Source organism: Alosa pseudoharengus, unplaced genomic scaffold (assembly GCF_046254945.1).
Source record: "Alosa pseudoharengus isolate Yale_2024_CS ecotype anadromous, Long Island Sound unplaced genomic scaffold, YU_APseudo_1.1 YU_APseudo_1.1_scf_11, whole genome shotgun sequence".
NCBI classification, from domain to species: Eukaryota; Metazoa; Chordata; class Actinopteri; order Clupeiformes; family Clupeidae; genus Alosa; species Alosa pseudoharengus.
This window is the reverse complement of record NW_027468576.1, coordinates 37531829-37603917: the sequence shown is the minus strand read 5'-3', so window position 1 is coordinate 37603917 and position 72089 is coordinate 37531829. Positions and strand designations below refer to the sequence as shown.

At 42.5% G+C, this 72089-nt stretch overlaps 3 protein-coding genes across 3 annotated transcripts in view; 1 reads left to right on the top strand and 2 right to left on the bottom strand.

Annotated features, from left to right (window-relative positions):
* Positions 1-28689: 28689 nt before the first annotated feature.
* LOC143116508 (G-protein coupled receptor 35-like) lies at positions 28690-47393 on the bottom strand. The gene is made up of 2 exons (XM_076277696.1): positions 47218-47393; positions 28690-30553 (listed from the first exon to the last, which is right to left on the bottom strand). Exon 2 carries the CDS (start codon positions 30544-30546, stop codon positions 29599-29601), a length of 948 nt encoding a protein of 315 aa, XP_076133811.1. The 5' UTR covers positions 30547-30553; positions 47218-47393; the 3' UTR covers positions 28690-29598.
* Positions 47394-60384: 12991 nt separating this feature from the next.
* Positions 60385-66073, top strand: LOC143116506 (G-protein coupled receptor 35-like). The gene is made up of 2 exons (XM_076277695.1): positions 60385-60426; positions 64744-66073. The coding sequence occupies exon 2, from the start codon at positions 64751-64753 to the stop codon at positions 65675-65677; it is 927 nt and encodes a 308-aa protein (XP_076133810.1). The 5' UTR covers positions 60385-60426; positions 64744-64750; the 3' UTR covers positions 65678-66073.
* A 3814-nt stretch (positions 66074-69887) lies between these two features.
* Positions 69888-72089, bottom strand: part of LOC143117402 (GRAM domain-containing protein 2A) — a gene marked incomplete in the record, with an annotated part of 16240 nt that continues 14038 nt past the window's right edge. Inside the window, 1 exon segment of the mRNA XM_076279104.1 lies at positions 69888-70664. Within this exon segment, the coding sequence (XP_076135219.1) occupies positions 70646-70664 (19 nt within the window).

Sequence of the window (72089 nt, the reverse complement as noted above, 5' to 3'; positions counted from 1 at the left end):
GGGGTGGTAACGCTAGGTGCTAGAGGGATGGGACCAAGGCGCAAGGCACCGCCTTGAGGCCCCTGACAACTCTCCCAAAGGTGGGATCTCTGAGACACTCACAAAAAAACTGTGAAGGAAAAACATAAAAAAAAGTTGACCACTTCCACTTCAGAGGTGGAGTTGTGGGTGGTAGCATGGAGCTACAAGGCTGAAATTCAAGTCAGACATTCTGCACATGACCCACATGGAGTGTGCACAGTTTCATCCCTCTAGCTGTAACGCAAAGCATTGTGTCTGCAAAAAAATATTTTTTGACTATTTAACATTTAGCCATTTTTCAATTTTTAGCCAAAAAACACACATATGTTGGTGAGGTCAGTAATAGCGTTGCTAGGGTACATATGGCGTTTACTATGCTAAATACCGTGGTTGCTATGGTGGTTACTATGTTCATATTGTGGTGGTTGCTAGGTTGTTGCTAGGGTAATTTGAATGGTTGCTATGGTGTTGCTAGGGTAGATATGGTGGTTGCTATTAAAATAACACGGTTGCTATGGTGGTTGTTAGGGTAAGCATGTTGGTTGCTATGGTGGTTGCTAGCTTGACATTATACAGGTGGTTGCTAGGGTAAATAAGATGGTTGCTATGGTAATTAAGATGGTTGCTAGGGTGTTGCTATCGTAATTAAGGTGGTTGCTTGGGTGTTGCTAGGGTACATATGGTGGTTGCTATGCAAAATAACAAAGCAGTGGAATTGCTAATGTTTAGCCATTTTTACATTTTTAGCCAAAAAAACTCACTTATGTTGGTCCGATCAGTATGAAATTAGAATATGTTGAACAACGGGACATCACAAACAAGCCAGGTTCAGTTTTGAGTCGGTGGATTATTCCCGGAAGGAGATAAATGGTTCAAAGCGTACAAGGTTTCCCATTTCTGGCGCGGTAACGCTAGGAGCTAGAGGGATGGGACCAAGACGCACGGCACCGGCTTGAGGCCCCTGACAACTGTTCCAAAGGTGGATCTCTGAGACACCCACACAAAAAACTGTGAAGGAAAAACTTTTAAAAAGTTGACCACTCCCACTTCAGAGGTGGAGTTTTGGGTGGTAGCATGGAGCTACGAGGCTGAAATTCAAGTCAGACCTTCTGCACATGACCCTCATGGAGCGTGCAAAGTTGCATCAACAAGCTAGCAACCACAACCCTATTCTCAACCAAAATGATTACCCTAGCAACCAGCATAGCAACCACTTTATTTAGCATAGCAACCACCATATCTACCCTAGCTAAGTAGCCTAAATCATATATTTTTGGAATGCACTCAGATATATTGTACATTCAAAGATCAACTGGACAGCTGTATCTTACCATGATATGCGCATCATTGACCACATGGGAGACGTTGCGATTTCTCCTAGTGGCCTCCGCCTAGGTCGAACTCCTCTCTCTAAATTTAGAGAGTCGTTTGCTCGTTCTTGCTTGCATCTTAAATGAATTCACATTAAGTATTAACACACCTAACACTCACTCTCATCTTTAATGTACTTATCATCATTTATTGGAGAGAATTGGGGGCGGGTCCCAACAGCTGCTATTAATTAAGTTGAATTGGGACATCAGGAAAACGTTATTACTGTATTCACAAAACATTATTAATTACATGTAGTTGTATTAACTCTGTCACAGATTGCATAAAGCTAGCTCAAATACAAAAGCACTTTTTGACTAAGGTTATTATATTATGCGCATTCATCTGCGGATTACATTCGATTGCACATGCCTGTTCTGGACAAGCATGCTATCTAATAGCCTTACCATGGCTATTGCTAACAAAGTTAAAATTTAAAAACACCTTAACCTACCACCTATAATGGCACTTTATTAGGATATGTATACAATCTATAGATTAGCCTATATAGATCATGCTATTCAACAACTTCAACATTACTAATTATGTGTGTTGTAGGGTAACGTTAGGTTATTTGCAAGCAAGCATAGGCTAACGGTTAACTTTAGCTGATACACCAAACAACGAATAGAGGCTAACAAACCTAACGATACTAATCTTACAATTTTGCAAAATTATGAGGGAGAGAAAATGGAAATATGATGTAATATAGGCTAGTAGGCTACAATGTAATTGTAATCATTACAACCGATTGACGTCTTACCTTGAAATGTCCCTCCAAGCTGGATGGAAGCTGGGTTGATATCTTTTTACTAGTTCGTCAAATGACATGCCGTAACAGGCTGTCATTGATCCACAATGGGCGTGAAAAGACACGCTAAAAGACTGAAAGGCGTTACATGACACGCTAAATTGCTTTAAAAGTGGCGTGCTATTTTACGCCATCTCGTGAGATCACGTTGGTAGTTCCGTCAAAATGTATCTTATTGTAGCGTCGGCGCAGAAAGACAGTGTTAGCGTTCTCCCGCGCAGGGCATCCTGGGATACGAGAGCGAACATTTGGGAGGTTAATGTCGTTATTCTCCTTAGTTTTGAGTGTAATGTTAGCGTCTTTATTGTGACATGTTTCCCTTTTAGTTCTCCCTCGTGTGTGATCCTTTTTGTGTGGGGGGCTGCGTCCTCCCCTGTATGTGTAGTGTGTGTGTCTGCTTGACCTGCCCCGTGTGTATTGTGTTCTGTGTCTGTGTCCCTGCTCTCGTTCTCAGCAAATAAACCTTTTGATTGGACAACTGTGTGTGTCGCTATCAAATCGTTACATTGGTGTCAGAAGCGACTTTCGGACATGGCCTCCACTCAGCGAGAGAAGCTGGGAGTGGGAGACCTCACCGCTGGGTGGAGGCCCACGCAAGAGGATCCAGAGAGAGCCCTTGTAAGGGTTGCTAAGGAGCTTGAGGCCTTCTGTCGTTACAGCCGCCGAAGGAGAGGACCTGTCGCCTGGACCTGCCTGCTGCCATAGGAGGAGATCGGGCCGGAAGAAGCGGTCGCGGAGAAGACGACGCTGGCCTGGGCGCTGACTCCACGGCGAGCCGCAACGCGTGAGCAGAGCCGAGGGAGTGCGGCGAGGAAGAGGTTCCTAGACGATGGACGGTTGGCGGAGCCGCTGAGGGCAGCGAACTCACGACGGTGGGGCAGCTTCGACGGAAAGGCCCTCTGAACTCTGAACTTTAAAACTTTTGGGTGCGTGTGAGAGGCACCGTGCTGTGTGGGCGCCCGTTCTAGTTGGCCTGTTGGCCGGCGCCTTTTGAAAAAAGTTTGTGTGTGGAGTTCGATAGCACGGCCATCTCGGGGGTCGTGCCTTCGCCGAGGCCGTGAAGGAGTGGAACGGGCCGGGAGCAGAGCAGGACGGCTCTGCGAGATGGCAACACGAGGAGGGACGCCGAAGACGGTAGCTGCAGCGGGAGAGCTCAGCGCGGTCCGGTTGCTGCGGAGTCGGTGCCTGTCTGTCCTGGTTGGTGAACGACGGAGCGGAGTGGCGTTGGTGCAGCTTCATCTGACCCCCCTCGAACCCCGGTGCTTGGTACAGTGTCGACGGTTGAAAAGGCCACCTAGAGCCCTGCCAGGAGAGGAGGAGTGCCGCGGTGACACGCCACGTAAAGTGCAGCCTTAGGGCGGCTGCTGAGAGGGAGCTGGTGACGAGCGGGGTCGGCCACGCGGCTGCTAGCACGCCCGTACTGGATTGCTAGCAGCGTGGCGCCCCGTTGAGTGTGCTCCTGCGGCGTGCACCCCACGTGAGTTGGCGGTACTGTCGCAATGAACTGAGTGGCGGGCGACGCGCGCCGACGTTAGCATGTGGCTACCTCGTGGTCATTGCCGAGGACGGCAATGGCTTGTTGGGGGAGCTATGTAGCGTCGGCGCAGAAAGACAGTGTTAGCGTTCTCCCGCGCAGGGCATCCTGGGATACGAGAGCGAACATTTGGGAGGTTAATGTCGTTATTCTCCTTAGTTTTGAGTGTAATGTTAGCATCTTTATTGTGACATGTTTCCCTTTTAGTTCTCCCTCGTGTGTGATCCTTTTTGTGTGGGGGGCTGCGTCCTCCCCTGTATGTGTAGTGTGTGTGTCTGCTTGACCTGCCCCGTGTGTATTGTGTTCTGTGTCTGTGTCCCTGCTCTCGTTCTCAGCAAATAAACCTTTTGATTGGACAACTGTGTGTGTCGCTATCAAATCGTTACATTATCTTTGAACAGACTACATGGTTATCTTCCTTAGACTTCGTAGATGTAGTTACTACAATTTGGAAGCGAAATTCGAAGTGCAAATATGGTTTAAATGTGTAAACAAGACGCCTGATGTTTAATATATGTTAATGAATGGGCACAGTATGATTGTGTACAGTAATGGGCTATCAGTAGTATGTAAACAGTTCATGTGTTATGCGATTTTCATAAACTAGTAAACAACAGAAATGTTAAAAGCTGGTATTGTGTTTCCTGAATTCTTACATTCAGGCTTTCAAATGAAATGTAATTAAGTAGCATATATATACTCTATCAGTGTATGATGCTTGCATGAGGGAAACATCCCAAAACAAAGGCACCCATATAATTGCTGTTGTTTTGAGAAGTATTTCTCATGCAAGCATCATGCAACAATGCAAAAACAAAGAAACTAGTGTAGGCCTAATTATATTTTACATTAGTAAAGCAGTACTCTGATGTGCATGCTTTCACAAACTTTTGTGAACAATCTTAGCACTTTAAACATTGACTGTTTTGAAGTGCATGTATAGCAATATAGTATAAAAATAATAATTGTGATATCATTACAATTTGATAGGGGTTGGGAGGAGGGGGTGGGTTCATGTAGGTGGGCCCTATGACCCCAAAGTATGCCTTGACTGGGCCTCAGGTCAAAGAAGTTTGAGAAATGCTGATGTAGACGACAAAGCAGCAAGGAGGCGTCGTGTGATCATTTAAACAAGTTTTATGACAAGGTCGATGAGAGTGGGAAAAATCGTACATTTCTGTGCAAACTTTGCCCGCACTTCAGTCACATTCAGTCACATTGTCTTTTAAGAAAATGCAGTCCATTTTTCGGTTCCAGCAGCCAACAACCTCAGAACTGACCCTTACTGACTGGCCTTTAACCGCAGCCAGAAGAGAGTCAGCAGAAATTTGATTGCCTTTAAAAAATCTGACTTCTTAAAAAATCTTAAACTGGCTGCATTACGTGATTATTTCTGAGATTCTGATACGTTTTTAACCATGACCTATAAACAGTTCTGGTTTGAAAATGTATCTCTTAAAATAATCACTTTATGCTGTCAGCTTAAGATGGTTTACTAGCAACTAACTAATTACCCTAGCAACAACCTAGAAACCACCCCTGTAATGTCAACCTAGCGACCACCATAGCAACCAGCATAGCAACCACGTTATTTATGCATTTTAGCTTATTGGATGTTGCGTTAATGCAGATAACTTTTGATCCGTGTGCCCGATTTTCATAAATGAGGTACCGTCGGAATCCTTGGATGAGGCCGAGTTCCATGCCACTGATCAAACCCACTCTTGCAGTTCCTCCGCAATTCTAGTTCATAAATACTATATAGTTTGAGGATTAGAGCCAGCGCACTATACTGTGTTAAATCCATGCTGCTGCCTTGCTACGGAATCCCTCAAGTGTTATCTCTCATGCCAGGTCAATAAATGACGAACTGGTTCCACGTATCCTTGCCATTTCTTGAGAAAACACAACGCAGACAAGTAGAAGGGGTTACAATGGCGCCGTGACCCGACGCTTCAATTCTTCAGCGTTTGCTGATGTTCGTGGGACAACGGAGCCATTTTCATCCGACAACGTGGGATTCCGAGGCGAGATAGTTGCATTCACACTGGTAGCACTGCTAACTTGAATGACACCATACAGTTTAGCTGCGCATTTTTATATGACGCATGTTCTATGACGAGTGTTGAGATAACTTTCATAAAGCGTTAATGTACATTGACCTTTGAATTGACTGTTAATATTTTCAGTGTATGATCTTTTTGCCACTGATTTAGTACTCTACTTTTTGTTTTGCATTTGCCACTGTATTAATAGGCTGTATATATCGTTTTTCTTTGTTTCCCTACTTTCATTCAGTGATGGATAATAGGGCTGATATTAGCAGGCTGGGTATTGGGAGGGCAAGTGATTTTGAGAGTTCAGGGAGGGCATATGCTACACCTGGGAGAGGTCGTGGGGGGGCTCAGCCATGTTTTCCTGGGTGGTTAGCTGCTACACCTGGCCCTGTAGATTTAGTGGATGCTGGTAATATGCATAATGAGGGCGCGTGTGGAGGTAGTGTATTGTTTCCTGGTAATGGTCCAGTGCCCCTCACATCCACCCCCGTCAGTTCATCTGAGACAGAGACCACAATGAGACATCTAGGTGTTTTGATTGCTGAAATAGGCAAACACATAGGTGACACGGTTACAGCTCATTTGATTTCTGACCGGAATCATGTAGGCCCACAGGCTCACAGCACTGATAATAGCCACCAGTGTTGCGCGGTCTGCCCGAAATTAAGCGGTTGCCCGCGGATGACCGCGGTCACCCGCGGTTATGAGTCATAAACAAAATATTTTAATGATTTTCGGGTCATTTGCGGACGGGTCAGTTAAATTTAATTAAATATATATTTTCTACAAATAGGCCTACTTAGAAAATCACGAGAAGGCTAGCATCAATACAGTAAAGCATCAATACAGTAAAGTCAACAGTAAAGAAGCAAAACGGGCAGCCTGCAGGAATAAATGTTATGGCACATATCGCGCATGCATAAAAGTTACCTTAGTTCGTTGTGTTTGTGACTTTAAACAGTGGATGTGCTTTAGTAAAGCTTTGTGCTTCATTCAGCATTATAAACCAGTTCTTACGCTAACGTTTTGACCAGCAATGTCTCTTGCCTACCTTGCCTCACCATTTCTGTTTTCGAAAGAAAGATGTATGTAAGATGTCCATGGCCTTCAAATCTTATCCTAGTGTTCTAATCCTTGGTGCTTGCGTGCGTGCTTGCGCTCTTATTCTCATTCTCTCTCCTGCGCAAATGTCCTGCATGCCTACTGCGTGTAGTTCTACTGCATAAAGTTTCGCAAATAAATTAGTTTGATTTACAGAAATGGCCTATACTGTCACACTGCATGCAGGCTATAACCAAAAGCACACCTTTTGTAAATAAGCGGGTCGGATCGCGGGTCGGGTATCATTTTGTCCTAATTAATATTCGCGGTCCGAGTTGCGGTCGGGTTGATTAAAATATCGGGCGACCGCGGGCCGCTTGTGACCAAACCCGCGCAACACTGATAGCCACCAGCCCCAGAGTACCATAGTGGATATGTCCCAACTTAATGTGGTGGTGAAGTCAGAGGTCAAAGACCCACCCAGGTTTCGTGGTGATGGGACAGATAAATGCACTGTGGGTGAGTGGGTGGATTTAATGGAGATATTTCTTAAGAAAAAAAAAGTTGTCCTCGCCGACAAAGCAGACGGGATACTAAGCAAACTAATGGGCAGGGCTAAGGACGTGGTCAAAATAGCACTTAGAAGTGACCCCTCTCGTGATGCAGCCCAGCATCCTGAAGTTATCAATATGATTCTTAAACATCACTTCAGTGCTAATTCATATTCATGTATGCCACTAGCAGACTTCTACAGCACGTTGCCTGCACAAAAGGAGGGCGTTCTTGATTATTGGGTCCGCCTGAACAAGGCTGCGGATGTAGCTGATGAGTGCCTTCAGCATCAGGGTAATGGAGGACATGAACAAGGAGGTGGCAATGATGTTTGTGCGCCACTGCCCTGATCAGTCTCTCGCCATGGTGTTCAAGAGTAAGCTTGTTGAACAGTGGACGGCTAAAGAGGTCCAGGAAAGAATTGATGAGCATCAGAGTGAGGTCAGGATTAGAGACCATAAGCGTGTAGATGCCAGCTGCTTGCCCAGGCAGAACACTGCGCTCATGCATGGCCATGAACGGGGCCACAGTGCGAATGTTTCAGATTGTGGATTGCAGTCCTGTAGGCAGAAAGTAGAGCAGCCTCGCAACTCTGAGTCTGGGCTCACTTCACAGCATGGTGTGGCCAACATGACTGACATGCTCAGTAAAGTCCTAGAAAGTCTCAATGCCCTCCATGCTGCTAACACTTTCAGTGCTCCACGGCGTGATAGGAAAGAACGTGACAGATGTCGAATATGTGGTGAGGGATCTCACTCAACACTTGAACACTGCAGAAACCACCGCCTGTGTTTTGGTTGTCATAAGCCTGGTCACCTGCGACAGTCCTGTCCTTCAGCTCCTCAGGCTTCTCCAGCAGATGTGCCATCGTCATCCCCTCAGTTAAACTAAATAGCCCGCATTCGGTGAGGGTCAATGTGGGCGTTTTTAGTTCATCCCTCGATCATTCTCTTGATTTAGAGACCATGTTTGAATCAGTTAAGCAGTCCTTGCCAAGCACTGCCACAGTCATCATGCAGAATACATCACGTTTACGCACAAGTGACAGTTTGTTTTATACTCACGTTGTTATAAATGGATCGACTACTGTGAGAGCCATGCTTGATACAGGATTGATGGCATGCACCATAAATGAAGATGTTGAGAAAAAAAAATTAACTGAGGACGGTTCTTTGGATTGTAATGTGAAGTACAACACTGTGGAGGAAAGCTTGTGTATCCTAAGACAGTCTGTGACCTCCAATTTGACCTTTATGGATGTACTGTTGTTGTGCCCACACTGGTAGTGCCCGGTCAGGTTGATGATTTGATCATTGGTACGAATGTAATTACGTTTTTGACCCATAAATTCAAGGACAATGACATGTATTGGAAAGTGGTCTCCACCCAGTGCAGTTCAGATGTTGGAGACGGCCAGGATGACTTTGTTGCCATGCTTGCTGGCGTGCGCCAATGGAAAGGTGATGATCTCCCAGATAAAGTGGGTACAGTGGAGCTCCGCCAAGCTGTTACTCTTCTCCCGGGCCATGAGCATCTGGTCTGGGGAAAACTCCCAGAAAACTTGCGTGGCCCTCCAGGTTCCACAGTTATGGTTGAGCCAACCTCGTCACGAGCAGTCCCTAGAAACATCCTAGTTGGTCGTGTGGTTACGCCATTATGGGGTGATGGGTGGGTTCCCATGAAAATAATGAACCCAACTGATAAGTCTGTTGTGCTTAGGAGAAATGCAAAAGTGGCCGATGTCCATCCCTGCTTGGCATTGGAGGACATGCAAGATGGTGCGCTGTCCCGCCTTGTATCCAATAGCCAACACATTAACAACACACAGGTGCCAGTCGCCAGCATTGCGGAAACATTAAAAGAGCATGGCCTCAATGATCTGGATATTGATTCTTGTGAAGTGTCCGAGAGCTGGAAAAATGACATGTGTAAACTTGCAGTGACTTATTCAGACATTTTTTCCAAGCATAGCTTAGACTGTGGTGAGGTGAAAGATTTTGTCCACCGTATCCACTTGGTGGATAGTAAGCCATTCAGGTTGCCATACAGGCGAGTGCCTCCCGCTGACTATCAGAAACTTCGAGTTGTACTGAATGAAATGGAGGAGAGAGAGATTATTAGAAAGTCCTCGAGTGAATTTGCATCCCCACTGGTTCTTGTGTGGAAAAAGAACGGAGATCTGAGGCTCTGTACAGACTTTCGGTGGCTGAATGCGCGTACAGTCAAGGATGCACACCCACTGCCCCACCAAGAAGACTGCCTTGCTGCATTAGGCGGGAATGTGTTTTTTAGCACAATGGACTTAACCTCAGGCTTCTATAATATTCCTCTCCATGAAGATGATAAAAAGTTGACTGCCTTTTCCTCTCCTGTTGGCCTACATGAATATAACAGACTCCCTCAAGGGCTCTGCAACAGCCCTGCAAGCTTTATGAGGATGATGATGTCCATTTTTGGTGACCAAAATTTCATGAGTTTGCTCTGTTATCTTGACGATCTCATGACATTTGCCCCGAATGAGGCAGAGGCTTTGAAGAGGCTTGAAATGATTTTTCAGAGGCTGCGTTTACACAATCTGAAGCTCGCGCCTAAAAATGCTTTCTGCTCCGACGTTCTGTGCGCTTTCTTGGTCATGTCATAGATAGTCAAGGTATCTCTACTGACCCAGCCAAAGTAGAGGCGATCACTGGTGTGACCAGGGTGGATCTTATGAAAGCTGATGGACTGACTCCTGATGCCAGGAAGATTCAGTCATTTTTAGGACTAGTCATGTGGTACCAGCGATTTATTGAAAACTGCTCCACCATAGCTAAGCCACTTTATAATCTTGTGTCTGGATGTAAGAGGGTCGGGATGAGAAAAGGGGTAAGGAGAAAACAGACTTTTGCATCCAGACAGTTGACTGCAGCTGATTGGACCCCTGTCTGTGAGCAAGCCTTGCATCAGCTGAAAGGGTTGTCTGCTCGCAAATGTTGTGTTGGCACACCCCGATTTCATCAAGCCTTTTATATTGTCTACGGATGCTTCTTCCGATGGCTTGGGTGCCGTCTTGTCTCAGGTTATGCCAGGGGAAGATCGAGCCCGCCCTATAGCCTTTGCTAGCAAAACTTTGAATAAGGCCCAGAGCAAGTATCCCGCCCACCGCCTTGAGTTTTTTGCTTTGAAATGGGCAGTTTAGTCATTGGCTGAAGGGCCACAAATTCACAGCATGGACAGACAACAATCCGCTCACCCATATTCTGACAAAGCCCAGGTTGGACGCATGTGAGCAACGCTGGGTGGCTAAGCTTGCAGCCTATGAATTTGATGTCAAATACGTCCCTGGAACTAAAAATGTAGTTGCTGATGCGCTGAGTCGGACCCCTTTTGCAGCAAAGACAGTGAGTCACCGTCTTATTCACGAACCTTACTCTGCACTTGTTTCAGCATCAGAACATCTGCCTGGCGCTGAATTACAGGACTTGTTCCATCAGTCTACAGTCTGTCAAGCAACTCAGCATATTTGTGAAGCCGGAGGGTCGAACGATCAACATTCTGCTGTTGCTTCATTGTCTGCTGTGGAAGTTGCTGCAGTTATGAGTGGCCACACTGATTGGGAGATGTCTACGAGAGTGAGAGCTATTCCCTTAGCCAGTCATCTTCAGGGATTGACTGACCTAGGTCAGAATACATTGCCATCCTTCTCAGCGTGTGAGTTGCAAGAGAGACAACGTGATGATGCTGACCTTGCTCGTGTCATTTTTTATGTTGGGCGAAAGCGGCGGCCTTCCAGACGTGAACGGGCACAGGAGAACTGGACTACACTTCTACACTTAGGCTTCTAAAGCAGTGGGAGAAATTGGCTTTATTAGATGAGATCTTATATAGAGTGTCAAAAGATCCAGCCATTGGTAAGAAAAAAGATTTCAGTACGTTGTGCCTCAATCCCTGAAGCCAGATGTTCTTCAAGGCTGCCATGAAGATGCTGGACACCAGGGTCAGCTTCGAACGTTACACCTGGTCAAACAGAGGTTTTATTGGGCCAGTATGGAAAGGGATGTTGGGCACCATGTGAAATGTTGCACCAGATGTGTGGTGAGCAAAACACCAGAGCCTGAAGGTCGCGCCCCTCTTGAATGTGTCAAAACAACTTCGCCCCTAGAGTTAGTCTGCATTGATTTTTGGACCGCAGAGGATGCGAAGAACAGAACCGTCGACGTCTTAGTGGTGACTGATCACTACACAAAGCTGTCCCACGCATTCTGCTGCCCAGACCAGACAGCAAAACAGGTCGCCCGGAAGCTGTGGGATAATTTTTTTTGCTTCTATGGCTTTCCTGAGCGCATACACTCAGATCAGGGTGCGAACTTCGAGAGTGATCTGATTGCTGCCCTTCTTCAGATCTCGGGCGTGAAAAAATCCCACACAACTGCCTATCGCCCTATGGGTAATGGTCTCGCTGAGCGGTTTAACCGTACGCTCGGTAACATGATCAGGACGCTTCCACCCAGAGAGAAAAGGTCTTGGCCTCAGATGCTACACACACTGGCGTTTATGTACAACTGTACTGTCCATGAGACAACCGGTTTTCCCCCATTCTATCTAATGTTTGGCCGCATCCCACGGCTTCCCGTGGATGTGTTGTTTAAGTCTGTACTGAGGGAAGATGGTGATGCTGCTTACCCTAAGTTTGTTGACTCCCTCCACAGAGATCTCAGGGAGGCAATGCTTCTTGTCGAAAAGAATACAGGCAGAGAGCAGAAACATCAAGCTCGAATCTACAACAGACGGGTGAAGGGTGGTCAGATTGTGTGTGGAGACAGAGTGTTGCTCGCTAACAAGGGTGAGAGAGGCCGAAAGAAATTGGCTGATAAATGGAAAAATTTTGTTTATACCGTGACTGACTGTGATCCTAAGACCCACATTTTCAAAATTCTCAATCCAGTCACTGGACAGACTAAAGTTGTTCATCGCAACATGCTCTTATGTGTCAATTTTCTTCCTGTCATGGCCGAAGCAGAGGAAGAGGGTGTCTCTTTGTATTCCTCCTGCAGTGTCGAAGGTGACTGTGACACCAATGTTACCTCTAACCAACACACAGAGTGCGTAGACAAAACCGTGTCTCAGGGGTGTCTCAGATCCCTGTTGAGGAGCCTGACAGATTGCATACAAGCCCTGATGGTGATACCTATTCACAGACTCAAGATATGGCTGTATTAACTGTGGAACATGACTCTGTGACCAATAGTGTTGAGGTTGATATTGCCATGCAGGATCAGGAGATCTGTGTTTCTGACACAAATACTGGACAGGCAGTTGGTGATATATGTTTGGGCCAGACTGCACCACACACACACACTGAGCTTCTACATTCCCCTGATTCCTCACAGGCCGAGGCCCACCTTTCTGACACTTTTACACATAGGTCCAGAGTAGGTCGTATTATTAGACCTGTAAATAGGCTTCTCTACAATATGTCAGCCCAGAAAATTTCACCAGCACATAGACTTAGGAAATGGGCCAGTTCAGTTCTCAGTGTAGGAACTATTGGTTAGGGTAAACTCTTACCTTCTTTCTTTCTTTTTTGTTTGTTTATTTTCTTTTGTTTGAATACAGTGGCTTGATGCTTTTGTGGCACTGATATGGCGCACTGGATGAGTTGCTTATGGATGAGTTGAATATGTGAAGTGTAAATGGCACTTTATGGGTCTTCATTGAAGGGTTTGTGAATAGCGCTGCACTAACCCTCGTGAGTTCTTTAGTGAACAGCTTTAGTGAATTCAGGAATGTACTGTGATAGTTGTTTGTGACGTGTATTGTGTATAATGATGTTCTGGTATGTGCTTAGAATGCTGTTGTCTTTGTACCTGGTCATTTTTCCATGTTATGAGCTGAGATTTCATGTAGAATTGTCATTAGGGGATGTCCTATGCAGGGGTATGGGTGATTTGTTTTCTTGGTTTTTTGTGCAAGTGGAATTAAGAGGGGGAGAATGTAACAGTGATGATTTGGTTTCTTCCACTTGCACTCATTTTTGAGTTGTTTTCTTACATACTGGTAACAGTTGGTTGAGTACTGGCCTCTAGTGGTCACAGGTGAAACTGTGTGGCTTTCCTCATAGTTTGAGGATTAGAGCCAGCGGTAAATTGTATGTAAACAGAACTCCAACATAATTAGATTAGAATTCATTACTAAACATTCCAAATCAACACCAATGGTCTCGAGGTTTTATGCACTTCCTTTGCCAATGTAACCTGTGTATTTTGTGTAGTGTTTTTGTACATTAGAAGACATTTTACGTCGAAGTTTCAAATCACACGTGTGGATAGCTAATATTTCTTCTCCCTCTCATATTAGCATACTGTGTTAAATCCATGCTGCTGCCTTGCTACGGAATCCCTCAAGTGTTATCTCTCATGCCAGGTACATGTTATACAATTTGTTAGTATATCTGTATTGCATTTTTACTTTATTCATAAATACTATATAGTTTGAGGATTAGAGACAGCGCATACTGTGTTAAATCCATGCTGCTGCCTTGCTACGGAATCCCTCAAGTGTTATCTCTCATGCCAGGTCAATAAATGACGAACTGGTTCCACGTCTCCTTGCCATTTCTTGAGAAAACACAACGCAGACAAGTAGAAGGGGTTACATGTGCACGTCCGCAATTGATTACGTTCCTCAAATGGAGAACACATCAATCTCATGGTATTTTTTGCCCTAAAATGCATGAAACATGCAAGTTCAAAATCCCGCCAGTAGCCAAGTTACATCTCCGTTTCATATTTGCCTAGGCTACTAACCTACAATAAATTGAACGAACTCAACTGACAACAGGTATATCTACTGATTCGGTCATTGAGACTACAGAATACAGACTACAGAATACAGTACAACAAACTTTCTGTCTTTCTGAAGTTTATTTTTGTATTCCTGGGTACAGTAGCCTAATTGCATAATGTCTTGACAATAGTTTTTCTTACCGGCTTGCTGTTTAAACTGACTGCCGCTCTGAACTTTCCTGCCAGGTTTATGACGTAAACCGCATCTCGTTTCTGGCATTGCCTAAACTCATCGTGTGGGAAATCAGATTATCTGTCAATATTGGGCTTTGAAAGTAAGGGATATTTGCTCAGTAATAGTAGGCTACATTCATAGAGAAACCGAGGGGAAGTTAAATTAGAAATTAGAATCGTTGGAAATTGAAAACACATAAAAAAAAGAAGAAAAGAGATTCGGGGCTTGAGCATCGTGGACGAGTTCGCGGAGCGCAAGGCTCGTCGTATGCCCTTCAAATAGTGCTGCGTATTATTGTTGTTTTATTATTAGGGGTCATGTAGCCTAATGTTTTTGTTGTTCTCTTGGTTACACTTCATGTATGTTCGATGGACTTCAAAATGACATAGTTGCTCTCCGTGGCGCTGACGCTTGTAAGACCCGCTTTTACAGGCATGTGTAGCCTATATGTTGTAAAATTATGTTATGATGAGTTTAATAAAGGGCCCGGTCATGTGCCCCGCCCCCGGCCCGGCTCTGACTTGTTCCGCCACTGGGTGTGAGCGTTGGTCTTGGGACGTCATCCCCTTCAATTAATGGGCTATGGGTGCCTTGAAAGCAATGCATTTGGGTTGTGTATCACAAACTTTTGCCCAAAGAAAAAGTTCCATTCTGTCAAAATCAAGCCCAACATGCATTGCTTGGAAGCCCCCTCAAACGAGGTCAGGTTTACCATATTTACTGTGCATGTGATTCAATAGTAAATCACGATATATTGAAACTGAGCTGATCGAAATGTCCTCCTGGGTTGCGGGAGATGATGACACACTGTGAGTTTCCACTTCTTGTCCCTGCTCTGCCTTTTTTTTTCTCTAAAGAAACTTCTAATATCCATTTGTCCTTCTGTACACTTATTTCGCTAAGGCTAGTTAGTAGAAGCACGAAACAGCAATGCGTAATAGGTAGAGAAGAATTGAAATTGCAACATTTTGCAACAAATGATTCTAAACCTGCCCAGATCACGTCAGATTTTCTTGCGCTGCTGTTAATGCACACAATGGACACAAAACACAAAAGTCTCTTCTACGGGGCTATTTATTTCATTCACGATTAGAGTTTTTGTTGTTGGCCCATAGATCCGGGGCTATCCCCAGAGGATCCGGGGCTATAGCCCCGAATGCCCAGGTCTAACGACGCCCCTGCCCCGCATCCTTCTTCTTTGTGCTTCCTCCCCAGCATACCACTGAATAGAAGAGGACGCTGGCAACAACAGACTGGTAGAACATCCTGAGGAGCTTGTCGCACACATTAAAGGACCGCAGCCTCCTAAGGAAGTACAGCCTGCTCTGCCCTTTCTTGTAGAGTGTGTCAGTGTTGGCTGACCAGTCCAGTTTATTGTCCAGGTGGAGACCCAAATACTTGTAGGTGCTTACCACCTCCCAATTGACCCCAATCAATGGAGACTGGTAGCACTAGTGGGCTTAGACCTGCGGAAATCCACCATCTCCAAACCACCATCTCCTTCGTCTTTGAAGTGTTGAGTTGAAGGTGATTGAGTTTGCATCATTGCACAAAGTCCTCCACCAGGCTCCTGTTTGTCTGTATGTGTACATGTGCGCATTGTGTGTTTGTTTTTATTTTGCGCGCGCGTGTGTGTGTGTGTGTGTGTGTGTCCATGCAGAACACATGGAGTCAAATTTGACACAGCACTCAAAGAATCTCCCATAGAAATGTATGGGGTTAGTTTGTAACGCAAACATGGCAGTCGTCTACACATATTCCGCCTCTTCCGCTGCCAAAAGTTGACATGTGAATACATTGTGCCAATCATGTGTTTTGATCTCGCAGCTGGAGTGAGGTTGGTGTGTTGTGACTTATGAAGCATTGCACACGTGCAATTCTACCCGACATAGATGCCTGATAACTGCCCAAACAACATTGCAATATGACCGCAGAGTGGAGGGACTTTCCTCAAAGGACTTTGGAGTTCAGAGGAATAAAACGTATATGAATAAATAGTCAGGACATTTGAATGCTATGAAAATAAAAACAACAAAAAACATGTGTGACAAATCATAATTTTCAGATCATAGTTGTTCCCCTTCTATTACTTTAGGGTTTTCCCATGCTGCCTTACGCGCGCGATTTTATTCACGCTGCTAGAAGCCAGAAGGATGTGAATTGGAACACAGCCATATAGAATTACATAAATTTAATTAAAATCAGTTCAGAAAAGTTCAGTCTTCTCCTGATAATGCATCATCCAGTTGAGGAGAGATGAAGCAGTGTGAAGCCATTGCTCCATGATTGACCACACAGACCCTACACACACACATGACTTCAATGTGGATACTCCTCATACCATTACTCAGCCAAGTCTTCCACCTACTGTCATACACTCACACAGCAGACATGATTGGCATTATTTGTCAGATTTAAAAAATGTAAAAACAAAACAAAACTATCCTTTCTTAATAAAGTGAGTTGATAACATAGCATTAACCTTTCTGCATCTATATGTACATTCTACATTCCATGTTCCTCTCTTATAAGTACAGTATATTATATATATATAATATACTGTATATAATATGTATATATATTCACAAGGATTACACACACTCCTTATATTTTGTTAGAATAAAACAAACAACAATAGTCTTACAAAAGTCGTAACTCAAAAACAACATTCAAATGTAATTGCCCAAATGCCCTAAATATATGCCCAATCTTTCTGTCAGTGCAGGTGATGTGGATCTTATTGACTGCTTTAAGTCTAACTTAAAGACTTTCATTTTCTCCCAAGCTTTTAATCTACCTTAATACCCCCCCTCCACACACACACACACACACACACTCTTTATTCTTTTTTTTATTATTTTTGACCAATTTGTTTATTATTTCAATTATTTCTTTATTTCCCCCCCATGTTATGATGTTATTATTGTTGTTGTACCATTGTCATTGTTTTATGTTTGTTTGTAAGCACTTTGGTTCAACTCAGTTGTTTTTAAATGTGCTATAGAAATAAGGTTGACTTGACTTGACTTGACTATTGAATATTGCATTCCTGATGTGATTCCACTCTGGACTGACTCCTCACATGGGGAAGAGCAGGTGGCCAGAGAAGGTGGTGTGATGGTTCTGATTATCATGCACCCAACAGTTGGCACACAACTTCACATAGACCACATCTTCCACCTCCAGCAGCAGAGAGACTCCATTAGAGACCTTTTCAGCGCCGCTTGTATGATGACCGTAGGCAAGGACAACATGCTCTCCATTTTTATGAAGAGAAACTGCTGTAGCTCTAGATGCATGACCAGCGCCATATACAAACAAAACAAAGTTGTAGACCCCTCTGACTGGAGCTGTGAAAACACCTGCAACAGAAAGAAGTTGCAATGAGAGAGGGTAAGAGAGGAAAGAGAAAATATTTTTGGGAACACTTTACATTACAGCCTGTGGATTACAGGGTAAGTACCTGGCAATATGGCATAAGAACAAATAAGTTAGGTGTATGAGTTAAATGTATGATAATACTGGTGGAGTTCCAGCTTAGTGTATTAGGCTACAGTGAGACATTTACTCTCAAACTATGATTTCTATCTACAGTATTTTTCTCTCTCTCTCTCTCTCTCTCTCTCTCTCTCTCTCTCTCTCTCTCTCTCTCAGCTCAATTTTGAAAAGCTTCATGACCATTCACAAAGACAGTGTTTCCAAAGCATTCAGTATATACAGTGCTTTGAAAAAGTATTCACCCCCATGCTAAAGTTGACTAAAAAAAGGAATAAAGAATCATCTTTTGGAAATGGATCTTAATGCCTTCATTAAAAAAATTAGAACAAATCCAACCTTAAGGACACCAATATTGTTTGTGAATGAATAACGTTCATCGTAAATAAATAAATGTTCTTCATTAAAATACAGGGTGCATAAGTATTCAGCCCCCTATAAAGTCCCTTGGCCTTTGGAATTAAAATAGCCCCACATCATCACATACCCTTCACCATACCTGATTGGCATGGTGTGTATTTCAGTTAGCCTTTTAGCTGGTTTGATGCTCTTTGAGCTCAATGCAAATCAAACCAGCTAGGCTTACTGAAACTAGATGTACCGCAGAGCGGAACACAATATGACCGCCGCCCAGTCCAGCACATTTTTTCCACAAAAATAAATCACCCTGAAAGGCATATATTCTAACTCTCTCACTGATTTAAATGCATTATGAGTTATTATGCACACTCAATTCTCATGGTATCTGCTAGACAACAAGTACCAAAACATGATTAGTTCATAGATTTCACATGTAAAATACATTTTATACAACCCCATCCCCATCTTGCTTGTTCATAATTCTGAGAAATTCTTGAATTGTGTGCATGTGTGCGTGTACATGTTTATGTTTATGTGTGTGCGTGTGTGTGCGTGCTTGTGCGTGTGCCTGTGTATGTGCCTGTGTGTGTGTGCATGTGCATGCATGCGTACATATGTCTACTGTGTGAGTATGTGTCATACGTATGATTACTGTGAATGTATGTGTGTGCGTGTGTATCTGTTTATGCACATGTGTGCATATGGAATGGGTTAACATGACCCCTGGAGGCAAACATACGCAAAGAATTGGTCATCCTAGGCCCTACGGTTCTCAAGATATTCACAGAAAACTCTGTTGGTGTACGGTCACTAAATGTACACATAAATTAATTTATTGTATGGCCCCCCATGAACGAAAGTCCACGAAACTTGGCATGCATTCGGAGGGTGTCATAATGATCCTACACTTTCAATTTCGTGCAGTTTTGACCACGTCAGCCAGATATATTGTGATGAAAACACCTCATTTTTTGCTTTTTAATTTTTAACTAGGTGGCGCTATACATGAAATAAGTGGTAATGGGATGGTGTGACATGGCCCCTTAAGACCAACATACAAAGGTGGTCCTCCTAGGCCCTACGGTTCTCGAGATATTCACAGAAAACTGTGTCCGGCCACCTACAGGCCAGTTGGTGTACAGTAACATAAATTAATTTATTGTGTGGCCCCCCATGACCGGAATTCCACGACAGTTGTCGTGCATTCAGAGGGTGTCATAATGATCCTACACTTCCAATTTCGTGCAGTTTTGACCATGTTAGGTCACAGATACCTGCGATTACAACACCTAATTTTTACTTTTTTGTTTTTAACTAGGTGGCGCTATACGTGGAATGAGTGGTTATGGAATGGGTTGACATGGCCCCTTAAGATCAACATACAAAAAAAAGGTGGTCCTCCTAAACCCTACGGTTCTCGAGATATTCACAGAAAACTGTGTCTGCCCTACCTTACTTTCAGGGGGTCCAGTCCAGCGGGGGGGCTAGAGATCAAAACGAAAAATGATGGTTCCATGCTATCCATGTGGGTCTACATGCCCACCAAGTTTCGTGTACCCCGGTCTTTCAGTGTCCCGGGAATCCTTGACGGAAAATTGGCCATGCGAAAAAGAAAGAAAAAAAAAAGTGAAAAAAAAATCTGACTAAACCTATATGACCGCCGCTTTGCTGTGCGGCGGTCATAATAACACCATGCCAATCTCTAGGTATGGTGAAGGGTATGTGATGTAATTCCAAAGGCCAAGGGAACTTTAGCTGGATGTATAGTATCCTGGATTAATATAGAGGGCTGAATATACAATATATACTGTATTTTAATGAAGAACATCTCTCTCTCCCTCTCATGTATTTTGTAGATCTGTGTTTAGTTTTTTCTATCCTCTCTCTTTTGCAACCTTATCGCTTAAATATTATTATTAACGTTTGTAGTATATCTAACTTAGTTAACAGAAGGAGACAAAAAAACACCAAATATACCATACACAGTAGAAGAGAAATACAACTACTGTAATACCTGTGTTTGGGTTGTAGGCATTTCCTACGTTAGTGAAGACGTGTCTGTAGACCACAGGAGTTGCTACTGAAAAAGGTCCTGTATTTCCAGCACCTGATGCTCGCAGTGAGACAGAGAAAGACACCCTCCTCTCCTCTCTCTCCCTCCTCAGTTCCTCCACCTGACTCACAGTGAGGTTCAGATTCATGGACTGAGCTGAGAACACACACACACACACACAGACAAACAGAGAGAGAGAAAGAAATGGAGTGATAAATGGATGAACAAACCAAAACATAAAAAGTTGAATCACACGATACACAAAAACATTAATTTAAGAATGGAATTAATTATTCAGTACCCTTATTTTCACTCTTTAGTCGTTCCACCAGATTCTCACTGGCTCTCAGTCTGATCTCCATGGCCTCCACTGTCTTCTCACTGGCACTTAGCTTGGTCTCCATAGTCTCTGCTTTATTCTCACTGGCTCTCAGTCTGCTCTCCATAGTCTCTGTTTTTGTCTGCATGGCCTCCATTTGTGTCTTAGTGTGTCTGAGCTCCACTCTCTGCTCCGCCACCAGAACGCTCATCTCTCTCAGCACAGTGTGGATGTCAGGCTGGCAAGTTTGTTGGGTGCAGGCTGTGGCTGCAGCTTCAGTTCTCTCTCCCTCATTTTCACTGGTCTCTGCTTCACCATAGTGGCCCTGGTGAGTGATGTCATTATCAGTGATGGTCTCTCCTCTCAGCTGTGTCTCAGTCAAACAGCAGCACAGCAGCACCAGCAGAGCTTCACAAGTCTTCATGATGAAACTGGACAATTCTTCTGTCTTCTTCTGGTGTACTGATTCTGATTGCTGTAGCTCTCATATACTGTGACCTGGCTACATATTACCAACTGGTGTCCTTGGGACATGCAGATATTCATCAAACAAACACAGTCATAAACGATGCACGTGAGACAATTACAGTAATAGAAGTGATGCTCCTGACCAGACCAGTGGGCCAGGTTATAGGCAGAGTGGGAAACACATGTGAATGGCCTGGTCCATTTAAAGGTCAAACTTGTTACTGTTAAAGACAGTTAATGGACAAAGATGAATGTGTAGAGCATAAATGCTATCAATAACAACACAGTACACTGTGTAGCCCAGCAAAGTGGAAAGTTGTGAGCATGGCTGGATTCATTTCTGTTTCAAAGCTTCCCTTCATGTTTGTGTTTACACGTGTCATCGGTTGGTTATGACCATAGACTGTATAAAATAGGTTATGACAAAGGCAGGAGATAAGGAGTCAATAGAGCTCATATATGCTGCTTAACTGAGATGAAAGGCTAACAAGATTAAATGCCGTCAGTCTTACACTCATAAATGAAGGTGTGTATGTGAGTGTTATTGTCCATGTTTCCTTGTTGTTTAGTAAAGCGCTGCTGATTCCGGGACGAGACACTGGGTTGTATGTTAAACACGTGCATCACAAACGTGCCAAGGTTGAAGTGCCAAGGTGCCAAGGGGGTGTGTGTGACTCCTGGTGCTAGAGCTCCTGCTGTTTCTCCTGAAGTGACTAAATGGTGTCTCTGTGTTTTGTATGTCTCGTGGCACAAACACACGACACACTGTATGGAGTATCTGGGAGAATACTGAAGGGAGGGGTGAATTACCTGGTGTGTTTTATTTTGGCCCTTGGTTGAACAAAAGTGTCTTGTAAGAAATATTAATGTAAACATAAACAAATGCAACGGCATGCGTCAGTGATGACAAGATCAAGGAAGTTTTTCAAAGCATTTTTGGTTCCTGGGGTAAAACCCTGTTTAGTGTCATCAGTGCAAAACATTATGAAGAAGTTCAGTCTACTTAACAGTGAGGAGCTGGAATTAAAGGAATGTTGGTGTGTGTGTGTGTGTGTGTGTGTGTATTTGTGAGTTGGATTGTAGTCACCATAACTACATGTCCACATTGCCTTACAAAAGATGTGTTTCCTGATCAAGTCTGGTCTATCATGCGGTGACACCAGGAGGTCAGCTATCTCCTCTCTGGGGCTCAGTCTGTCCTTTCAGTATCAGCTCATGTGGGCACTTTCATATCATGTTTGTTGGTTTATTTGGTGAAATCAGCAAAATCAACAGTAGTGCAGTCTTACTGCACTAAAGGCACATTTAGTCATTACAACTCATAAGAAGAGCAAGTGTTTGTATGTGCATCAGAGGCGATTGCTCTAAGACTACAGGGGAAGCTCAGCCTCCTCTAAAATATCACGGAAAATCGCATCAAATAACACTATTACATTAGCTTCTAGCCTACTATTCCAACTAGAACATGCTGAAAACATGTTAATCTTCATGGCTAGTTTGTTCAGCAATAAGGTTTTGCCGGTCATTTATCGTGATTTTGCACCCGTAATACATTGCTGTGACGACGCGATCCATAAAAAAAACCATGCAAAAACCCATAGACGCTCGGCTTCACTGGACTTTCAATGGCACTACAGAGTGGGCTGATCTCAGTGCAGAAAAGCTACATGTTTATTGGACAAACGCCACAAAATCGTCATTTCCAGGGAAGCCCGGCGTCTCTGGGAGTGAATGGGACAGTGGGATGGCCCGGACGCCGAGCTTCTGTATGATGATTGGAGGAACCGTCATAGAGGCTGGACTCTTTTTGATTGACAGCATATGTCGCGATCTGACAGGAAGTGGTTCAAGTTCAAGGCAGGGATGCGTTAACGTTAGTGTTAGCAGGTGAAGTCGAGAGACAAGGCAAGTTGCAGCTCAAATTCTCATAATTTGGGAGCAATACAGTCGGTTTCAATTTGTCTTTGTAAATAGCATACTGTAAATAAAACCGTAATGTGGAATTACAGAGTTTGTGACTTGCTTTTGTTCCAGTTGTGTATTTAGGCTAAATTAGGTAGCGCGCTATATAACGGTGTAGGCTACATTATGCCATGTCTGCCATGCCAACTCTATAGCCTACTGTTTGGGATACTTTTTGCCCTCAAAGAACAATATAGCACCTTAATAATATTAATTTAATAATTTACCATTTTTTATCAGAGCTTCCCCTGTTCCAAAGAGCAGCAATCGCCACTGATGTGCATGTGCACATTGTGTGTTTGTTTTTATTGTGTGTGTACATACAGAACACATGTATATATTCATCTTTTATATTGTGAGATTTGTCATTTGTTTTCTTTTATTGTTTTCTATTGAGATCAAAGGTTCACATTGTCATACACTAAACCTAAAAAAATGGTTGTCTACTATTTGTAGTTGAATGCAATATCTAGAGAGCAATTTGTATACCCAGTAGGGGGCGGTAGTTGCCAATTCTTCTGACGAGTTGTATATAGTTAGCCTACTTCATTAGTACTTTCCTGCATGAGTTTGAACAGGTTGGAACCCGCTCCTTTTTCCCTGAGGAGGCTACGAGAGGAAGCACGTTAACCCAGCTAACAATTTATGGTTCCCAAAACGTTTTGAGAACCATCGTTTTTGGTTTCGGGAACGTTAGTTTTTGGTTCCCAAATGTTCCCCGAAGGTTAGGTTTTGAGTAAGTTTTGAATGTTCCCCTAAGGCTGCAACCTTTAGAGAACCTTCCCCTAACGTTCCCTAACCGTTGCAAACTTTAGAAACCTTCCCATACCGTTCCCTAAACGTTGCAACATTTAGGGAACGTTCCCTTCCCTAAACGCTGAAACCTTTAGGGAACCTTCCCCTAACGTTGCAACCTTTGCATACCAATTTTATTATTACTTTAAACTACTTTAAACTGCATGAGCAGGAATGCATTATTACAGGAATTAATAAACAGGCAAAATTGATGGGATTTATAACTTTAATATAAAATAATCAAAATGCAAAAAAATATAAAAGGTCTAAAAATATTTTACACTAAGCTGTTGTGTACCGATATTGAGAATATTTCCTGGTAAATAGCTTTTCCACACAGTAGTTATAACTCAAAGTGAGTGTTTAATATGCTGTTAGAAACGTGATATGTTTGTGCTATAGGTGCTAATGAAGTTTGAGGATTATTCGTCCACATTTGCTGTAACTGCTGAAGATGTAAGTGAGATCTTGAAACTACTTTTTATTTTGATATTAGACATGTTAAGTGTTGTTATCCATTTCTAAGACTGTGTATATGTTTGTTTGGTTTTAGAAAGTAAGCCCACTGTCGTATTTTAGTTGGAGAGAACAAAGCTTCAACATTACCAATTCATGCTAACATATTTTAGTTGAATGCCAGAGACTATTTTTGGTTACTACCTACACACTGGTTAATATAATTAAAGAAAGAATCCTAACTCCTTTGTGTCCTATGTGGTTGAACTCCCATGGGCTACATATGTGACCCTGCAAGGGGAAACCAGTCGTTAAACCAGTCGGTAACTCATGCTCACATGAACGGCCATTGACTAAGCTTTCCAACGATATGTATATCGAGGGTATTGCAAAAAGTTTCGCTAAGATAACCGCATCCAAAGTTGGCATGTCACGATATGCCAGAAGAGGAGAAAATCACCTTTTTAAAGGCCGTGTTGCAGGGTTCATTTTCCAACAAATTTGCACAATTTGCTTGTTGATAATAAACAATTAAACTGTTATCCATTGTATTTGATGTTGTTGGGTATCACAAAACGGAATATAATACGAAAAAGCAGCTACTATTTCACAGCATTTGAAGTGATTCTCCTTTCCCCCACAATGCATTGCATTACGTCACCTTGGGGAGACTACAGACCAAAGCCCACCTTGAGAGTAACGAGAGAGGAGTAAAGAGAGACGAGTAAGGGATTGTTCAGCAGTAGATAGCGCAGATTATAGATAAATAGATAGGCTATAGATAGCCTAGATATGTATATAGACAGGTAGATAGATAGATCATGTCATATGCTGGTCACAGGGGAGCTCCTCGACCAGCGGCCAAAATGCACTCGCTTCCCTAGTTACTGCAGCTCTCCACCACAGTTTCCATCGGGACGGCACAGCCCACACAAGCACCTGCAAAACTGCAACTTGCCCATATTATCTCCCTCTTTGGTAAGCCGTACCCTGACGATGTCAATGGCAATCAATCACGAGCAGTAATTATCGAAAATATTCATGCTGAAGACACGACCAGCCTAATCGGCGGCGGCTAGAAGCTAAGTAACTGGGGTGGCTCACAGGTGGGACTAAAAAGTTAGCCCAGCTAGCTATCATGATGCTTCATATTCTGATCTTCTGACTAAGTTTGCCCGGTAGCCTACTTATATGAACTAACGACATGATCACTATCACTAGATATAAAGAAAATGTTGACTTTCATTCGGTGCTGTTCACTGACAGTAACAAAAAAAGTGTCGTAACGTTATAAGCATAATGCATTGAACTGAATAGGTGCATTAAATGTAGCCTCATAACGAGGCCTCTCAAATTCAGAAAATGGCATTAAACTAAAATCGGAAGACATTGTTATCTTTGTTAGACCATAGGGTCGTTGTCATATAAATGCTGTAACGAAATTCGAAGTGTAAATATACAAACTTTATGTTGAAAGTGTAACCGCGACCGTTTCCCATAGCAATGAATGTAAAACATACCCTCCAAAACGAGACCTCCCGAAATTCAGAAAAATTACTAAATTGATATCAGGCACCGTTATTACCATTGGTAGATCATAGGGTAGCTGTGATATAAATGCTGTGACGAAATTCGAAGTGTAAATATACAAACTTTATGTTGAAAGTGTAACCGCGATGTCCATTGAAATGCATTGAAATGAATGAAGCGCAGATCAAGTAGTCCCCAAAGTGACGTCATCACCGAATTGTGTACAAAAAACCCGCTAATGCTAAAAACAACAAAAACTGGCATTTAACACCATTTGGAGACATTTTTAAAAATGATATACATATATTGAGTGCTTTATGTACCCATTAATCAACAGTGGTGGTTAACCTGCAACACAGGCTTTAAGTAAATTGTCACGTGCGATAGTGTGAGGACACAGCTATTATTAGCCATACGGTAGCGTGACTTTGAAGCGGATGACTGACTATGTCCAGTTTTATCAACCGAGTGAGTGTCTTTTTCTGCCCCCTAGTTAATACCAGGGACGGTCATAATGTGTCACTATAGAATATAATTAATGTATTTCGAAAACTTCTTCTGGTCCGTAAAATGACGCCAGGATATTTCTAAAAGTTTGTGCTTTTGACCGTTTATGCCCTGAAAGGCAAGTCTTTCACATTCATATTCGGTTACATCTGCCAAGAATGATAGAGCTTACACATTGAGTAACAAGTAGCCTAATGAGTAGGCTACATTTTAGCTCTACCGTAAAACCTTATAGTGGCATGGACAAATGGAATGACTGCTAATGTGTTTAATCTTCACCTAAATAAAGTCAGGGTTTAACAGTCAAAACGTTAACCTGACTCCGCCAGATGGATTTGCTCCGCATATCCATCTGGGAACTTTTCATTGAAGAACTTTTGTGAATGGGCGGAAATACTTGTTAGCTGATTGGATAAACCATCTGTCTATCACCACCTTTGTTGGTTATCGACGGGCCAAATCAACCAATTAGATGAAGTGTTCTTCTAATGCCTTCGTTTAACATACAATTAAGTTAGGTAACGTAACTAACGTTAAGATGTTTTAACTTACCATTTGTATGTGACACGAACCTAATCAACGACAATTCCCATCAAGTGTTCACGGTAGGCCCTACACTTCTTAAGAAAGTATATTCCTCCATTATGAACTGGAATCGGCCGTGGAGGATGTCTGTGTCGTTCATTCCTCCCAGCTGCATGGCTGAGACTCATAGCTTCACAGCTTACCCAGGAATACTTTCTAATTTGAATAAAACTTGCGCGATAGCTATGCTCATCTCATCTGTGGATGCCGTCATGTTGTTCATTGCGTCACACCTCAACCCGCCTCAAAGCCAACGCTGATTGGACGTTCGTTTGGTGAACTGCTCCAAATTCTCTTTAACGAAAAGTTGCCAGACTGATCTGCGAGTGAAACCCTGAAGCTCACGAGATCAGGATGGTCTCATGAGGCTATCAAAACATATGTCTATCTGTGAAATTTCACAGATATGAAAGTGTAGACTGTATACTGTCGAATTATGCAAAAACGTGAAATTTACGTGAAAAGTACGTTTGTTTATCATGGATTACTGAGCAAATATTTTGTGCTTAACATGTAGTACTCAAAGGGTAACGCAAAATGTCAGGATCAAAAGACAGAGTTGGTAACAAGAACAATCCAGGTAAGGCCAACAAATCCACAGGTCAATCCAAAGAGGTCAGTTAAAGGTTGTATCAGCGATGGCGGGGTAACGTCACTTCTGTTGACATTCAAACAAAACAGAGAGCTAGCTTGCTACTCCCACCCCTCCCTCCTGTACAATTGAAAAAAACACAGCAAAGAGAAAATGAGATTTGGTGACATCTAGAGGTAAACAGCAAAAGTCCAGAAATTGTAACAGAACAGCGTTCCCAGGACGATCAGGATGCTGTTGGTAAAAGTCTCTGATCAGGGTATTGTCAACAACTCACTGAAGAAGAAGAACAGGCCAGTGAACCCTTCTTTTTCGGTGAGCTTTTTTTTGGCAGTTTGCAAACGGAGTGCATTACCACCACCATCTGATGGACTGAGGTTAAATGGCAAGTGTACCCCTTAGCCTCGTAATGGCCGCCGTGTGAATAAGGCAAATTGTGAGCATACTCCGCCCATGGCAACTTGGATCTCTAAGAAGAAATGGTTGTTAGCAACCAAGCTCTGAAGGGAGGCCTCCATCTCCTGGTTAACCCTTTCTGTCTGGCCATTGGACAAGCTGGCAGTAGCCCCGATGAGTCGACAGATGGCTCGCCGTACATGGGAGGAGAACTGGGGACCTCGGTCAGAGACAATGTCCTGCACCAGGCCAAACATTTGAAAACACGGAGAAAAAAACATTTTGCAGTCTCAAGCGCATAAAGTAATTTAGGCAGTGGAATTAATCGACAGGCTTTAGAGAACCTGTCAGCAATAACTAAAATGACAGTGTTACCTTCTGAGATGTAGGCCCGTGACAAAATCCATGGACAGGTGTGACTAGGGCTGACTGGGAGTTGGGAGCAGTAGGAGCATCCCTTGAGGATGCTGACACAGGTTTGAATAGGAGCTGAAGAGAAGCACTCCTTGAGACTTCGGAAAGCCTGGTATGACTCAGGAGTCCACCCAAAAGGTGATCCATTTTTCTTTGTGAGGGCAGTGATAGGAGCAGCTACTGAACTAAAACCTTTAATGAACCTCCGGTAGAAGTCCACACACCCAAGGAATTGCTGACCCAGAAATGACACTTCGGTGACATGAAACTCGCACTTCTCTGGCTAAACAAAAAGGTGATTCTTTAAAAGCCTCTGTAGTACCTGACACACACATCAGCAATGCTCATGAAGTTAATTGGACAAATCTAAATAATAATAACAATGATAAGCTTTATTTGTATAGCACCTTTCATACACAGAATGCAGCTCAAAGTGCTTTACATTTGGAGCATGTAACACAATAATAGTCAGTCAGTCATATCAATCACTTTCACTTTTCTTCATTGCTGTGGCCGTTTATGATCCAATCAGCAACATATCAGAAATATAGAAAATATGTCATTCAGATAACAAAATAATTTATCATATCATGCAAAGCATCATTTATCAGTGCATTGGTGAGTCCAAAAGGTATCACTTGATATTCATAGTGCTCAGAGGGGATGTTGAAAGCTGGTTTCCATCCAACATCCACCTTCTCTGATGTGGATGAGGTGATAAGTATTGCGAAGGTCCAACTTCTAAAACATGGTAGCACCTGGAGATCAAAAGCTGTAGAGATCAACAGAAGTGGGTATCGGTTGCCTGTAGGGCAATTCCATGGAAAATTACCGTTTTTGTAACATCCATAACACCAATAAAATGTGATGGTATGGTATGATTTGAATGATTACATGAAATTTGAGCATTTGCTAATTTTGGCTGAAGAATGTAAATGAGAAAAAATGCACAAAAAATGAATGTTTTTTTTGTTTTAAGTATGTTTTTTTGGTCTTTTTATGCCTTTAATGATAGGACAGTAGAGAGTGACAGGAAGCGAATGGGAGAGAGAGCAGGGGTGGGATCCGAAAAGGACCACGGAGCGGGAATCGAACCCGGGTCGCCGGCGTACGATGGGGTCCAATTTAAGGTTAGTTGGTACAATTGGTTGATTTATTTCACAGACATGGAATCCTTAAATTTGTCATTAGTGATTAACTAGAGCCATCCCTCGCTTTGCCCGGGAAGCCTGACAATTAAAATATACGTTTGTGAAATATAAGTTTGTGAACATATTTGATCAAATCAGAGCTTGATCGTGTTGATTGTGGAAGGTCACAGCGTTGACCCTCTCCTCGTGCTGGGTGCCGCAGCATGCGTCCTTCAGAGACCCCCAGCCACGGGCCAGGAAGTAGTAGATGAAGGCGTCCAGGAAGCAGTTGGTGGACGCCAGGCTGTTGGCCACGTGGACAAACGAGTGGGCAGCCTGCTGCAGACCACAGTCGTGTGAGTAGGTCTCGCTCAGGAACTTGAGCAGGTAGCCGAAGTGGAGCGGCGAGAAGCAGACGATGAAGATGGCGAGGCTAGCGATGATGATGCGCACTGACTGGCCCATCTGTGCACCGCCGTGGTCCATCCTCCTGGCGAGGGTGCGGATCACCGTCACCGAGCAGTATGTGATGATGACGAACGGCAGCGCGTAGCCCACTGTGCCCAGCGTCAGGATGAAGGAGAGGGGCAGCGGCTCCTCTGAGTTCTTCTGGAAGCATCTGAAACTGGACGAGTTCGCTGGCGGAGCGTCTACCGAGTGGAACGTGGCGCTCAGGGAGCCGATGACCACCCAGATGCCCACACATACCACCAGCGCCTTCCAGGGGGACATAACCGCCCGCGCCCTGAAGGGGTACTTAACGGCCACGTAGCGGACAACGCTGATGGCCACAGTGGTGAAGATGCTGACGTACATGTTGACGAAGTAGGTGGAGACGAAGACCAGGCAGGAGCTGACAGAGAAGGGCCAGGGGTTGTGGTACGAGTACATCCTGAAGGGCAGCGAGACCAGGACGCAGCTGTCGGCCAGCGCCAGGTTGGTCAGGTACACCATCATGTCGCTGCAGTTCCGCCACTGCCGGCAGAAGAGCACCAGTACCGCAGCGTTGACCAGGACACCGAGGACGAACGTGGGGATGGCCGTCACAATCTGGAACACCTGCACCTCCTCCGTGATGGTCAGATTACAGTGAGTCATCTTCACCCTGACCAGAGGCGGACAGAGTACACAGCTTCATTACTTGAGTAAAAGTACAGATACCCTTTGCTAAATTGTACTCAAGTACAAGTAAAAGTACAAGTCAGATGTTTACTTAAGTAAAAGTACTGAAGTACTTGTTTTTAAAAGTACTTGAGTATCAAGAGTACAAGAGTTGCCTACATTTTCTAAATATTGCATTACTACTGCCACAGTGCTTACATTTATGTACAGAAACGTCCTACATGGAGTTATGAAAAATGTTAATGTTAATACCTTGGAGAATGTAAAATGATTTGGAAGTAAAATCAAGTCATTTTCATCTTTTTACCATGTTACCAGGGATGGGCAGTATTTCTAATACATGTATTTAAAATACGTATTTCAAATACAAAATTCTATTTTGTAATTGAAACACTTGAAGCGAAAACTATCATTAACTTGTTCAGAAAATTGAAATAGTCTGGCGAGGTGGGGCCACAGGTTGGCACATTCCCGGGATGGACCTGCTGCGTCTTCATCCATTGTTTCGTCCATGGTTTCGTCTCTTATCTAAATCTGACCATGGAGTTGACTTTGGCGGAAAGCTGAAGGTGATTGCTGATAGGCTGTCCCAATCAGTGGCGCCTGCACAATCCAATCACGTTTGAGAGGGAAACAACAAATTGAGGGGTTCCGAGATTTTTCTTTTTTTCCTTTTTTTTTAGAAGAAGTAACTGGTACTCACGGTTATGGATAGAAATGTAGTGGAGTAAAGAGTACAATATTTGCCTCTCAAATGTACTTGAGTAAAGTCATGAGCACCCCCCAAAAATGATACTCGAGTAAAGTACAGATCCCTCAAAATTGTACTCAAGTACTGTACTCAAGTAAATGTACTCCGTTACTGTCCGGCTCTGACCCTGACACACACAAAATCAAGGTCAAGGTCAAAGTGAACTTTATTATCCCTCAAGGTCAAGTGAACTTTATCATCCCTCAAGGTAAAGTGAACTTTATTAACCACATAAGCACATCTTATCGAAACATAAATATTCAGACACATAGACATAACAAACAAAACAGTAAACACGTAAACATGAAATAGAAGACAGAAGAAAATAACAAAAGATCATGAAAATCAGATGATCTCTTTCTCTATCTATCTATTTAAGTATAAGTATATATTCTCTTTTGATACCGTGAAGGAAATTTGGTCTCTGCATTTATCCCAATCCGTGAATTAGTGAAACACACTCAGCACACAGTGAACACACAGTGAGGTGAAGCACACACTAATCCCGATGCAGTGAGCTGCCTGCTACAGCGGCGCTCGGGGAGCAGTGAGGGGTTAGGTGCCTTGCTCAGGGGCACTTCAGCCGCGCCTACTGGTCGGTGATCGAACCGGCAGCCCTCCGGTTCCAAGCCCGAAGCCCTATCTATCTATCTATCCATCCATCCATCCATCCATCCATCTCTCTCTCTCTTTTTCTATCTAGGTATCTGTGACTCTTCTCATTTCCTTCACAGTGGTAGGGACACAAGACAAATAAGACACAACTAAGATAACTTAGCCTGGATGCCAGATAGATACTTTATTGATCCCCAAGGGGAAATTCAAGGTCTCAGTAGCATACAGACATCACACACAACATGCACTTAGAGCACTTTCTCCTGGTATGCAAACTGTAGCGAGTTTAGTGCATGGCGTACCTGGGGTCTGAGTATTGAGAGAAAGTGGAATAGAACATTATGTCCAATATTCCAATATATGGTTTAATGTTCTGCATTATGTCCAATATTCCAGTATGTGGTTTGTATGATATCTGTACTGTCCCTGTGTATATCTGTGTGTGACTATGTATTTAGAGATAAGCAGGAATATTATGACTTTGCAGTGTTTCACTGTTCTGCATGGCTGCGTCAGTAGCTATCTGCTCCGGATTGCCAGGTTGCCACTAATCAGAGTCTGATTCAGTGTAGTCCACGTGAGATGGGATGACCAACGCCATCTCCCGTAAGCCTGGAAGGATACTTAAACCCTAACTATTTCCTTGTCTAGTTAGAGCAGCTGATGGATCTTTAGGTGAAGTCATGCTGATGCGCATCATTGTAAATAAACTCTGTTCCTGATTTTTCATACTATTGGTCTGACTGGGTCTCTATTAAATCTATGATATCAAAATTACCATCAGTATGCACAAGACCAGTCGCTCCATTGTCTTCATCACGTGTGATGTTAGAGCGACAGGCCTGTAGTCATTAAGCTCACTTCTCGTTTTTAAGATCGTCCAAGACGGAGACTCAGGTTGAAGATGTGCTTCAGTGGCTCCCCCAGTTCAGCAGCACAGGCCTTGAGCAGCCTTGGACACAGTCTGTCAGGCCCGGCAGCCTTCCTAGGTCGAAGTTTCATCAGCTGTCCTCTGACCTGATCTGCCGTGATGATGGGGGGGGGGGGATCATGCAATCAAACCAGCTAATAGGCTAACTGAAATAAAACCATGCTAATCTCTAGGTATGGTGAAGGGTATGTGATGATGTGGGGCTATTTAAATTCTAAAGGCCAAGTGAACTTTATCAGGGTGCATAGTATCCTGGATCCATGAAATAACTGGCCTTTAAAAATAAAAATGATCGCATAGGTATGGCAAGCATATCAGATGAAAGAGGAGACACAGGGCTATTCATTGGTACCATGTATATCGATCCTTCTGGCTTATAAAAACAGACGAAGTGACTGCAAAATAATAACGTCATGTACAAAAACCAACGCTGCACACCCATTACTCTCGTTTGGATTACTCGCGGACCCGTGATCGGATAGAGACACAGAGCTATCATTTGATACCAATTACATCCTTCTGGGTTATAAAACAGACGAAGTGACCGCAAAATAATAACTTCATATAGCTCGACTTACCTCTTTTTTGTCTATAATCCAACGCTATTGTGTGTTTCTCTATGGCAAAGAATGTTCATAATCCGGTTTGGAGATCCTAGCAAATTCCTGCATGGCATCCAATTCAAGGCTCACATTACATCCCAATTTGTTCGACAAAGAAACACCTTTTTTGCCTTTACTTTGTTCATGGCAATGCAGTAAAAAGTTGTAGAGAATCATGAGTGCAGACACCATAGGCACACACAGGCTAACACGTAAACTCGGGTCAAGTCAGGTCAGATCAGTTCGTGTAACAGATATGGAGCGCAGAAAGGTCATTTATAATCACTAAATAAAAAAAATGGCATTTATTTCTGTAAGGCGCACACCACATATGTCTGTAAATTGCTCAGCCCCAGAGAATCCTTCCACCATGGCAATGATATTGCCGAGTTCAAGACAGTCTGCCCTACACACACATAAAATGCATGTAGAGCTATGAGCTTGCTGTGGTGAGATACATGTCAAAATATAAGAATTTTTATAATACGCTTTTTATATTTTAATTCTTTAAAAATCAAAATAAAATCAATGCTAGTACTAATACATGAAATTATGGCAGATCTGGATAGCCTAGACTCTGCTGGAAAAAAAAACAATATATAATATGTGTGTGTGGCACTTGACCACAATGACCAGAATAAATCCTTATGAATAAGGGTAGTGAAAATGCCCTAAAAACAGCTTAGGGTTCTAAAGGTTAAAGGTTGGATATTTCCTAATTTTTTTACTTAAGGCATTAAGATCAATTTCCAAAAGATGATTTTATATTCCTCTTTTTAGTCAACTTTAGCAGAGGTGCCAATAATTCTAGAGGATACTGTATACACTGTAATAGCCTGTGCTACTCCCTGCCCCACACTGTGATAGCCTGTGCTCTTCACTGCCCCACACTGTGATAGCCTGTGCTCTTCACTGCCCCACACTGTGATAGCCTGTGCTCTCCCTCCCTGCCCCACACTGTGATAGCCTGTGCTCTCTATATGCCCCACACTGTGATAGCCTGTGCTCTTCACTGCCCCACACTGTGATAGCCTGTGCTATTCACTGCCTACACATGTAGCTTGGTGTCTCTTGGACCACCCCCACAAAAAAAAAGTTTTTAAAAAACCACAGACCTCCCCTTCCCTCTAGCCACACTGGCCCCTGAAAGGGTCCCTCTACCTATGTCCCTCACTCAGAGCGCCAACATACAAAGCATCTCAAATCTGAATATGGCATTGGATTTCCAACACACAGAAACCTATAAAAGCACATTTCATTCAGGTTTCTATCTTGTTTAGACAAAAAGATAAGTGCTAAATACATTTCAGCCTGGTGGTGGTGGCCATATTGGATTTCTCAATGTCGAGCCATTATGAGACATTCTTGAGCTTGGTATATAGCAAATTTGAATTCAGCACCCCTCAATACCCCTTAAAATCATATATGCCGTAAATTAACACAAAATGCCTTCAGGGTTCTGTTTTTTGGAAAATTGACCTTGACTAACAGAACTTTCAATTAACCACTGTAAGAACGCTCGAAAATGATATATATATATATATATATATATAAATATATTGCCTCGGAAACATATAGACGTCGAGCTATATCCTCACTTGAAGGAGCTTGTGTGGACAAGTAGGGTGAAGAGTTAAATGGCAATGATGTTATTACATACTCGTTAATCTGACTCCATTTGATTAATAATTTGTATCACCAATCAATTACCAAGTCACTAGTTTATCAGCTATGGAGGAGAATGGCATGGCACACTACGAGAATTGAAGTTATCCGATTGGTAGGCAAATGAACAATTTAATAGGCATTAAGTCTTAAAAGGTAAATGTAACCCATATCACTTCAGTTGAATGTACAAGTAAACTCACATAGTCTACTGTAACAAAGTAGCAAATGGTAACAAAGGAAACTTAACCAATTCACAGAGGTAAACTTGACAAGTTAGAGATAACTGATACACCAGATAAAACAATACAAACCCAGAGATAGAGAAAAGGGGAGAGAGAAAGAGAGAGAGAGAGAGAGAAAGACAAAGGGAGACAGAGAGAGAGAGGGGGAAAAGAGAGAGACCCAGAGAAGAGGTCCAAGGTGGAAAAGAAGAGAAGATGGGAAAAGAAGCCCCAAGATGGGAAAGAAGACAGAAGAGCCCTGGAGGACCAGAGCCTCCACCTTTATCATTCACTTGGGCCACCCCCGACTCATCAGAGCCTCCACCTTTATCATTCACTTGGGCCACCCCCGACTCACCAGAGCCTCCACCTTTATCATTCACTTGGGCCACCCCCGACTCACCAGAGCCTCCACCTTTATCATTCACTTGGGCCACCCCCGACTCATCAGAGCCTCCACCTTTATCATTCACTTGGGCCACCCCCGACTCATCATAGCCTCCACCTTTATCATTCACTTGGGCCACCCCCGACTCATCAGAGCCTCCACCTTTATCATTCACTTGGGCCACCCCCGACTCATCAGAGCCTCCACCTTTATCATTCACTTGGGCCACCCCCGACTCATCAGAGCCTCCACCTTTATCATTCACTTGGGCCACCCCCGACTCATCAGAGCCTCCACCTTTATCATTCACTTGGGCCACCCCCGACTCATCAGAGCCTCCACCTTTATCATTCACTTGGGCCACCCCCGACTCATCAGAGCCTCCACCTTTATCATTCACTTGGGCCACCCCCGACTCATCAGAGCCTCCACCTTTATCATTCACTTGGGCCACCCCCGACTCATCAGAGCCTCCACTTTTATCATTCACTTGGGCCACCCCCGACTCATCAGAGCCTCCACCTTTATCATTCTCTTGGGCCACCCCCGACTCATCAGAGCCTTTGTTGTCTGAGGTGGATGGGTGTGGCCCAGGTGGATATCATAACTTTATGCTACAGTTTAATTCTTAATCTACAACTATGCACAGATACATTCAATTCTACCAAAACCATAATCAGACTGTTGCCCACATTACAAGTATTAATTCAAGACCAAACATAAATGTATTATTCACAACACATATTTACAGAGCAATACTGTATGATAATGAGGTTGGCCTATCTCACCAAAAGACATCAAGTAGGCCCAGGACTGAGTTATGTCTCAGTAGAGGGCCCAGAACAAGGAGCAAATGGTCACTTTATGCATGAGCGGGTGTTGGGGATCTTTGGCCATGGCCAGCTAAGACAATACAGATCAAACATCTTGATTTTTTACTTTTAACTGAGACATGGTTAGATCAAGCAAACAGTGCTGCTACTCTCATCGAATCAGCTCCCCAAAATTTCAGTTTTTTGAGTGCTACCAGAGCAAATAAAAGAGGTGGGGGGATAGCTACAATTTTCAAGACGTCTTTTCAGTGCAATCAGTCGTCATTCGGTGACTTTACTTCATTTGAATATCTGTGTGCATGCATTAAGTCTTCTCCTCAGATTTTATTACTGACAATTTACAGGCCTCCAAAACATTCAGCTAAAGTTTTTCTTGAAGAACTAGGTGAACTGCTATCAGTTGTTTGCATAGAGTTTGACTGTCTTATTATATCAGGGGATCTAAACTTGCATGTGGATAATCCTGAAAACAATTATGCCAAGGAATTCATTGCACTAATCGATACTTTCTCCCTAACACAGCATGTACAGGGGCCAACACACTCTCTCGGCCATACCCTCGACCTTGTTATCACAAAGGGTCTCGATGTCTCTACAGCTGTTAAAGACCTGGCCTTATCTGATCATTTCTGCGTGTTCTTTGATGTGTCTATGTCCCCACACACTCAAAACACAGCTATGATGGTAAAAAGGAGAATCATAAATGATCAGACAAGTGCTCTCTTTGAGCAAGCACTTTCACTAAAGTCAAGTCAACTGTCAGACTCTGAAGACTTATTTGATCACTTTAATGCAAAAATGGCAAACATTATGGATGACATTGCTCCATTACAATTCAAGAAAGTTAAGGACAAACAGAAAGCACCATGGAGGCAAAATCCAGCAGTTAAACTTCTAAAAAGAGAGTGTAGGAAGACTGAAAGAAAATGGCGTAAATACAAACTTCAGATCCACTATGAAATCCATAAAGAGATGCTCCGCACATATAACTCTGAAATATGCAAAGCAAGACAGTCTTTCTTTTCTAACATTATCAATAGAAGTTCAAATAACACTCGTATTCTATTTTCAACTGTTGATAAGTTAACAAATCCCCCCTCACAATTAGCGCCTGAACTTCTCTCAACTAATAAATGCAATGAGTTTTCATCTTTTTTTAAAGGTAAAATTGACATATCTGCTCAATTACAAATTCAACAACCTGAACTTCCAGCAACAAACAGAGGGAAACTAAACTTGATGTCAGAGTTCAGCTTGATAGACTACGAAACACTTGAAAAAACGGTACAGAATCTCAGCTCTTCCACATGTGTCTTAGACACTCTGCCTACCAATTTCTTCAAAACTGTTTTTCACCTCATAGCGGCGGATGTCCTTCAAATTGTAAATGTATCACTGCTGTCTGGCACTTTTCCTAAGTCACTGAAAACAGCTGTTGTAAAGCCACTTCTCAAGAAGAATAACCTGGATGCCTCCATGCTAAACAATTACAGGCCCATATCCAATCTACCTTTTATTGGCAAAATTATTGAAAAAGTAGTCTTTAATCAATTAACCACCTTCCTAACATCAAATGGGTATTTTGATTACTTTCATTACTAATCACAGCACTGAAACAGCTCTCATTAAAGTTTCCAATGACATACGCCTCAACACAGATTCAGGTAAAACATCAGTCCTAGTGCTACTGGACCTTAGTGCAGCATTTGACACTGTTGATCACAATATTTTACTACACAGACTAGAACACTGGGTTGGATTTACAGGCATAGTTATCAGCTGGATAAAATCATATCTACAAGAAAGGAGCTTCTTTGTTGCCATCGGAAACTGTACCTCAACACCAACGTCCTTGACCTGTGGTGTTCCCCAGGGGTCAATCTTGGGGCCACTATTATTCAACCTCTATATGCTCCCACTTGGACAAATCATTCAAAATAATTTGATTTCATATCATAGCTATGCAGATGACACACAAATTTATTTAGCTCTATCACCAAACGACTATGGTCCTCTTGAATCTATGTGTCAGTGTATAGAACAAATCAACACCTGGATGTCTCAAAATTTTCTTCAGCTGAACAAAGAAAAAACTGAAGTAATTATATTTGGTAAAAATGAGGGAAGACTTAGGGTTGCCACTCTCCTTGGCACAAAAGGGTTGAAGGCAAAGGATACTGTTAAAAATCTTGGTGTATTAATTGACGGTGATCTAAATGTCAACAGCCACATGAAAGCGATAACTAAATCAGCTTTTTACCACCTGATGGTAAATCAGGGCTGATGTCAAAATATGACTTAGAAAAACTCATTCATGCATTTATCTCCAGCAGGGTTGATTACTGCAATGGACTGTTCACAGGCCTTCCTAAAAAGACTATTAAACAGCTTCAGGTGATACAAAATGCAGCAGCTAGGATTCTAACAAAAACTAAAAGAACTGACCACATTACTCCAATTCTTAAGTCCTTGCACTGGCTTCCAGTAAGTCACAGAATTGACTTTAAAGCACTATTGCTTGTTTATAAATCAGTAAATGGAGCAGGACCTAAATACTTGTCAGACATGCTTCAGCAGTACACACCTTCTCGTCCTCTCAGGTCCCAGGTGAAAAACCTGCTAGTAAAACCTACAGTTAGAACTAAACATGGTGAAGCAGCTTTTAGCTGCTATGCGGCTCAGCTGTGGAACCAACTTTCGGATGACATCAAAAAGGCCCCAACTGTAGCCAGTTTTAAATCTAGACTTAAGACCAAACTGTTCTTAGATGCTTTCTGCTAACTGTGCCGAGTAACAAATTCTGAATCTGCCTTGATAATTATTCTACTTTGTCTTTTATTACTTTTTTTTACTACTTTTGCCTTTGTTTTGCTTACTAATTATTCTTTATTTTTAAATGATTTTACCTTGTTTTATGTTTCCTTTTTATTATGATCTTTACCTTTTAACTATTCTTTGACTATATTGCCCTTCTATGCTTTTATTAGGGCCCGAGCACCGAAGGGCGCAAGGCCCTATTGTTTTTGTAAGGATTATTATTATTATTATTAGGGCCCGAGCACCCGAAGGGCGCAAGGCCCTATTGTTTTTGTAAGGATTATTATTATTATTATTATTGTTATTCCACTTTTTTGCTTTCCTGTTTTTGAGGTGGTTAACATGGTCGAAACCTATTGAAATTTGGCACACACGTCAGGTATCACGCATCGCAGTTAGGTACAAGAGCTTGACCCCGGGCGTGGCCCAGGGACTCGCTAGCGCCCCCTTAGGTGACTGATCCTGTGGTTGGCAAATATTTTGAGGTGGTTAACATAGTCGAAAACGCATGAAATTTAGCACACACATCAAGTGGTACAGTGAATAGACAGGGATAAAAGCTTGGCACCGGGCGTTGCCCAGGAACTCCATAGCGCCCCCTTACGTCACAGTGACTTGTGGTTGGCATATAGTTTTAGATACACACACCAAATTTGATGGGTGTGTGTAACTCCCAAAAACAATCAACTTTTGTATTAACATGCCATTAGCCACGCCCACAGGAAGTGAGGTAATTGAGATTTTGTGCGTTGCGGGCATGATCAATTTTAACATACTCCTCCTAGACGGTTGATCCGATTCATGTCAAAGTTGGTATACATGACGCCGAGATGTTCCTGATTATAAATTGTGAAGCCTTTTTTTGATATGTTGTAATTTGACGAAATGGCGAAATTATTAATTTTAATACCCTTCCACATGAACAATACATGTGTCATAATTCACCATGCATGGCTTGAAATGTTTTAAATTTCACAGGTCATTAAAGACCATGTTAATGATAATATTCACATGCCCATAATGCATGTTTGGCATAGCGCCACCACCTGGCAACAGAAAGAATGACAATTATACTGATTTCACATGATCAATTTGAACATACTCCTCCTAGACGGTTTGTCAGATTCATTTGAAATTTGGCAAACATTATGCCAAGATGTCGCTGATGTTAAATTGTGAAGGGATTTTTGAATGTTGTAATATATTTGATATGATTTTAATATCTCACCACATAAACAGGAAATGTGTCATAAATCACAGTGCATTGAATGAATGGTCTGAAACTTTTCAGGTTAATAGATATCATGATTATGATGATATCCAGACACCCAATGGGCCTGCCTGGCATAGCGCCACCACCTGGCCAAGCAAGATATGTGCCAGAAATGGAAAATGCCTTAAGTGATTGATCTGAAACTTTATAAAATATTGGATAGCATTATTGTGATGATATTCACAAGCGTAATTCACAGGCCTAGCATAGCGCCACCATCTGGCCAAGCAGGAAATGTGCCAGAAATGCTCAATGCTTTGAATAAATGGTCTGAAACTTCTCAGGTTAATAGATATTATGATTATGATGATATCCAGACACCCAATGGGCCTGTCTGCCATAGCGCCACCACCTGGTCAAGCAGGAAATGTGCCAGAAATGGACAATGCCTTAAGTGATTGATCTGAAAGTTTATTAAATATTGGATATCATTATTGTGATGATATTCACATGCGTAATTCACAGGCCTAGCATAGCGCCACCATCTGGCCAAGCAGATAATGTGCCAGAAATGCTCAATGCTTTGAATAAATGGTCTGAAACTTCTCAGGTTAATAGATATTATGATTATGATGATATCCAGACACCCAATGGGCCTGCCTGGCATAGCGCCACCACCTGGTCAAGCAGGATATGTGCCAGAAAATAAAATACGAAAACAAATAGCACACGCATAAAATATGTACATTTCACAGATGCACCACGTCGGTGCTTTGTTGGATTCCGACATGTCACGGGTTGCGGCCCGCAGGTGCTCGGGCCCGCCATTGCCGCTTGCGGCTATATTTAGGGCCCGAGCACCGAAGGGCGCAAGGCCCTATTGTTTTTGTAAGGATTATTATTATTATTATTATTATTATTATTATTATTGTTATTCCACTTTTTTGCTTTCCTGTTTTCGAGGTGGTTAACATGGTCGAAACCTCTTGAAATTTGGCACACACGTCAGGTGTCATGCATCGCAGTTAGGTACAAGAGCTTGACCCCGGGCGTGGCCCAGGGACTCGCTAGCGCCTCCTTAGGTGACTGATCCCGTGGTTGGCATATATTTTGAGGTGGTTAACATAATCGAAAACGCATGAAATTTAGCACACACATCAAGTGGTACAGTGAATAGACAGGGATAAAAGCTTGGCACCGGGCGTTGCCCAGGAACTCCATAGCGCCCCCTTACGTCACAGTGACTTGTGGTTGGCATATAGTTTTAGATACACACACCAAATTTGGTGGGTGTATGTAACTCCCAAAAACAAACAACTTTTGTATTAACATGCCATTAGCCACGCCCACAGGAAGTGAGGTAATTGAGATTTTGTGCGTTGTGGACATGATCAATTTTAACGTACTCCTCCTAGACGGTTGATCCGATTCATGTCAAAGTTGGTATACATGACGCCGAGATGTTCCTGATTGTAAATTGTGAAGCCTTTTTTTGATATGTTGTAATTTGACGAAATGGCAAAATTATTAATTTTAATACCCTTCCACATAAACAATAAATGTGTCATAATTCACCATGCATGGCTTGAAATGTTTTAAATTTCACAGGTCATTGAAGACCATGTTAATGATAATATTCAAATGCCCATAATGCATGTTTGGCATAGCGCCACCAACTGGCAACAGAAAGAATGACAATTATACTGATGTCACATGATCAATTTGAACATACTCCTCCTAGATGGTTTGTCAGATTCATTTGAAATTTGGCAAATATTATGCCAAGATGTCGCTGATGTTAAATTGTGAATGGATTTTTGAATGTTGTAATATATTTGATATGATTTTAATATCTCACCACATAAACAGGAAATGTGTCATAAATCACAGTGCATTGAATGAATGGTCTGAAACTTCTCAGGTTAATAGATATCATGATTATGATGATATCCAGACACCCAATGGGCCTGCCTGGCATAGCGCCACCACCTGGCCAAGCAGGAAATGTGCCAGAAATGGACAATGCCTTAAGTGATTGATCTGAAACTTTATAAAATATTGGATATCATTATTGTGATGATATTCACATGCGTAATTCACAGGCCTAACATAGCGCCACCTTCTGGCCAAGCAGGAAATGTGCCAGAAATGCTCTATGCTTTGAATAAATGGTCTGAAACTTCTCAGGTTAATAGATATTATGATTATGATGATATCCAGACACCCAATGGGCCTGCCTGGCATAGCGCCACCAGCTGGTCAAGCAGGAAATTTGCCAGAAATGGACAATGCCTTAAGTGATTGATCTGAAAGTTTACAAACATTTTGGATATCATTATTGTGATGATATTCACATGTGTAATTTTCATGCCTAACATAGCGCCACCATTTGGCCAACCAAAAAGTGTATCAGAAATGTTCTTTACTTAAAATGAATGGTCTGAAATTTCTCAGGTTAATATATATTATGATTATGATGACACCCAATGGGCCTGCCTTGCATTACGCCCCCACCTGGCCAAGCGAGTAAATGTGGCAGAAAATAAAATACAAAAACAAATAGCACACGCATCAAATATATACATTTCACAAACGCACCACGTCGGTGCTTTGTTGGATTCCAACATGTCACGGGTTGCGGCCCGCAGGTGCTCGGGCCCGCCATTGCCGCTTGCGGCTATATTTATTATTATTATTGTTATTCCACTTTTTTGCTTTCCTGTTTTTGAGGTGGTTAACATGGTCGAAACCTCTTGAAATTTGGCACACACGTCAGGTGTCATGCATCGCAGTTAGGTACAAGAGCTTGACCCCGGGCGTGGCCCAGGGACTCGCTAGCGCCCCCTTAGGTGACTGATCCCGTGGTTGGCAAATATTTTGAGGTGGTTAACATAATCGAAAACGCATGAAATTTAGCACACACATCAAGTGGTACAGTGAATAGACAGGGATAAAAGCTTGGCACCGGGCGTTGCCCAGGAACTCCATAGCGCCCCCTTACGTCACAGTGACTTGTGGTTGGCATATAGTTTTAGATACACACACCAAATTTGGTGGGTGTATGTAACTCCCAAAAACAAACAACTTTTGTATTAACATGCCATTAGCCACGCCCACAGGAAGTGAGGTAATTGAGATTTTGTGCGTTGTGGACATGATCAATTTTAACGTACTCCTCCTAGACGGTTGATCCGATTCATGTCAAAGTTGGTATACATGATGCCGAGATGTTCCTGATTATAAATTGTGAAGTTTTTTTTCGATATGTTGTAATTTGACAAAATGGCGAAATTGTTAATTTTAATACCGTTCCACACAAACAATAAATGTGTCATAATTCACCATGCATGGCTTGAAATATTTTAAATTTCACAGGTCATTAAAGACCATGTTAATGACAATATTCACATGCCCATAATGCATGTTTGGCATAGCGCCACCAACTGGCAACAGAAAGAATGGCAATTATGCTGATTTCACATGATCAATTTGAACATACTCCTCCTAGACGGTTTGTCAGATTCATTTGAAATTTGGCAAACATTATGCCAAGATGTCGCTGATGTTAAAATGTGAATGGATTTTTGAATTTTGTAATGTATTTGATATGATTTTAATATCTCACCACATAAACAGGAAATGTGTCATAAATCACAGTGCATTGAATGAATGGTCTGAAACTTCTCAGGTTAATAGATATCATGATTATGATGATATCCAGACACCCAATGGGCCTGCCTGGCATAGCGCCACCACCTGGCCAAGCAGGAAATGTTCCAGAAATGGACAATGCCTTAAGTGATTGATCTGAAACTTTATAAAATATTGGATATCATTATTGTAATGATATTCACATGCGTAATTCACAGGCCTAGCATAGCGCCTCCTTCTGGCCAAGCAGGGAATGTGCCAGAAATGCTCTATGCTTTGAATAAATGGTCTGAAACTTTTCAGGTTAATAGATATTATGATTTTGATTATATCCAGACACCCAATGGGCCTGCCTGGCATAGCGCCACCACCTGGTCAGGCAGGAAATGTGCCAGAAATGGACAATGCCTTAAGTGATTGATCTGAACGTTTACAAACATTTTGGATATCATTATTGTGATGATATTCACATGTGTAATTTTCATGCCTAACATAGTGCCACCATCTGGCCAACCAAAAAGAGTATCAGAAATGTTCTTTGCTTAAAATGAATGGTCTGAAATTTCTCCGGTTAATATATATTATGATTATGATGACACCCAATGGGCCTGCCTTGCATTACGCCCCCACCTGGCCAAGCAAGTACATGTGGCAGAAAATAAAATACAAAAAACAAATAGCACAGGCATCATGTACATTTCACAAATGCACCATGTCAGTGCCTTTTTGGATTCCGACATGTCACGGGTTGCGGCCCGCAGGTGCTCGGGCCCGCCATTGCCGCTTGCGGCTATATTTTGTTATTGTTGTTTGGTTTTGTTTATGTAAAGCACATTGAATGACCTCTGTGTATGAAATGCACTATATAAATAAACTTGACTTGACTTGACTTGACTTGAAACACAGGTATCCACACATGTCAACTGAATGCAAAAAGGCATTCTTTAGAAATGCATAAGGTTTGGGCAAAAGACGGGCCTTACACCCCAATATAATCAATAGGCCAACATAATATGTGTTTTTTTTAAATATCTGTGCCTAAGGTTCCTAATTCAAGCCCAGTGCAGAACTGAACAAGAGAATCATAAGGCTGTGAATCTTGAAGTTCCAGTATGTGAGAAACTTGATATATAATGTCTTCAACCTCAAGTATGCTGCTGATAAGGAAATAGAATTGTTAATAACTAGACAAGGTGAACTTCTCCCCACATGTGCCTAACTATCATCAACCTCAAGCATGCTGCTAATAAGTAATGGATAATTAAGAATAATTACTTCTTGCGGAGTGATATGAGTTATGTCATAAATCAGAAGCACAAAACCCGTTGCCATTGACAGCGGTAATTATATGTTTCAATAGTAATTACACAAATTTGACCGTAGAATGTTGGAAAATCCCATTCCAGAGAATTCGGAGAATTCTACTATGATCGCGATGAGCCGGGGTAATAAGGAAATAGAATTGTTATTTTCTCCCCGCTGTGTAATGTATAAGGTGATGCTATTCAAACACACCCAACACCACCACCTATTGATTTCATTGTAAGGGATGGAAAGTATTTATAATACATGTATATAAAAACAATTTCAAATACAAAATAGTATTTTGTAATTTGTATTTTTTTTGGGTTGAAGAAAATAGCTGCATACTTTGTATCAAAATACTTTATAGATGTGTATTTTTGTATCTTAAAAGTACTGCCAAATACTATTGGTAAAACCAATACTTTTGGTGGAAGTGTAAAACAATAAATGTAGCTTCTGACTGGTGCTGACTTAGTAATTTGCCCAGAGTTGTTGTGATCAGAATATTGAGATTCAGGAAGATGATCCAGTGCAAGATGAGTAATGTGTAGGTTGCTCACACACACCAAGGGCGTAGGTTTGCTCTCTGCTTTGGTTGGGACATAAACTGGTTGTCTTGGAGATGTACATGAGGACAAGTTCGAATGAGTACGACAACAAAAACAATACAAATGAATTCGCTAAAACATCGGTAAGGGCAATTTTGTCATCCCAAAATATTGGTATGGACATGACCCTATGGTTCTTATGCAAACCTACGTCCTTGACACACACAATACGCTCCCTCTCTTACACCAACCCTCTCACTTATTCACATGGTTACTTGCTCACCCACACTTATAGGTTTGCCTGTTTTTGGTATAACTTTGGAACAACTTTAATTGTGATGTGTATTTGTCCTCCAAAGTTGATGATAGGCCTACACAAGGCACCTTTCTGTTGCTGGGAAATGTTGTTGTTAGCACATTACCTTTGATGTTTGGGCAACTTTAGTCATCAGTAGCAAAATTAAAATGGCCATCCAATTGGAACGCGTGGAACTGTGTTCTAAAGCATGTTTGATTCAAGTTCAGCGTTTTTTGCGAACCATTTTTTCGTTTTGGTAAGTAGCCGTATAATAAGCAGGATAACGTATAACGCCGGTCATTATCGGGAAAACAAGTCCCTTCAGGGCGAAACAACGCCCCTCCACTGGTGTGTTGGAGTTCTGTTCGCTTTAGCCAGCTGAGCCACAGTGCCCCCCCCCCCCCCCATAGACATAAAATTCAACATCAATATCAAAATAACCTGTTTCCTTTCACTTTTAAAAAAAAAAAAACTAATAATTTGAATGATTTATGGTAAAATATGTACCTATTAGTTACCTTCTATTTTCTATCCTGTCATAAAATCCGTATCGGTCGGCCCAGGGACCAAATCCGAGGTGCCTACGATTCTAAATCAAAAACCAAATTAAATGTGTTTCTTTACCAATTTTGATGATTTTATAATAATATGATCAATTGTTATGAAAATATGCCACAGAAAAAGTTTGAAAACCTGCAGCCTTGAAAAGCGGACATCGAGGTGATGAACTAAACCCACACCTCTCTAGTCTCTTTTTTAGTCTCCCCAGTTTAACCCGTTTACAGTTTTCAGATTTATCATCTTACCTTTCGAATGGAAGATCTGCAAGTGGTGTCACAACGTTAATCCAGTAGGCATAGCCTACAAAAATCAGTCAAAAAATGTCTGTGTCCGTGGCAGGCATGCAGAATTCTTGCCGCAAGCTTCCACGCGTCTGTCACGGACACTGAAAACCTGTTTTTGCGTGCGCTCATAGACTAATAAGACAAATGTGACTCAGCAGCATTCGCTTCCTACTCGGCAATCAACTTCCTGTTTACACTGTACACAGTAGGCCAGGGGTGGGCAACTAATTTCCCCAAGGGGCCACATGACAAACTGGGACTGTTGAGGAGGGCCGGACCCAAAATACCGAACTCAAGTCTGAACTCAATTCTGTTCAATTCTATTCTGTTCTTGTATAACATTAAGTAAATCATATGGTTTTGTTTACTAGTCGTAAGAACAGATGAAAATGTGAGGGAGACAAAGGAAAAACAGCAATATTTAATCTATGTCCAGTATTTAATCCTCATTCTCGAAAATGATTTTTTTGACATTGACATTTTTTTCAGTTTTCAAAGACTGATATAAAAAAGTACTACAATATCTATATAATTAGGCTAGGTCATGAAAATGTGAAGGAGTCAGTACAACTGATAGGCCTGTGCCACCATTTCATCAACACTCAGCAATATTTCATTATTAAATCATTACCATCATTAAATTAACTCTATGCAGAATTAGACTACGAAAACGTGGAGCAGACAATAGTAGGCTGTCATTAGTTATTCAACATGCACAAAGAAAACTATTTAAAAAATGTAGGCTATGTTTTTGCTTTAACTTTATGCACATAACTGTGATTGGTCAACTCGCTCTGTGTGTTGAGCCGGCTGCTTCAAGCAACCTGTGGGTAGTAGCATCATACTAGTTCGCTAACATAAGCTTTGCAAATAAACTCAGACAGTTACAATTACGGGGTTATCCGATTGTAAACTGTCTATCTGCCAGTAACGTTTTGAAATGAACACTTCGTATCTCCAACGAGCAGCAGTAGGAGTTCGTTCTAACAACCTTTGTGGTGGTGAGCGACGCAGACATAAGAGACACAAAACTTTGAAAGGTTTACGCCGACGTAAAGGCAACTGCATTGTGTCGACGCAGAAGCATACATTCTATTCACCAGCACATCATTGAGGGTGTTTACGTCGTATGCATCCACGCACAAATGTATGGGCGTACAAATAGCAGTCGCTTTCAAAATAAAAACAACGATATTGATTTGCATGCATTATCTCTATGCTAGGCTCTTGACTATTGTTCTTTCACGGACCTTACGAGGGCCGGTCAGGGAAAGCCCACGGGCCGGATGTGGCCCGCGGGCCGTATGTTGCCCATGTATGCAGTAGGCTATGACAGAAAATGACAGATTTCTGGCCTGTCAGTTTTAATATATAGGGCTTACTAGGCTATTGCTAGTTGAACAACATAGCTAAAGTTATCTAACCAGTTCAGTAACATCAGTTGCTTGATTAAGGTTATGAACCTTTTCCTGTTTACTGGAGGGAGTGGCACACAACATTTTCACAAAGTTGGTCTACATGACCGTGAGACGAGGTCCTGAAGACAATTACTATGGAAAAAAGGCCATATTTGCCAATATTTTAATTTAAACAGGAACTTGATATGCCAGTACAAGCGAATCCAAAATTAAGTCGTGTCAGGGTTACGAATAAAGTACCCATGCGCAAGACTCTTTCTGACAGAAAACACACTTTAATGAACTACAAACTTGACAATTACAGCCTTACTTACATACAGGACTTGGACTACACAAAACAGAGAGACGAACTGACAAAGGACAGAAACAGGAGGGCAGAAATACACAAGACTAATTAACAGAAAGACAGAGGACTGGACGAGACCAGAGCCATATAAAAAGAGAGTTGCGACACTCTTTGAAGTCGCCGCCACGTGGTCACGTGGTTCACGTACGCTTCAACAGTTCCAAACAGCTCTTTGCGTGTCGTGTTTTTTCAATGGATAGACAGCAGCGAGTGAGTTATTGAACGTGAAACATTACAACAAACCAAAAACGAGTGTTATTACGTGTTAGCATGCTTACATTATAGTGTCAATTATATATTGTAAGTATAATTAGTTTGCAACATCAATCTAAAATATGTTCTTTGGTAGTTCTAACATTGAACGTTTGTTTCCTTGCTGGACATTAGCTGTTATTGGATTCCTACATTTGCATGAAGGTGCACCCCCCCAAATCTGCACAACTTTGATCATTGTAAGACTAGCAATAAACTTCTATCAAATATATAAATGGCATTCAGTAGCCTAACAGCTTAAATTTTAAAAGTTTGATCAATGCATTAAATCTGTTCAGTTCTTTTAGAGAAATAGCATAAAAGTGGGCACCACACAGCCTTGGTAACATTTTAAGAGTAATCCCGACAAACACGGGACGTCCCCCGGACCTTATGCCGACATTCACGACGTCCCCGATTGGTCCCGAACGTCATGTTCTCTAGCGGACGTTTCGGTGACCTTATTGACGTCCGGAGCAAGTTATCGTTTGGTTATTGCGTGACGTCCGGTGCAGGACTTTCTGGGGACGTCACCGTCAGGTCCCTCGGATGACATTTGCATTTGGTCATTTCAAATACCTTCTAAGGACCCGACAATAACGTTATACCGGGGACATGGGGGGGACGTTTGTTTATTCACACATGGCAGCGGAGTTGAGAGCGCTCTGGCTACCGCCTGCAGGATGGAGACATCACATCCATACACGACTTCACGTTACACGTCTGGGGATGACTAAAGTATCTATCTATCTAATCTCTCTAGCAGTAGCTGCATTAGCCTACCGTAGTCTAAGGCAACATATCATACAGTTTATGAAGTTGTGCGTCTATGAGCAAAGTATATGTCTACTTTGCTCATAGACGCACAACTTCATAAACTGGGAAAAGGGTTGTTAACGTTAAACTCAAAATGTATATGCTACATAATTCAGCATGTCTACATGCAGACATGCTGAATTATGTAACACATACATTTTGAGTTTAACGTTAATGTATAACGTTACAAACTAGGGAAGGGATTTTATCAAATTCATGTTAGCTGATGTGATGGTGTAACGTTAGCAAAGTCGCTGTTCTAGCTTCTAGCTTAGACTACAATGCGCATTTCTTCAGATAACTGTCATTACGTGATGCATGTAACATGCTCTAAATAGGCAGTGGTTTATTTAACGTAGTCACGTACTTATTATCTGTTTTATTTTCAGAAACACACACACGGCCGAATTGGGACTGAACCGACTTTTGGAGCTGAATACGATGCAATAAAACTAGAGAAATTAAAAACAGACCAAGTAGCATTTGTTTAGGGTTGTCTAGCAACAGAAGTGACTACTTAATTTGTAAAGCAAAACGATCTAGCTCTACATTGCAGAAGAATTAAGGATACTGCTTCTTCATGACTTGTTTAAATGTCATTGTAATTTATTTGACGCATGTTCGCGTTTAAAAGTGTCACGCATACCTGTCCCCGATGTTACAGCAGCTCCTTGTGGAAACAGCAAAGCGTGCACATATCCGATGAGATTTCTGACGAGGAGCAAGCTCTCTGCCTCACCAGAGCCTTACTGTTTATTAATAAAACAATGATATAGAATAGAAACATCTGGAATCTATTTATTCCATCTTAAAGTTGGCTACAAAGAGCATTCAGAGAAAACCATAAATTTTTCTTTATCTGCAATGTTCCAGGAAGATAGGCTTACATTTATAGGCTGTCCCTGTTTGATCACAGGTCCAGGAAAACGAGTGGATATAACGTCAATGCATTCTAGTTATGTTTCATGTAGGCTACTTTATTTCATGTAGAGTTTTGCTTCCCAGCATGCATTGCGATTCATTTAGTATTTTTGGCTATTATTAGTTTTTAATATTTTGAAACAATATGGTTTGAACAATTTATCTTAGGCTAGCCTAGGCCTACTCTGATGATGTTTTGAACAATATGCTACGGGATATGCCCATTAAAACGTCATATTAGTTTATTAAGAAAATGACACCGTAGATGTGAAAGCAGCACATCCTAGCCCGGTATAAATGTCCATGTCTACTCTTCAGTAGTGTAATGCATTCGGAGGACGTGATTTCATACATGCGTGAAAATATGAGGTGAGTGAAGTTGATTGTGTAGTAGTAGAACAAGTCGTAAATGCGTGTTCATGTTCCGTCTACCTCTCTCCTAGCAACGCTGAGACTTACAGGATAGTCTACCATACTAAATCGCGCTTCATGTTTTTTTATTTTTTTTTACCATCGCGAAATATAAACGTTGCGCGCATAACGTCGCGGTGACCATTTACAGGACGTCATCTCAAAGTCTCGTGGACGTCTTTTAGACCTCCCGAACAGAGGTCCGCGGGACGTAAAGGGAACCCTACACAATGTCGAGGAGGTGACGTTCGCCAGGGGACCTTTAGGGGACGTCGCCAGGACTTTATTTTGTTTACTGGGAAGCCATAAACATGTCAAAAACACATAGGCTAAATAAGAATCAATAACAACTTAAATGTGAAAAATTTGATTCATACTGCAAGATAAGACACCCACTGTTTCAATAACACACTTGTAACTCAATAAGCAATCAACTATTTCAATAAAATACTTATAACTTATATTTCAGCCGGCTGGTGAGACTAAAGCATGAAAAGGATGACTGATGTTTGGTTTTCAATAGAATTTTTTAGAATTTGAAAAAGTTTTCAATGTGTGTTTAAAACAAGAACAGGAACAAATGCAAAAAAGACTGGGAGGTAGGTATGGTGACACTGCAACATAAAAAGAAGGTCGGACACTCATTTAGGTTTCCAAAAAATAAAAAGATTTCAGTTTCCAAAGTTTGAACAACAATTGTGTGTGAACTACACAAAAGACACAATGTGGAAGGGATGGGTAGCCCTGTACTTTGTACACCTATAAGAGGGACATGGTAAGGAGGATGCAACATTTGGCTGGAGTCGGGAGTGTTATGGGAGGTGTGGAAGATGCTGGATCAACACAACTCCATTTGTGTAAGGGCCCCATCGTGTGGACCTCAAACATAAAAAATTATCTTATCTGACCATTCCAGTCATATATCGCACACCCTTTTTGTCCTCTGCATCCTTGGTTCTGGATAAGCAGAACAGGCACAGTGGAGAATGGAGGGAGAGAACAAAGCAGGTAACACTCAGTGTATACTTGGGACAACACATTAAGTAAGTAGCAGAAACCTAAGCAAGAGGCCATCTCCAGCAAGAGGCCAGCAAGAGTTTTACATACCCATACACAGCTAACCATTTGCAAGGCTGGTTGGGGGTGCCACAAGTCCACACAAAAACTATAACAATAACATGAAGAATGATTTTGTTGGGGATTACTTTCAGAGTGATCTATGCCCTATTAACCTGACTACACTTTTCAGTTATCCAAAAAAAGACATTTGTCCTACTTACAAAGATCACTGACCTAATGAAAGGCAATGCCCTCTTGTCACGTCAGTCTCTTCCATGCAAACTTCGCTATGTATTTGACAAATTACTTGGCAGATAAAGCAATCAAAATTACACCAAGAACACCAACACGAAATGTACAATTACTGAACTAAATGAACTGAAACCGATCATCAGTTGGAGTAAAAACTCCTAGGCTACTATACAGACGCTATACCTACTGTCCCACGACCACGCTCGTGCCACACTCGCCTACCGCTTGTGCCACTGTCCCGTTTGGAACAGTGAAGAGTAGTGGCACAGGACTGGGCTGGCAAGGGACACAAGAGCCACGCACCAGTAACAACAACAATAACTTATAATAGTCTAGGTTTTGCTCCTACTGCTTCCCCTGAAATTCATAATTGAAATCCCCTCGTTCACGAGTCGTGGACACTAGCCTATATCATGTCATGTTCAGCCCATGGTTCAGTTCATAACGTCATAAAACTTGCCATCTAGCAAGCTAGTCTATATCAGGTTTAAAAGACAATAATCACATTCATTTCCTCCATTTTTCACCTGAAGAGCGTTAATCACAAACCCATTGATAACCAGCACATCTGAATATAGAGTTACCATGCTGTATGGAATGTATTTTATCAATGTAGCATTTAATATGAGAACAGCTTTCATGTTCCCCCTCATAGCATGTCTAACGTTAACACTATGTATGTGAATGAGCTGACTAGCTAACGTAAGCTAGTAAGCTAACGCAATCAGGTTTGAAAAATATAGCATTATAAACATAATAAAAATCTGTTGACAACCAACCAGTTGCCCTACTACAATAGGCTAACCAAATGTGTTTTGTCTGAAATTCATTATTGACGTAGGAACATTATCTTTAAGCTAGCCTTTCTCCACATCAAGGTTTGCAGGCTAACTTTTGGCTTTAAAATTTCGGTCAACATTTAAGCTATAAATATCAGTTAAACAAGCAGCACAAAATCCTCAAAGAACAATACTAGTATCTACTAGTGCAGTTGGTATAGGAAATGCATATGACAATTAAAAAAACGTCGTACATTCATCTACTTTCCACTGACAATATCAGGCAGAAAGTAATGGAAGTGAATGGGGCTACAGCCGTGAATGTCAAAGTTAGGAACTGTTGAGCTCAGCATAAAGCGGAAGTAGCGTGGAAAAAGCGCCGCCATTGTTTCCTATGGAAGTCTATGGGAGTGTCGCAACTCTCTTTTTATATGGCTCTGGGAAATACTACGTGGTGCCATTTAGGCAGCTCGGAGTTCTTGGCACAAAGTGCAGTTTAGTTTAGGAGAGCAGTAAAACAAACAACCACTGAGAGCACCGAGTTTCTCACGGAGAGAAAGGCTTTCCGAAAAAGAACTCCAGCACTCTGGATTCAGGATTGCAGTCCAGAGTATAACCATATATAACCGGGACTCTATCATTTCACTATAGTTGTTTAAACCTCAAATATCTAATGTGGTTAAAATAGCCAGGAGGATTATGGGAAACACACTCGCCTGGCCAGACATGTCACTCTGCTGCACTCTGACCTGCCCCATGTCACAACGGAAACCTTTAGTGCAGGGGTCTCAAACTCAAATGAGCTGGGGGCCAGTTCTGCCAAAGTCATCTGATTGGAGGGCCACGTCAGAATAATACAAAAAAGAACGGCTATTTCTGAAAATGCAATGCCCCCCCCCCCCCCCCCCCCCAAAACACTAACACAAAAGTGCAAGTCTTTTTATCTCTTTTTAGACACCTGTGCCATCAACCTTAGCTTATAAATAAAATAATGATAAAATAAATATTAATACAAAATTATGAAAAACAAAAAAGCATAAAAACAAGTATGTGTATGTTTCACACCAAACAAAAATATTTTCCTCTCACTTTCCTTATTTAATCCTTTAGGCGCCAGGGTTAAGAAAACAACACTATTGGATTTTTATATCAAAATTTCAAAAGGCTATGGCTTGAAAATGGTCAGAGATAAAGTTCTATTGTAAATGTAAAAATCTAATAATCAAATGTTTATGGAGGGGGTAAACTTACCCATCTAATCTGCCACTGGATGGTAAGCACCTCAAATTATGCACCTTTCAGTAAATACTGGATGTTGAACATATTTGAGCAGGTTTACTTTCTTTTTCGTCATATTAACCACATAACAAGTATACTTTACACATTTTCATTGCCCCTGTTGCTCTTGGGTGCTCCTTGTTGGTGCCCCCCCCCAATCCCAATCATCCCCCACCTTTCTTATGCAGCCCTTGCCACTTAATCTACTAAACCCCTCTTCTACGGCACTTTTTACCTCCCCCCCCCCCATAAATGCACAAATAGGCTGACACCAGACATAATTTCACTGCATTTCTTACTTTCAGTAACTATATGCATGTGACAATAAACTTCCTTGTATCCTTGTATAACAAATTAACAGGAAAACAGTAGGCCTAAGATGCAAACCAACAATAGTAAACTATTACTATAACCACAAACCGTTATTACATTATTACAGTCCTACAATAAAGTATAGCCTGGTCAAATCAGTTCCTATCACGGGTGACTTTGTATTTCTTCAGAGGCCTATTTTTACTAGCCCTGCTGTCTGTCCTGAAAACTTTGTGCAGCGAACTGAATCAAAGCTCTGGATGTCTAGCAACTAGAGGAGGAGAGTATCTATCGTCTATTTTAATCAGTGCCATTGTTTGTCGCAATTAAAAATACCCTCAAGGGCCGAATTACATAATTTTTTTGACATTAGGTCGCGGGCCGGAATTGGGCCGGACGCGGGCCGGATGTGGCCCGCAGGCCGGTAGTTTGAGACCACTGCTTTAGTGGTTAGCAGGCCCGTAGCCAGCTTTGGGGTCACCGAGGTCAAAATAACATTTTAAACGCTTTCATTTCTATTAATATGGTTACAAATAACCTTAAATTATATACTTAATGTCCATAGTATTGTAGCGTCGGTAGATGTCTGATGTTGAATGAGTGTCTCCCAGAATGCAGTACGAGTGAATGCTATAATGTGTAATGTCGGTTATAATAGTCGTATTTGCGTTTACCATGTTGTGTATTTGTTAGCGTGTTAGTCTCTTTGGTTGTACCTCATGTGTTTATCCCCGTGTTGATGTGTGTGGTAAACCCTTATTGTGTGTTACATGTGTGGCTGAGCCTACCCCTGTGTTGCCCTATGTAGTTGTCTGTGTTTTACTTTGATGCCTGTTCCAATAAATGGCCGTTCTGGCCAAAGATGATCCTTGTCTGCGGGTGAGATCGCTACAGTATTTTACTGCTCTGTAATATTCTAATGACATTTGTTCAGTAAGGCACATTCATAAAATGGCTCCACAAGGCACACTCATAAAAATAATTGCATTTGTAATCACAATTGTAATTTCAATCAACTGTGCTTCACCCTCTGCGGTAAGAAGGTGGTAAATAGAATCAAATGGGTTTCAGTTTCATTAAGTGAAAAAGCATGGTTTAATCACGCACATCCAAGAATAATTCAGGTCGAAGGATCGAAGATACGGTTCCAAGAAAAAGTGACTGAGGAAGGGCCGTAAGGGCTTGAAACGTTACCAATAAAAAAATACTTTAAAGGGGAGCTCTACAGTGTGCAGATTTTCAGTTTCATTAAGTGAGCCTTTACATTGGCTAAAGACCCTGAAAGTGTCAGATTCAACTCAGGGATCGATCAAAACCAAAATCACCTGTGAATTCCATAGTTGCTCCACAATTGAGCAATGCCAGATCGAACTTCCCAACATCAAATGTTGTGGGCGGCACTAAGTTCGGCCTGGCACCCAGGCTAGGGGTACATAGGCCTGTGTGTGAAAAAGGTCAAGCGCACACTCTGATTAATTCGTCTCTTTCACCTTGATTGTCGTTGAGAAATCTCAGATTTGATTCAACATGGGTTATAGGTCGAAAGTTGAATGAACGAGTACTTATGTCCTTTTGATTTCTTACAGGTTGGGTCGTTGTTGCCCATAACACGCTAGCATTGTGCTAATGAATGACGTCATTGACACGTTTGAAAGGCTTTTTAGAACAATTAAGTGACTTTAAAAATATAATACTCAACCAAGTGTATTTTCTTTGCCTCCCCTTTTAAATACAATATTCAAATTACTTGACAAAAAGTTATATCCCGAGAAAAGTGGATTTTGAGGGGTACAGCTCCATAGACCTCCATTCATTCTGCACTCGTGGACGAGCGCCCTCATGTGGAACTACAGAAGGAACTGCAACCAGTTCAGAAACCGGAAGTTTTCCGAGAGTGGAAGTTCTCCCCTTATTAGACATTCTTTGGTATAGCCTAGGAATTGTAGGCTAAGTAGGGTAGGCTACACATATTCGGGGGCTCAGGGGTTTCTCCCCCAGGGATTTTTTTTCTTTTTTTTTGGCAGCTAAATGGAGGTTTTTCACACAATTTTGGACAGAAACTTTAAGCTGAAGACAGGCAAGCTGCCCGTCTAGCTCATCCAAACCACACACTGCATGCGTGAAACAAACACTCTCATGGAACTTGGACATCACAATAAATGAGGATACCCATAAATAAATCTGCACTGTTAAGAGGTTTAATTGACAGAAATTAATTTTGTGTGTTCTCAAAGCTGCTGTAACCTAGCTAGCCAACTGATTGTGCTTTGGGGGTTACTGAGTCAGGCGCGCCTGCAGGTGAACGGCTGTACGCACTGTACGTACCATCAGGCAACTGTGCCTGAGCGTGCATGCGGGGAAGGAGGGGGGCCCATTCCGATTTTGTGCCCAGGGCCCGTGGTCATGATAATCCGGCCACGGCACCACTACATCTCATTATACTGGGATTTATTCCTTTCCATTGCAAGGGCACTACGTAGTGCCGCAGTGCTATCTAGGGCACTACAATGTTTTTCTTCCGTCAGAAAGGGAACCTCAACTTAAGGGCACCTATCACATATTCTACACTACAGGGACATCCATTAGGACACTTCTCTAAGTTGATGCAAGTAGGAACACCCTTTCACTGCATCACATTTTATCCACTGGAGGAGCCCCTGCGTTGGGAGGGAGGGGGTGGGGATACACCGCTCTACAGTAATTTGAAAGTAATTGCAGTACCAGTTTTGGCCACAATCTTACATATAGTTCCTTTAAATTTAAAGGACAATTCCGGCGCAAAATGAACCTAGGGGTTAATAACACATGTGTACCGAGTTCGACCGTTCGCTGGGATTTGTTTTCATGCTAGTCGAATGTGACCAGTTTTATTGCAAACCGCTTATTAGCGGTTAACGCTAGCCTTCGGGGCACACGTACAGTAGAAATAAATCACTATTTCTATACCACTAACAAGGCTCAAAATAGCACCACACTTACACAGTAGCATAATGAGGGTCTCTACATGTAAACCGAAGCATTGAGAACTTTGTAAGTGTACAGGCAGTTTATTAAAAAGAAACACATTACCGTTCACGTCTGGTTCACATATACAGGCAGGCGATGTGAACTAAAATCAAACGTAATTTGCTCAATATAGGCCTATCAGAAATAATAGCTCCGATGTAACATAACTTGTGTAGTGTAGGCTACTTACTTAGTGGATCCATGTCCCTCTGGTAGCCTATGGATCGCCGCCGCCTGTGTGTGGTATTGACTACAGCTTCTAGCTCTCTCTCTCATAGCCCTTTCACGGAGCTCCCGCAGCTCTTCGTTGGTATTCCGACTCGAAAAGATAAGGACGTCCAATAAGGGTTCATCCTTGATGTCTTCAAATTCGTTCAAATAACCTGCCATCTCTTATGTCTCCTGTTGCGTTCAGTGCTTCTCTTTTGCACAGTCCTTCTGCAACAACGTTTCACCCGAGATTCACTTCACATCCCAGTTGTAACCAAGGCGCCTGCCTGTATGTGAACCAGACGTCAACGGTAATGTGTTTCTTTTTAATAAACTGCCTGTACACTTACAAAGTTCTCAATGCTTCGGTTTACATGTAGAGACCCTCATTATGCTACTGTGTAAGTGTGGGGCTATTTTGAGCCTTGTTAATGGTATAGAAATAGCGATTTCTTTCTCTGTACGTGTGCCCCGAAGGCTAGCGTTAACGCTAATAAGCGGTTTGCAATAAAACTGGTCACATTCGACTAGCATGAAAACAAATCCCAGCGAACGGTCGAACTCGGTACACATGTGTTATTAACCCCTAGGTTCATTTTGCGCCGGAATTGTCCTTTAAATAGATGGTGGTCCAATGATGGACCACAAGTGGCACGCCACCGGTACCTATACCACCAGCGGTTTGCTATCTGCCAATCTGATTTTGCTATCTGGGTAATCACGTCAACCTACCCATGTCATCCCTTATCAAATAGCCTAGCCTAACATGAACACAAAGCGTCTAACTTTTACAACACTAGCTGTAGGCTACGTGGGCTAGGCCTACACATAGGGGTGTTTCAAACTTTTAAAAGTTCTGGTATGAGGGAGCTTTCTCCCCCGGATTTTTGGAAATTCTGGCTGCTAAACACACTATTTTAACGCAGTTTGGGAGGGACAGAAATACCTTTACAGTAGTGTTGCGCGGGCCAGATTTTGACCCGCGGGTCCAGCGGGTTCGGGTGAGACTTCCAGGTAAAGTCGCGGGTGGGTCAAATTAGGCTTAAGTGAAATTCCCTCCTTCTGTTCCTCTCTCTTTCTCCGTCTCTGTCTCACATGCACACCAGAGATTGGATACAAAATTTGGATTGGATACAAAAATATCCCATTGGAGGGGACAAGCCTATCCATATAATACAAAATAAATAATTAAACAGGTGTTTGAAGTAATTATACGACGATAGCTTTAATTAGCATATTTCATAAAACACCTATGTAGGCCTACCCGAACAGATAACATTTAGATTCTAACCACGATTATCTGGCAGCGTCTCTGCTGCTGTTGCTTGAGTTATTTCCACGCATGTTGCCACACGTTAACACTGGCCTGGGCCAATTGTGTTTAGTTTAGCCTATATATAGTAGATATTGTGCTGCCAAAACCCTCCCGGTCTTCTTATTATTTTTTCTAAGTTGCAGTCGGTAGCCTACCGTTTAGGACACCATCTATCTGATATTCAGCAAGAAGAGTATCGGCACGCAGAGAGCTGAGGTAAGAAATCTTAAGGCATGTGTTTGAGTGCGCGCGCGCCTGTGTGTGAGGGAGGGAGGGAGAGAGGATGGTGGCTACTTAGTATTGTAGTCCAGACTTTTCCCGTTTCGCTGCCCTGAACGCTGTTTTCCACTTTTTGATGTGGGCTATAGTGTGTGACTGCTCAGTAGGCTAGTGTTTTCATTTTGACTGTTTTGTGAATTATCTGAAGACAGTGTTTGGTTTTGAGCACAGGTAGGCTAATTATTTTGAGGCGACTGTTCAGTTTTGCAGAGGTTGTCAGAGGTTTTGTGAAAGTAATTTGAGATTTGGGGTTTGTGTTTACAGTTTTGAGAAAAGGGTGGAAGGTTTAAAATAATATGTTTTAGCAATTGTGAAAGAAATAATATTTGCGGAAACTGCGAGGCTGCGACCGCCCAGGGTAGCCTACTGAAGTGAATGATGCCCCACATCCTTCCGTGCGTGCTTTATATAGCCTAAAAGCCTTTAGATCGACATCTGTCCTTTGTAGCACGATAACGAAAGTAGGGTTTCAGTGTCCGTGGCAGGCACGTGGAACGCTTATGAGGACTTTGACAGGTAAGACGAACTTGTAAACTGGAAAAATCTGAAACTGTAAACGGGTTAGGCTACACTGAGTCAGTAAAAGAGACTAGAGATGTGTGGGTTTAGTTCACTAGCCTGCCTGTATGTTCGCATTTTAAGATAGGCTGCAGATGTTCAATCTTTTTTGTATTTGGAGCCTTTTTGCATTTGTTAGAGGGAGAGCAGGCCTTCTCCAAGTGTATTGAGTCATTTGTGTTGAATTTGGTGCACTTTTGGTCTATTCTGGGTTTTCAACTTCTAAACTTACATAATTATTATTTTTGTAGTCAGTAAAATAGTAGTTTGTGTGTGATTAAATCCTTTATTGTTTGTTATAGCTCATTTATATTGTGTGATGTTTTGGCAATAAATTACCTTTAAATAGCCAAAGTAGGCTAGAGCAAGGTCAGTGTTCAAATTACTGCATGCCAATCACTTAATGCTATGCAGAAGAGCCTATTGAGCATCTATTACCAGTGTTGAATGAGCAGTTTTTGCAGTGACAGTTTTTACTGAACATTCCACATTGATAGACCGCACTTGAGTGAGGATAGACTTATTTCCACTTCACAAATAACCATCGCTATCTCCAATAGCTACAGTACAGGGACTTTAATCAGTTCATAGATGAGGATTTATCCTAGGTCCACTTCCCTTTCACCATCATATGCAGTAATCATGCACTGGAGAATGTTTCTTTGTGTTGGACTATAAAGGATATCTTGTCTATTTTTTTTTGCAAATAATGCAATCTCCATAGCACTCTTCAGCAACCCTCAAATATGCACACTCTTCCATTTTTTTGCATGGCTGGAATTTGAATGATATGAAAGAGCACCAGTGAGATGTTTTAACTAGGCAAGCACAGTCACCTTTACAGTAAAAAAATACAGTGTAAATCCTCTGTAAAGACGGACAACTCTTCATAATAGTGACAAAGTACTTTCTACAGAAAAATGAGCAGTCACCTACTATTCTATCAATTTATTATCAAGGAATCTATTTTGCTTCTAAATTTCATACTGAATTTTAGCTATTATTTCAATTTATATTTTAATTTTAGGGCAGTTCCAGCGTTATGGATGTGACAATTGGACTCGTATTGGTAAACAAAATGCCTTAGAGTGGGGGCAAAATTAGTATCAGTGAATTAATTTGCATAACTTTTAATGTAACCTATGTCCTCTGAATACTGAGAAATCCTCAAATTTCATATAATCAATTTCATCCTAAGAATACAAGGCATTATATCAGCGTTATGGATGTGACATGAAATGGACACACTTTTGTGAGAGATTACAGGTATTCTACAAACTCTGTGAATTTTGAAGGAAACTGCCGAAACTATGATATATGTAGCATGAAGGAGACTTGAATGAACACAAAAAGTGTGTTTTTGAAACTATGCGTCATTTTTGTAATGCATTATGTAGGAAAAACTGGCGTTATGGATGTGACGGTTTCACGTTATGGATGTGACGTGTCTGAACCAGTCCTCGACAAACTACATAAAACACATAATTAAGTAGTGAATTTTGATATGAAACAATTGAAATAGTAATCATGAAAAACTAGCGATGAAATTATTGCTTCCTCAGTGCCCACTAAGATCCACAGGAAGAATCAGGACAATAAGTAATTTAAAATATAAAATATATATACATATATTTTTTTACCGTCATCAACTGAAACACCAGGGAACATGTATATACCTAGCCCTATAACTAGCCCTACCTGAACCGTTGCACCCAAGATGACAAAATATTTATGGTATGTTAGTCTCAAGAGCCCACATCAACCTAACCCATACCCACTCATTTGTGATTTGCACACATAAAGTACATGCACGCACACACACACGCACACACACACACGCACGCACGCACAGTCGCACACATACAGACAGGCAAGCACACACACACACACACAAACACCCACCCACATGAATGCAGACACATAAACGCACACACACAGGCACGCATACGCATGTGCGCATGGAAACACAGGCACGCATACGCACATGCACACACAGACAAACACACACACACACTCTTATAAACAAAAGCAAACTCACATATGCACACACTCATTTACATGCACATGAGTTGCAGGAGTAAGAGATGGAGACAAATTGACAAGCATGATTTATTTTTGCGAAGAGAATATGCAGGACTGAGAGGCGGTCCTATTTTGTACCGCTATGCGGTACATCTAGTTTATTGCTGCCGTTACTAATGTTACTCTGTGGGTATTAGCTACAGAGGACCTGACACTTCAAATGCTGGCATATTGCGTCACATTTAAAATTAAACTGTGTTAAGCAGACGTGAACGGCAGGCTGAACAGATCTGCAACAGAAGGTTGCTATGTTAACTCCAGCTGCAAAGTCAGCCATCTTCCCCAGCTAACACGATAATTCAGTTACTGTACAACAACAGTATGACAGTTACAGGAAGATAATCGCTCAGATTTTCGTTATTAGGCCACTTGAAAATAGGCTATGGCTAGGCTAATCACTGGAGGTATTTTAATATTATGTTTGTTTTGCTAATAGTTAGGCAAGGCCTCCTTGTGGTTTTGATCAACCTAATAATCTTTGAAATGTCAATTGTAGGCCTAAACACTAAGGTGAAATGCGTTGAAACTGACATGCCACTAGAACAGACGTTTTATCGGCTTTGAGGTATAACAAAGTCTCCAGTCTTGAAAATTCACATTATGTAACATCCATAACGCACCATTAAAGGTTTTAAAAGTAAGAAAGGGGCACAATTTGGTCATCACACTTTACATTGATATAAATCAGCTTTGCACAGACACTATGGACATTGTCGCATCAACACTGTATGTGTAGCATAAACTTTTCCTATAAAACGTTATGGATGTGACATGGCCATGGAACTTGCTGACTTAAAAACAAAAGCCTTACAAATGTAAGGAGTTGTGCTCTTAAAGGCAAGCTGAGCATAGACATTACTCTACCATTCCCTTGTCAATCTGGAATTTGTCAAATGACACAATTTGTTTGAACCTTGGGTCCATTTATCCACTTTTTAAATATGTATAATATTACCATGTGAAAAAATGTTGTTTCTGTATGGTTGCACACCATATTTATGATGTAAAAAGAGTGTAATTCTCCATCAAATTCAATCAGATCAGTTACAAACAATAAAATATAGACCTAAATGAAGATTTTAACAACAGTTCTATTTGCGTATGCACAACTTTTTTTTTCCATGTTAAGGATGACCTTTGCATGGAATTGCCCTTTAGCTTATTTTCATTTGCTACTTGTCATTGGGGTAATTCCTGTCCTGTCCTACAACGTATCTGATACATAAAGAGTATATTAATGCCTTATTTTGGTTACAGGTAACCAACACGCACCACCATCTGAAATGTAATCAAACATAAATACAGCACAAATTAGTGACCTAATGATGGTTCCAGAGTAGCCTACACCCCTGAGTGGTTTGACCTGGTGGTTTTCCGTTTTTTCTTTTTGGTTTGTAAAAAAGAGGACATAATAGAAAACACTATCTCAAAAGGCTATTTTGAACTAATTTGTGAATGACAGAGAGAAACGCAATGCAATTTCGCTGTAAACACGTTTGTTAAAGTATCAGGACATGTCCTGAAAAAAGAGCACATCTGGTCACCCTAGTTTTTTCGTTAGTGGCGTGCGCTATCAAAAGCTTCCATTTACTTCACCCTACTGCGGTGACGTAGGGCTGTCAACATATCACTGAAAGCTACCGGTACAATTTTCACAAAACTTGTTGGAAAGGTGTAGCACCTGTCCTACAACATATCTGATACATAAAGAGTATATTAATGCCTTATTTTTTGCAATTCCTATGATATCTGATGGCAAAATCAAAAAGTATGTGAAATATGCTAATTATCAAGCTTAAAACTCAAAATTGAGCTTGGTAAACACAATATTTGAATTCAGCACCCTCAAATTGTGTGAAATAGCCCCTTTACCGACTTTTCCTCAAATTTGCCAACAGGACTTTTTCTGAACGTTTGTTAGCTATCTGCTCTCCCTCTAGAATAAACAAGAGAAACGGGAAGAAAATCGATTGTTTAGAAAGGGAGCCTGAGTCAATAAACAGACGGAGAGGTAGAGATCATCTGATTTTTATGAGCTGTGTTATCCTTTTCTGTGTTTTGTCTATGTGTATGGATATTTATGCTGTGATGAGATTTACTTGTTCACTTGACCTTGAGGGCTAATAAAGTTCACTTGACCTTGAGGGATAATAAAGTTCACTTTGACCTTGACCTTAATTTTGTGTGTGTCAGGGTGAAGATGACTCTCTGTAATCTGACCATCACAGAGGAGGTGCAGGTGTTCCAGATTGTGACGGCCATCCCCACGTTCGTCCTCGGTGTCCTGGTCAACGCTGCGGTACTGGTGCTCTTCTGCCGGCAGTGGCGGAACTGCAGCGACATGATGGTGTACCTGACCAATCTGGCGCTGGCCGACAGCTGCGTCCTGGTCTCGCTGCCCTTCAGGATGTACTCGTACCACAACCTCTGGCCCTTCTCCGTCAGCTCCTGCCTGGTCTTCGTCTCCACCTACTTCGTCAACATGTACGTCAGCATCTTCACCACTGTGGCCATCAGCATTGTCCGCTACGTGGCCGTTAAGTACCCCTTCAGGGCGCGGGCGGTTATGTCCCCCTGGAAGGCGCTGGTGGTGTGTGTGGGCATCTGGGTGGTCATCGGCTCCCTGAGCGCCACGTTCCACTCGGTAGACGCTCCGCCAGCGAACTCGTCCGGTTTCAGATGTTTCCAGAAGAACTCGGAGGAGCCGCTGCCCCTCTCCTTCATCCTGACGCTGGACGTGGTGGGCTACGCGCTGCCGTTCATCGTCATCACGTACTGCTCGGTGACGGTGATCCGCACCCTCGCCAGGAGGATGGACTCAGACGGCGGCGGCATACGGAAGAGCCAGTCAGTGCGCATCATCATCGCTAGCCTCGCCATCTTCATCGTCTGCTTCTCGCCGCTCCACTTCGGCTACCTGCTCAAGTTCCTGAGTGAGACCTACTCACACAACTGTGGTCTGCAGCAGTTTGCCCACTCGTTTGTCCACGTGGCCAACAGCCTGGCGTCCACCAACTGCTTCCTGGACGCCTTCAGCTACTACTTCCTGGCGCGTGGCAGCTGGGGGACTCTGAAGGTCGCGTGCTGTGGCACCCAGCACACGGAGAGGGTCAACACCGTGATCTGACACAGTTAACAGCTCCGGCTTCCTACCTCAGGGTTCCCACGGCAACAGCTCCGGCTTCCTACCTCAGGGTTCCCACAGCTCATGGAATTTCTGGAATATCATGACATTTTGAAAAGTCTGTTTCAGTCATGGAATATCAGGGGATTTTGTTGTAGCAGTTTAAAATCCACTTGCTAAAATACACTAACACAAATATTTTTACGCAGAACTGGTGTATATTTGGTTATTAGCTTTACTGCTTGCTTGAGTAGCCCGACTTTCATTATTCAATGTCCATTTCATGTCCCGCTCTAGAAAAGTAAAAGATTCTACGCGACTGCTTCGAAATCATTGGTTAGTATATTGTGCCATTCATTATTTAGTAAGCCATGGAAATTCAGGTTTTCTGTCAGGGAAATGTCCTAGAGTGGGACCCCTGCTGCCTACAGCTGATCAAGGCCTGGGGTAGGATAGCCTATCAGAACAATCTCTGCTCCCAGACTCTGCGCCCTCTGACTCAAGTGCAGGGAGACTCCACCCACAGTGGCTCAGGTGCAGGGAGACTCCACCCAGGGTAATTGTGCTAGCTGTGAAATAACTCTGTGAGCTCTCAGCTTGAGCTCTCTCTGTTCCTCCAGATCAGAGTTTACGTTAGCCGGTACAGCTGGAAATTAGATAGATAGGTAGATACTTTATTGATCCCCAAGGGGAAATTCAAGGTCTCAGTAGCATACAGACATCACACACAACATGCACTTACAGCAGAAATTGTAAATATAAGTATAAACATATAAACAAATTAGCCGGTTTCATGTGTAGCTGTCTGGCCGAATTGTTTTTTTTATAAACAAACAGAATGTCCGGTAGAACATATGCTACATTTATTAATTAATCAATAACATTGAACATCCTAAATGTAACAACACCAACTTAAACGAGACATTTAACACAAACAGATAAGCAGCTACAGATACAGACGCATGCCATTCAGTGTGTTCTCTGCAGTAAAGGCACATAGCACGTACACGTGTGTGTCTGAGTGGGATGTATGTGATGTGTAGGTGCATGGACGGATTATGAACTTTCGGGCCCCAGGGCCCAGATGTATTAAGGGCCCTCCACTAATTTTCGCATATGTGTGTGTGTGTGTGTGTGTGTGTAGGGGGTGGGGTTGGGGGGTGTGGTCATCCCCCAGAAAATGTTTAATTTGTTTGATGTAATTTCCTGTATTCTGGTGCATTTTGGGAATACTATAATGTGTATACTGCAGCGGAATACAGGGGAATAAAGGAAGTGAGATTCCATAGGGGAATACAGGGTGCAGAGGAAATTTGAAAGACAACCGTTTATCCCGCCCCTCGGATTGAGCAGTGCCTATGGTAAGTTCCCAGACCCTACATCTGGAAGTGAGATTCAATAGTGGAATGCAATAAGAAGTGAGAAGTCCACAGTGGATCACAAGCCTCAGTACAAATGAAAACAGACAGGAATTTGGCTAAGATCGATAAATGGAATATTGCTATGCTAAGAACGTCATACCGGAAGTGTGATTCTGGATGTGCTCATTCCGTCCAGGCCATAAATAACCAGAAAAATTAGGCTAATTTTGCATCGTTTTTTTTATACATAAATCATATTTATTTTTTCATTCCACTGCGGCTGACTGCCCTGCCCCCTGGCACATGACTGCAGACTACACCTGACTTGACTAACAGGAGATATCACAGAATTGTTTTGCACTGAATAGTTCAATTTCCTTCCTATATATATTCATTTAACTGAATATGATGACTGCAATACATTGAAACAGACCACCAATATTCTTCAATGTTTTAAAACTTTTATCATGGATAGTTGGACATATCCTAGATACTGTTGTCCCCCAGTGCCCCCCAAGGGCTTGCTATGGCCTTACTGAGAGATACAGACAAACACAGCGTGGCTGATCAGTGTTGGGAAGTAACTGAATACATGTATTCGGGATTACGTATTCAGAATACAAAATATGAGTAACTGTATTTAGTTAGTTACATTTTCAATGAGTGTAATTCAGAATACAGTTACTTTGGCCATTTTAAGGGGTTCATTTTAGAATCCTTCTCATATGAATTTCTGGGCTTTTTGAACTGAAATTTTAATATTTCTGTGAGATGATCTTGGGCATTAACAAAATGTATAATGTTTCAGTTTATCCTATAAAGTTAAGTTGTGGGTTTTTTGCTGACATCGCCTGTCGGTCTTACAAACTGAAATAGCAGCTTGATTCACACTTGATAAAATGTAAAACAGCGCTTATGTAATCCAAGTATTTAGAATACGGTACTTAGATGGAGTAATGTAACGGAATATGTTACAAATTACATTTTAGGGCATGTATTCTGTATTCTGTAACTGATTACATTTTAAAAGTATTCTTCCCAACACTGCTGCTGATCAGAAACCAAATCACACTGCAGGCACATGAGTGGGCACACATCAACATGTTCCTAATTGTGAGTTTTTAAAGAGCGTGTGGATATATGTGTATGTGTGTGTATTTATTCAATTTACACCAGTTAAGACATGACATCAGGTTATCTTTCCCCAACATCTGATTTATTTTTCGACAATACCAAAGCAAGTCTCACAGAGACTACTTTGAATTACACATAATGCAATAAATACGCAGGAAGGTCATTGACATTAGAGTTTGATACAAAACAAATTATTTACAAACATGGATAGTGCAAAAAAAAAAAAAAACACATGATAGATTCTTGCATTGTGGTTATCAGACATATGACCTACACTGCCCCCTGAAGGAAGATAGATGAAGTCCATGTACCAGAGAATACGCTGCAATTTGGGATCAATGGCTTCATCTGAGCATCAGTTGATATTATTTAAGATATTCCAAACGGGTAATTTGAGGGACAATAAAACAGACACAAAGAGTTGTCCACATGCATGCATTAGGGGGAAAAAAAAGGATTCTGTTGATCTCTGCGTAACAAGCGCCAAAGAAAATTTGGAAATCAGACACGGAGATCATTCGACTCCCTCTGGGGGCCACAAAGCTGTCCAGGGTTGAGGGGAGGTGCGTGATAAATCATCGATAACTATCCAGCCAGAGACATGAAATGTGTAAGGTGCAGCCGGCCAGGCTGACGGTCGGTCGGTCAGTCAGTCAGTCACAGGTGGCCTAGCCCCCGCCCTGAGAGCTAGCGACGTTAGCACCATCTGATACGTCACCTCCAATCAAAAAGCCACTTCCTGTTTGGGTCTCAGAACTCCACGAGGCCTAAAGTGCTCTCGTTCAGCTGAACGACATAATTTACTCTCAACTTACAGGCAAACCAGGAAACAAACAAACAAGCAAACAAACAAACAATCTCTTTGCGGTATTAAACATACATACATACATACATAAGAAACAACACACAACAAAACCATGCATATATTGGAAAGTCTTTTTCTTGTTCTTTGTATAAAATATGATTCAAGTTATCTCACTGGGCCGAACCTGGAGGTTTTTTAGAGGAGCCCACCGGTTCTTCCAGAGGCTGCTACGCCCAGTGAGAGCTCCACCCGATGGGGCAGCAGAACCGGCCAAGTTCTGGTACCGACTCGGCCCAGGGTGGTTCTGCTGCTGCGTGCTCGTGAGGGCGGCGGTGGCGTCCACAGCAGGTTCGGCCCAAACATCTGCGTCCAGCCCTGACGGCTCGTGTTCTTGAACATGCAGGCGGCATGGTGCCAGTGTTGTCATTATTCAGCGTACGTACGCTGAGAGACACGCACACGCGCCGCGTAGAAAAACAACTACTGTTGATTAAAGGACACTGAGTAAAAAGCCCATGTAGAAAAGCAAAGACCTGATCATACTTGTTTGTGCATAGAGTATGCAGTTACATCCACTAATACTCAAGGATTGGCCTCAAAGCACTGATCATCATCATCGTCATCATCATCGTCGACATCGACATCATCATCGTCGACATCATCATCATCATCAAGTCTTTCACACACAATCATGTGAGAAGCACAGATACAGGAGTGAGATAATACTGCAAGCAAAGTGGGTGGGGGGAGGGAGAGAGGGATAGAGAGAAAGAGGGAGAGAGAGAGGGAGGGATGGAGAGAAAGAGGGAGAGAGAGAGACAGAGATAGAGAGGAGCGATCATCAAGAGAGGAGTTCAGAGGGAGCAGCTGCACAAAGATCAGATAAGTCCAGTCCGCCGGGCGCCATCACCCCCCCCCCCCCCCTCAGCTCCCCACACAGAACAGAACAGGCCCGGGGCCCACGCCGAGGTGTCCAGTCTGGCACAGAACCAGCCTGGTAGCGGGCCGAGCCAAGCTGAGACCGTTTCACTCTAGGACAGCTCTGACATGACCCCAGCAGACCTCGAGCGAGGCCCTCTGCTCCGATCAGGAAACGCGCAGCGAGGAAGAGGAAGTGGGAGAACTGCTTTTGAAATGGTGGGCAGCTCCTGCACAGGTGCGCTGGAGAGGAAGTGGGAGAACTGCTTTTGAAATGGTGGGAAGCTTCGTTTCGTTCTCGTTTTGTTTGGCTCCTTTGTTTTAGTGCACTTGTTTTCGTTCTTCTCTCTTCCCGCTCCGAGACAGGGCAGGCCAGCGGTCTTTGGTTGTTCTCCACACAGCAGCAGGAGATGAGGTGGTCAGGGCCGGACTCCACGGTTGCTACGGGTGGAGACACGACCCTGTGGCTGCAGGGGCCGAGGCGGAGCGGTGTGTGTGTGTGTGTGCGAGGCTGGCAAGCCTGCAGAGTGCAGAGTCCAGAGTGTGTGTGTGTGTGTGTGTGTGTGGGGGGAGGATCTGACTCCAGGGGAGGTGTGTGGGGGTGGTAAGCTGGGCAGAGGGGCTTCTGGTGTCTGGGTGTTGCGTCCGAGCGGACTTGGTGCTTCTCTTTGGGACAGAGCTCTGGCCAGCCGCCACCCCGTCATGCCCTCAGTGTCACCGATCAGCCCGTCTCGTCTCTCCGGCAGACGGCCGCTATGTGTCCTTATACCTGCTGCAGACAAGGACACACACACACACACACACACACACACACACACACACACACACACACACACATGGGGCACACAGGTCAGTGTCTTCATAGCTGCCAGAGGACAGAGAGGACAGTATGTTCTGGCACTGAGAGGACTCAGCTCTGAGCTTTTATATGAGACGGTGTGTGTGTGTGTGTGTGTGTGTGTGTGTGTGTGTGTGTGTGTGTGTGTGCGCGTGCGCGTGTGTGTAGAGTAAGGTTTCACTCTTTGCTATTGAAAGTGGGTCAGGGCTGAGATTGTGTTGTTGCTGTGGCTCTGTGTGAAGGCTTCACTGGTATGTGTGTGTGTGTGTGTGTGTGTGTGTGTGTGTGTGTGTGTGTGTGTGTGTGTGTGTGTGTGTGTGTGTGTGTGTGTGTCTGTCTGTCTCTTTGAGTGTGTGTGTGTAGAGTAAGGTTTCACTCTTTGCCATTGAAAGTGGGTCAAGTTTGAGATTGTGTTGTTGCGGTCTGTGTGAAGGCTTCATTGGTATGTGTGTGCGTGTGTGTGTGTGTATGTGTGTGTCTGTGTCGGTCTCTGTGAGAGAGTGTGTGTGTGTGTGTGTGTGTGTGCATGCAGTAAGTGCATTTGGCAGACGGCGTGCACACATATCCTGTGTGGGGAAAGTTCTGTGCGTTATTGCAAATAGCATGCGGCTTTCCTCCCTTTCTGACGGTCCTGTACAACGCTGACCTGAGACACCATGTATACAAGAGTACGAATTTGGGCTGGAAAAAAGAGGCTATTCTAAAGAGCCAATCAGCACATTGCTTACTGATGAGCCAGAAAGGCAATTCTCTCTTTTATCCAAAGCGACTTACATATGTCAATTATATTACCAGGGCAATTGTCCCCGAAGCAACTCCGGGTTAAGTGCCTTGCTCAAGGACTCAAGGGTGGAAGCCGGGAATTGAACCCACAACTTTTTAGGCTACTGCATGCTAGCCCAGCTCCTTAGCCACTACGCTACTACTGCATGCTAGCCCAGCTCCTTAGCCACTACACTACTATTGCATGCTAGCCCAGCTCCTTAGCCACTACGCTACCACCGGCCCACACAGACAATTAGCGTAGTGCCCATAGCCCATCAGCCCATCGAGTACGGCCTGAGATCGCATATGCCGGTCTGAGATCACATACGGCGTTCTGAGATCGTGTACAGCCTGAGATTGAGTACGACCTGAGATCGCATATGCCGGTCTGAGATCGAGTACGACCTGAGATCGCGTACAGTCTGAGATTGCGTACATTCTGAGATCGCATATGCCGGTCTGAGATCGCATACGCCGGTCCGAGATTGCGTACATTCTGAGATCGCGTACAGTTTGAGATCTCATACGCCGGTCTGAGATCGCATACGCCGGTCTGAGATGGCGTACGGCCGGAGTGTGACCTTCCCACCCCAT

Coding starts and splice junctions, on each gene's coding strand:
- LOC143116508 (XM_076277696.1), bottom strand. CDS start 30,546: ATGACTCACTGTAATCTGACCATCACGGAGGAGGTGCAGGTGTTCCAG.
- LOC143116506 (XM_076277695.1), top strand. CDS start 64,751: ATGACTCTCTGTAATCTGACCATCACAGAGGAGGTGCAGGTGTTCCAG.